The sequence below is a fragment of the Camellia sinensis genome, chromosome 1 (genome assembly GCF_055761805.1).
Source record: "Camellia sinensis isolate YWXY chromosome 1, ASM5576180v1, whole genome shotgun sequence".
Lineage (NCBI taxonomy): Eukaryota > Viridiplantae > Streptophyta > Magnoliopsida > Ericales > Theaceae > Camellia > Camellia sinensis.
The window spans coordinates 240911305-240983393 of NC_138961.1; the positions used below are offsets into that span (position 1 = coordinate 240911305).

The window sequence follows — 72089 nt, forward strand, 5'->3', positions numbered from 1 at the left end:
GGAAAACAATATAACAATACAAACACAGCTTTTACATAAAATGACATAATGTAATGGTGCAATGCATATGCATTCATCTGTACTGTACTTTTCTCTGAATTTTTTTTTCTTCACTGAGAATTTTTTTTTTTTTGTAAAACTGAACTGATGATAAGTGATGTGCCAAAACAAATCCATAAAAAAAGAAGTTTTCAAACAACAATAATAATGTTATTAAAAAAATTAAAAATTGAAAGTATTTTTGACCTGGGTATCATCAGTAGATCCATCTCCAACCGCTCCAAAATCTAACACATTAAAAGTTTGATTGTGACATGCTACAGATATTGCAGAAACAAGGAAGAAAACAATACAGAAGAGTAACACACAGTTCTTCTTCATGGTTGGAGAGAGAGAGAGAGAGAGAGAGAGAGTAATGATGAGTGAGAATGAAATTATTAGAGACTCCAAATACATATAGTTTAAGAAATGGGACAGGATTGGTTTGACATATGAGAATGACAATCCAAAGTGAATTGCGTCTCCTATTTAAACTGAAATTAGTCTTTTATTATTATCTTTAGTCTTTTATTATTATCCACTAGGTGACTCGTACAATGCATGAAAATTTATTTTTTAAATAAAAAATTGATTTTGAGTTTTAATACTTTATGTGTAACAAATTTAACAATCTAAAAAATTACCACAAAAATAATTTCTTTCAAAGTTACGAAAAAAAAGGTATATTCTCAACCTGAAATCAAATACAATCATTTTCGATGAATCATGATTCTTTAAAATAATACTCACACTATTTATCATTTGATATGATTTTAAAAACTTAATAAAAAAAAATAGTAAGTTCCATTATTTTAAACAATCAATATCAAATTGGACGCTACACATTAGGTAAATCACTTATAGAAATATCATATCTCACATAAAATCACTACTTATATATATATATATATATATTCTAACAGTTGACCTGTGCAACGCACGTGCAAATTTTGTAAAAAAAAAATATTTGATGTATAATGTATGTTATACAAGAATTGATTTAATTTAATTTTAAATTAAAATTAAAGTATCATTTTAATTATTTATTTTGATAATATTGACACTATCGTTTTATAAAATTATTACTTAAATACTTATATATATTAACTTTAGTTAAATTATTTGAGCATTTTTATTGTTTGAGGTTTATCGTATTATCAAAATATAATTATCATATAAAATTCTTTATGATATATATTAATTTATAAAATCGTAAAATAAATATTCATTTTGATATTAAAAATAATAGTTAAATTATAAGAAGAATTAGTAATATAAAATTAAAAGTAATTCTAACTATTTAATTTTCTTTTATATTCATTTGAAAAATAAAAATATGTAGAAATAAAAATTATATAAAATTTATTTAAAAAATTAAATATAAATATGTTGTGGTTGGATTATCATATAATGGTTTTATATGATATATATATATATATATATATATTAATTTATAGGATTGTAAAATAAACACTCTTAATTAAATTAAAATATCAACTATATAAAAGAAATTCAACAACGACTTACTAAGAAAGAATCACATAACAACATTTAAATCCAAAAAGGAAAAATATTGAAAAATCCAAACGATAAATACATCTTAGTATATGTATGGGGTGAAATATCCTTTGTCCTCCGTACTCCTTGAGCTCAAGCTTTACGTAACGTTGTCTCGCCTGAAAATAGAAAGACGGTGAGCTGCCCGGCGGTGTATTGCCGGATAGACCCTCCGACGGTCAAGTCAGCACACTTGAAGAAGAGAATACTTTTAGAGAGAGAGTTTAGAATTGCTTAGGTTGCTTACTTCCAACGTCCCTCATTCCTCATTTTCTAGGCTGGCCATGCAGTCTCAGGGATTGTGGGCACACTACCTCTACTGACCTTCCCTGGACAGGTGGTAGTGCTCCCATTTACCTTCCTTACGTGTGTAAAGGCCAAAACCTCCAAACAGCGTACATGGAACTGCCAAACGGTATTGACGCATGCCAGGAGTGGATTTCCCCTCCATCATACCATTGGTCCAGGTGGCACACTCAACCGGGATATCATGATTGACCTATCCCTTGAGTAACACCACCATGACAAGGATGGCCAAGCTATAAGAAGTCGGTCTACCTAGGCTGGCCGATGGTGCAGAGTGCCGGCCTTCCAGCCGATCCAAATTCTCTCCGGGCTGTGATCGGCTCGGTCCAGACGCACAACCGCGGGTCACACCGAATACCTAACCAAGTCACAGCTCGATTGGGCACATGCATATCTGCACACTCTGGTCAGCGATGTGGCTCAGCCAATCGTGATAGGCCGAGAGGCCATTCTGATTCAATCCGGTCAGAAGCAGTTCGGTCCTAACAGGGCCTGCCGTCGTGACCCGCGATACCATAGCTTGGCGCAAATCTCCCTCTCAATTGCCCCTTAATCCCATTCGAGCTGAGCGTGATTTGGGATTATCATTCTGACCGGGCTATCCAAATTGGTTAGTCATCGGGGATTGCGCCAATAGTCTTGCCATCAATCGTACAGCCGTACTGACAGAGCCATCTTTTCGATGCCACGTGGCTTCACATCATTAGCCCCGTGCAGCCCCACAGCTGTCCTCCTCACGTGCGAAATTCAAATAGTTGCCGCCCTTTGGGTTTCCCACTCTTTTTATGCCCATGTGAGGGGCCCCCCCATGCCCCTACTGTTCACCTTCCCTCTCGAGCCAAACGCTAAGCCTCGAATCATCAAGCTTCTGCCATCGCCGACATCGCTGCTTTTCGACTTATTTTTGTTCATCTCCGTTCCTTCAAAAGTTGCAAACAAGCTTGTGGTTGACTGATCTGTGCTTGGCATCCGATATCAGTAAGTTTTTCTAACCCTTCCTCGTAATTTCCATTTACATTCTTCAAGTTCTTTATTTTTGTCTTTCAAGTTTTTATCTGGACTGTTGGTATCTTATTAGTCCCCCCCTCTTTGGGGTTAAATTGGAACATACTAAGGAAAATTAAAATTGAGGAAGCAAATGGGGCTTTCATGCCCCCCGTTTCCCTTGGCTGTAATGCACAGATTTCATATTTAGGATGAACGACATGAACCCTGGGTAAGACCGAGCTAAACCCATCATTTCGATCCATAGATAAGATTTCAGCCGAGCAAAAACTAGTTTGTGGTTTCTCGTTGAGGCCACGACCGTGCTGAAAATAGGGAGCCAAAACCGAACTAGGAAGGCCAATACGGCCAAATAGTCGCACCGAGATAGGAGAATAGAACCGGTCAGAAGCTCCAGGAACTCTAACCGAGCTAGGAGCTCCCTCATAAGAGCCGTGCAATCTATGCCGAGCTAATACATGGACTTATTTCTTAATAATGCAGAATAAACTAGGACTGAACACGCCCACCAGCATCACAATCGGTGAGGCTCAAAGTCCAAGCAAACAATTACCAAATTTACACGGAGATACTACCAAATTTCCAAACTAAATAAGACTGGGATAGATGGGGAAGTGCCAGTTCATGGTCAATACTCCTGGGGCGCTGGTCGAGTTTCGTAGAGAATACCATATTCCAGACGATGTCCACTTAGAGCTGGCCAAGAAAAAAGACACTCCCTGGGGCGAGCTAGACAAATGCCCCTTCACGGTGGTGTCCATTATAGAAGGAGGCCTGTGCTTCTCGGTCCAACCCCTGATCTGCGAGTTTTTGAGGCAGACCAAGCTGTGCCCAACCCAAGTCTCCAACAACACATACAAAATAATAAACGGTGTGGTCGAGCTAAACAGAATACTCGGCCTGAATCTTGGCCTCGCCGAGATATTTCACCAATATGCACTTAATAAAAATAAATGTGGGTTTTGCTGGTATCTCAAGGTTAGGAAAGGCCGAGTAAAACTCATCGAAGGTAACCTGAACAAAGAGACCAATGACGGCGATTTTTTGTGGGTGTCCGGTAATTATGAGGACACCGAAGCACGTATACCGGGCTGGTACATAAGAAAAGACTTCGGTAGTGCTGGTGAGCATCTCGGCGCCATTTTTTTTTTTTTTGAAGTTGCTCTTTTTACTGCCGATCTAACAGTTGCCTTCATGTTGCAGACTATAAACTCTTGGTAGAGGATTACTCCTGCGCAAACCAGAAGGCCATAAGGGTTATGTTGTGTCATCCGGCCGAGGAGCAAGAATCACCCAAGCTGCTCGGCTTCGAACCGAGCTACCAATACACGGCACCGCGTAGGAGCAAGGTGACCGACTTCCTGCGTACACCTTCTCCAGAACCAGATCCCAGCCTTCCACCAATCAAACTGGTCCCTTTGACAGCCGAGCAAGAGATGGCCAAGATTCGAGCTATCAAGTCAATGATCACCGGTGAGGCGAGCGACTCTCAGCCATCGGAGGCAGCTGGGGAAACTTTTTCCACGCCAGTCGTGCGAGAGGAGAGGGTTGTGCTGGCTCTCGCCAGCGAACAAGCGGTAGGTCGATCGAAGAAAAGGCCGAGAAAAAATTTAACCGAACAACATTTGGTGGATGAAGATTCAACCAAGCATGTTTCTACCGACTTGGGGGACCAAACTGAACAACTGATCAACGAGCCATCCACTTGATCCAATGCCCCCCCAGCTTGGTTGCCCGAGTTGACTTACAAAGGCCGAGCTGTCTCTGTAGCCGACTTGGTCTACAGGGACAAGGACTGTTCTCTCGGCTTCAACATAACTAAAGGGTTGCTCCTCCCTGCCGACATGAAGAAGCACGAGGAGTTGTCCGACCTGAAGGTTCTCCGCTCGGCAGCAAAGTCAATAGTGTTGGTAAGTTTGTAAGTTTTCCTGTCGTCAAGTTCGTGCTCGGTTATTGCGTTCTAAACTTTTCGTTTGCTGTGCAGGCCACGCAGAAGAATTATCTTGCCCACAAGCGAATGATCGCCGTGCGAAAAGTCTGCGGGAGGCCATTACTGACAACAAGACCAAGACGGTTGAGCTGGCGAAACTGAAAGCCACCCAGGAAGAGGCAGAAGCCGAGTGCGACAAGCTCTCTGAACGGTTGGCCCAGGCAGAAAAGGATAAGCAGAAAGCACTCCAAATGACGAAGGCCCGATACATCGCCAAGCTGCGCAAACTCCGCAACGCCTACAAAGCCGAGCTGGACAAGCACGTCGACGATGCTGAGGACCGTGGTTACGCGGAGGGCGAAAGGGCTTACGAGCGGCAGGTGGAGGGCACGAAGGATATTTTTTTCTAATGCGGTTGGAAAGTCGCTGTTGAAAATGTAACGCCCCAACTTCCGAGCTGTTAAATACGCACAATAATACAACACAAGTAGGATAGATAACCAGAATATCTTAATATACATATATAACCAGAGTTAATATCACAGATAATTCGTTTATGTTCCATTACAGGATTACTAAAACATTGCCAAACCAAAAGTCAAAAGGAAAAAAAAGAAACTAGTCCAAGTCTTTAAATGAACCACAACTCCAACACTTCATCTTGTTTGCCTTCGAAATAACCTTCACCATTGTAAACTGCTTCATCACCTGGCATGACACGCCATGAGCTTAGAATGCCCAGTAAAAACACACACACCCCCATGTCTTCTATCAACCAATCAACCATACACAGAACAAAATAGGTAACATAACATACAATATTACAACAAGGGTCTATGAATTAGTAGTTAGACTAGACATCTAGAATCCCCCAAAGAGATCCTTCTACCCAACCACAAGGATTGAACACCAGACTATTCAGAACTCCCTCTTTTGCTGCTTTGCAGACCTTACCATCTATGCCTACCTCCTGGTTATTTACCGGTCAGTGACATTGATGGACCTCAAAAGGGACAACCAAACAAGTGGGCTCGCTTACACCCTGCACATAGCATATCAAATCGTGCCTAGGGCTTGCTTACACCTTGCACATATGTCACGACCCAAACCTGCCCTTATGGGTTTAGCACCGTAACCGGCTAGTAATCCGAGATTACCGAAGGCCTGCTTAATAGTAATACAATAATACAAAGTACAGGGGCTGGCGGAAACCAATACAGTAAATAAACAATGTCCAATGAGCTGTGACAGTCTGTATGCCAAAAAGACTTTCATTCAAATATATACAGTCAGACAAAACAGTATGTACATATATACAATCATTCAGTTCAGGGACCTAATCCCTATCAAACAGTACAGTAACAGTCTATACAATCAAACAGGACAGATACAGAGACAGACGGGGAATTTAAAAACACCCCTAAGCCGTAGCTTGACAGGCTCGGAACCTCGCAGTGAGGCACAACGGTTGGCTTGACAAAACTGGAGTTTACCCCGATGCTTCTAGCTGCGGTCTGGTACCTGCACACCTACATATATATATGAACAGTGAGTTAAAGCCCAGTGAATAACACAATGCGTAAAAAGGTTAAGAATGAATGTCCTTACAGTAATGAAAACAGTTCATTAAATCAATATTTCAGTCGTTCAGTCGATACAGTCATATGTGATACATCCATTAGCATAACAGTACAGTAAACAGTAGGTCTTAAAAAGACCGAGCAATAAATGATGGCCATCAGTCAGTAACAATAGTGGTTCCAACGAGGGAACCGACAGAGATCTCTGTAGCAGTAGCAGTAAACAGTAGTTGCTAAGGATGCCACAATACAATTCAGAATATAAGACATACATTCATTCAATTAACAGTATCAGTTCAGAAAGCAGTACGGTTCAATTGTTCAGAAGATAATCATTTTGAACATATCTTTACACAGTTGTTACTCACAGAGTTCTGGGCTACAGTAAGCTGGAACGCGTCCCCAGTCGCCAACCCTACACAGTTACAGATTGAACACACACTAAGCTATACAGTTGGGAAGGATAATAACTTAATCCCTAATTGCCTCGGTGTGTTCTATATCTATATCCTCATTAGGATGCTTTAAACTAGGCCTAAGAATGCCTAGGATGAGATGAGGATGCAAAGATGCACTTGAAAAAGCATTTCCAGACTTTTCAGAAAACAGGGGTCACGCTCGAGCGTAGGTTAATCCGCTCGAGCGGACATGCAGACAAAGGTTTCCGCTCGAGCTTAGACTTACCCGCTCGAGCGTTCTGCAAAACAGTCAAAAGTGCTGGATAGACGAAAATCACGCTCGATTGGGCGCTCGACACCCGCTCGAGCGTCAATTCTTCCGCTCGAGCGGACTTCAAAACAGAACAAAATGCTGGGAGCACGATTTCCACGCTCGAGCGTCAGTCACCCCGCTCGAGCGTCAGTCCAAATTCTGGAAATTCCAGATTTGAACCTCAAGCTCAAAACCAAGTTTGAAACCATAAATTTCGATCCTCTTGGGCCAATTTTCCAGAAAACACATCAAAACTCATACTTTAACATGATTCAAAACTCAATTTGTAAAATCAAAGCCCAAGGGTATTTCAAATAAATCCAATTCAAACCAATTTCCATGAATATGAAGAACATGCAAACATGCATGAATTTAAACCATTTCAAGCTTCAATTTCATGCTTTAATGAGCCAATCCTTTCAAAGACAAGGTGAAAACATGGTCTATTGTAAAAATATGAGCATGCATGTACAATTTCACGAAGGACAACTTCAAAACTTCAAAGTAAAGGCATGCATGCATGAACTAGGCTCCAATTCAACATCATGAGACCAAAACTTGACTTAAATCACTAAAGGCTCAAGAACCACGCATGAACAAGCTTAAATACAACAAGGAGAGGTTGGAATTCCTTACCTAAGTCTTGAATTAGAGGTATGGAGGCTCAAGAAGGCAAATCTCTCACAATTTCTTCAAGATTCCAAGCAATTCAAGATGAATTCACTCTAACTCCCTATTCTCCCTCTCTAGTCGGCTATACTGTCACGCCCCTAACTCGCCCCTAAAAGTTTGGGCATGACCACTTCAGAAAACGGACATAAAACCTGATGAATATAATCTACGGGGCTTGAGCGGAAGCATTTAATAGTATATAATAGCAAACAAAAATAATAATAATAATAATAATAATAACAATATATCCATTGAGCTACCACTACCATGCCAGGATCACAAACAGAACATAATGCAGTTAAATATACAGTGCCGTGCACCTGAAGATAGCTATGTACATACACATCTACGCCGATCTTAACAGACATTTAGGGTACAAATTAAAACTTAGCAAAACTCCATAACTTGAACGATCAATAGCTAAGAGCTTAGATACACAGGGTTTGACAATTGGGTAACAAAAGCCACAGGTGAAGGTTGATCTCTAGGTTGAGTGCCTACAGAAACAAACATAAAATAGAGTGAGTCAAGCTCAATGAATAATAGCACATAACAATTCAATGTTCAACATGAATTATAATCCGTATCTGTGTGCTTATCAATAAAGAGGACATATGGTTTATTTGTTTCTGTATGCATAGCTAAGTATCTTTTTCAGAAAACTTGTCATATCTTGAACATTCGGGGTTTCATAGTGCATCTAGGCATTTTGGGGAAAATTATCCAGCAAGCATATCATATTATAAACATATCATAAGTTCATAGCATTTTTCTCATTTCAGAAATTACTTACCATATGAAACATTTCGTAACTCCAAATATGGATTTCATCAAAATCATTTATATTTTAAGTATCTTTTACGGAACGGCCTTGAGCCTAATCTTAAACACAATAGCTTTAAGTCCTTAACAGAACGGCTTGCAATCCTTAACAAAATCGCATGAAGCTCTTATCAAAACGGCATAAAGCCCTTGAAACACATTGGCATAAAAGCCCTTGGAACATGTGGCACAATAGCCCCTTGAAACATATGGCATGAAAAGCCCTTGAAAGGTGGCATATAACCCTTGAAAAGTTGGCATGAAGCCCTTGAACATAGATTGGCATTAAGCCCATGTGATGGCATAAAGCCCTTGTAATGGCATAAAGCCCTTGTAACTTGTGGTGGCATAAAGCCCATGAAACTTGTAATGGCATAAAGCCCATGAAACTTGTAATGAGAATGATTTCAGTCTTCTTAAAGTATCAGTATGCAATAATGCACATAAGTTTCCCATGGCCTGATCACAAATTAATACAGGTGTCTCGCGAACAACTGAATAATAATAATCATAACAATTATTAACTGAGGCCACATAATAATATTAAACATTGCATGTGTGTCACAGTTTCTTGATGACCTTGGGTCCATAAGTAACACAATAGAACAATCTTAGTTTCATACAGATACTTGGCTTAAAGATGAACAGAATTCTATTTATTCATTAAGAAACGACATAGTTTGCTTATAGATAATAGAGAATTTATTATTCGCTATTGATAGAACGAAATCATTCTAAAGTCATACCGATATATGCCATTCTTTCAACGTCCACATTGACTTCACTCATCATAATTGTTCATGTAACATGTTCGTGTAACACTTACAAGAAACAGAGCGTTAGTGATAATAATTATCAATAATCAATAGAATGTACATCTCCGTACTATTACTCACAGTGTGCTGGTAGAGCGTTTATTCCTCCTGAAGCGTGTCCTACATACATATGAGGTCACACATTAATTTTCTGAATCATTTCTCCTAATTTCCTTTCTCATTTTAACATGATTCACAATGCTCATAACAAGATTCATTCGCAAATTTTAACATTATTTCAAAACATCTCAAAAATCCAATTCAACTTGTACATGCATAATTCAACCCACCAATTTCATGATTCTATTTTCCATTTGGGCAAAAATCATTATTTAGCATCACAAATTAACCTAGGGTTTCAAGAAAAATATAAAGTTTTCCATAAAAATACAAACTTCTCATACCATGACTTTACATCCCAAGTTTCTCCTTGATTATACATCTAAGGGTCATACTCCATCACCTTAACCCATCAATTGAACCCTCAATGCTTCAAACCCGAAATTCCCAAATCTCATAATTTACTCTATTTGCTCAAAAATGCAAATTCGTACATTTATACAATGGAAAGACCACAAATCTATATTTTGATGTAAGTATTGAAGAGAACTAAGACCCCTACCTCCATAATCGAGCAAAGAAGTGAGCTTGAGAAGAAGCCTTCGCAAATCCGAATTCCAATCGGGTAAAAACATTGATCCTCTCTTGTTCTCCATCCTTGATGCGAAAACCATGGTGGATTGTTGCTCAAAATAGAGGAAATCAAGGTTTTGAGGCTAGGGTTTTGGACTTAGGAGAAGAGGAAAGAAGAAAGGGGAAAGAAAATGTGGAAAAAGATCTCAAAATCCCGTTTTTACGTTGCTGTACTCGCCAACCCTGCTCGAGCGTCCTTATTCCCGCTCGAGCGTACCTGCTTCCAGCACAGATCCCAAAACTTTAATCATGTATAACTCTCTCATCCGGGCTCCATTTTAGGTCGTTCTTGTGTCCAAATTGAAGCCCCGGAGATAAGCTTTTCAATGGTTCTAACCTCACATTCAAATTCAAAGTGTGGAAAAAGAAAAGGGCAAAAGAGTGACTGTTGAACATAAACAAATTGTTCGAATTAAAGTTTTTGATCCCATCTTACTTCACCATCATATTACTACCCCAAAAAATACTCCAAAATAAAATAAGAAGATTCCAAATACACCACTACAATGTCAAGGGAAATCTTACTTCTCACGCTCGAGCGTCGCTTTAACCGCTCGAGCGCGCACAGACCAATAAAACAGTCCGCTCGAGCGTCAACTTCTCCGCTCGAGCGGAGATTCACAACTCCCAGAATCTCAGGCCGTCTGCAAAATTGCTGAGAACCCCAAAAGTTCGCTCGAGCGTAAACTCCTCCGCTCAAGCGGAGGGAAAAATTCTGGGTCGTCACATATACACTCAAGAATAATGGCTAAGCAAATGTTTGTAATGCAAGACTAAGCCTTAGACAAGGTTTGGTGTAGTGGCCCACTCAAATGGCAAAGTTGTAGTTAAGTCAAACTATGTAACTTCTCAATAATTAACCTAATTTAATCATACCGAATCAGTTTTCAGATAAATATACCATAAAATCACATTAAATCTAAGGATCACAAATTATCAATCAATTTCGGATTCGGTCGCCGATAAGGCCTTCAATTTGCAATTTAAACATAAAAACACGAACAGATAATCAAATAACCAAACAGATAGAATTACAATTAAACAGGTATACTCAGTCAATTCAGTTTCAATTTCAGTCTGTCAGTTCAGTAGTTTATTCAGTTCACTTATCAGTCATAATTAGTTCAGTTTAACGGTAATCAGTGGTTAATCAGTAAACAGTGACGAGGGTTGTTACAACATACCATACCGAAGGGCTCGCTTACACCCCGAAACCACCGCATAGAGTCTAAATACATCCATGTCAACCTAAGGGCTCGTTTAGACCGCTTGCGCAAGACTTAACTCAGTTGGTTTTAATCACATTCACATGTATACTACATAAATCATTCTGAAGCATAGGGTTGAACGTCACCCATTACCAACCCCATTCCATTTCCCATTTATTAGATCTATTGCCAAGCAAGTTAGTCACATTCGGCAATTCGGTAATATAAAAGAGCATGAGACAAACATAAGAAATGAAATATAGCCCATGATAATCATACATAGGTATGGTACAACAAGAAAATAACATTAGGCATGCTTTGAAATACTTAGAGACAAACAACACAACAAAACACCATTTTCAGCATTGTTCGGTTCTGCAGGGCTAACAAGAGTGCTTTGGAAAAAATACTTCTAGGTCAAATTAGGGGCTGAAATTGCATAGAAATAATAATTAACCTGTCTAGTTTCAATTCCAATTCACAGAATGTGCATAGCACCTCCGAAAATTCATCTACAAGCTATATTCGAAAACCTGTCCAGATTTGTCATCCATTGAGAAAACTAGCTTTCCTCTCAATCTACCCAATGATTTTCACCCAAATAAATTCCATTGAAAAGAGGACTCAAAATCATAAATTTGTATAAAAGAACCAACCTGAGATGATTTTTCTGGAATTTTATAAAATTGCAAGAAGTGGACTGTTTTTCAGAGACTTAGGACCAGATTTTTAAACAAAGTATCCAAGCCCTAAAAACACACAATTAGGGGCTAATAAATTACCAAAAGCTCTAAACACACCAAATAGCCTACATTAAATTCAGATTGAAGAAATAAATAAATCTGATATTTCTTTTAAACTAGAGAAGTTATAGCAGTGCCTAATTTTACAAATTTGTAAGGCAATGTCACTAAATCAAACCCACACTCTTATATACATCAAAAACCCTATTTCCTATTAATATGCAACACAAGAGGGCATCTAACAATAGGATGGGATGGTGAAAGAATTGGAGAAGACAAGGGGAAGAAGTGTTCTTACCTTGACACAAGAAGGCACCCTTTTTCTTCCTTCCTCTCTACTTCTCCCTAATCACACTCTCCTTCTCTCACCCTCTCCTTGGCTGTTGATATGTGTGTATGTGTGGAATTGAGACAAGGCTCTCAATTTATAGGAAATAAGCTTGGGTCCTAACTTAATGACTAAGGAAGGCCTAAATATCTAGATATTTTTTTATTTTTTTTTTCAACCAATTTTCTACCAAAATATTATTTATCACACCTATGTACATATTCAAATAAACAATAATATTCTATTCAAATAAGTAATAAATATTCAAATAAATAATAAATGAAAGAACAACAAAAACAAAAATAGAAATAAAAATAAAATGTATGAATTAATTTATAAACTAAGAGGTAAATAAATAAAAACCAAGTTTTAGGGTATTTCCAATTATAAGGCGGTGTTCTCGGTTTAATTTTGATAATATACAGGAAAATTATTCTTTATTGGGCCATTTTGCAGACTTTTACGAAACTAGGTGCTGAAATGCTATTAAACTAAGGCTCGGGGTTTCATGTGTAATTACCAAAAATTAGGGTCTCTATAGAAAAACTTGGCCTGGGCCAGGACTCTGACGTGTTCCAAAACCCACCTCCTGCCGTTATCTCGGCGCATATGAAGGCTTACGCCAGCGCCGTGCAGAAAAGGCTTATCGAAGAGGCGAAGCAGGCAGCTGAAGTGGAAACTACCACCATGCAACTTGCCGAGCGAAATCCTCCTGAAGCTTTTGAGGAGGGGGCCAAAGATTGAGAGACCGAGCAGGAGGTTGTCGCGGTGGTGGATGCTCTAGCAGATGAGGCGGAGGTGGGATTGGCCAAGCAAGCGACTTAGGTAGATTTAGACTGATGATTTTTGTTTTTTTTTGCTTTTTTGAATGTAACCGGGCTTGGCCTTACTTTTGTAATCCAACTTTCTCAATCAATGAAAACTTCAACTTTTTGCCCGCCATGTATCTATTTCTGTGCGATTGTTATTGTCTCGATTATAATGAGGAAACCCTCTTTGGTTTGAAATGTTTGTGGAATACAACATCAACAACTCAAATAGGGGCACAATGTTAGCCAAGCGAGTGAGCAATAACAGCTTGGGGGAGCAAGAATCAGCTCGGCTACAAAGTTGGGTGGTACGGGTGAGCAAAATCAGCTCGGCCCATAAGGTAGTTGGGCAAAACACCAACGATTTACTCGGGCTAGCAAAATAAGCTCGGCCCATAAGGAAGTTGGGCAAAACGGCAACGTCTTACTTGGGCGAGCAAAATCAGCTCGGCACATAAGGAAGTTGGGCAAAACGCCAAGCAAAATCAACTTGGCCCATAAGGAAGTTGGGCAACACACCAACGTTTTACTCAGGCGAGCAAAATCAACTCGACCCATAAGGAAGTTGGGCAAAACGCCAACGATTTACTCGGGCGAGCAAAATCAGTTCGGCCCATAAGGAAGTTAGGCAAAACGCCAACGATTTACTCGGGCGAGCAAAATCAGCTCGGCCCATAAGGAGGTTAGGCAAAACGCCAACGTTTTACTCGGGCTAGCAAAATCAGCTCGGCCCATAAGGAAGTTAGGCAAAACGCCAACTGTTTGTACGGCCTCTGTCCAGCCATTGCTGGCTTCTTGCCTTTGGCATTCATAGTAGCCCAATACTCTTGTGATGTCATTGTACAGAAACACATAATATAAGAAGAAAGTAGGAAAACATAAGGTCATCTTTCATTACATGTCAGAGATTTACATCTAGTGCCAAAGGGCCAATATTCAAAAGGGAAAGGAACAGAAGAGATTACATTTTAGAAGTAAAAAATCTTAAGATTAGCTGCATTCCATGGTTTGGGGATAACTTTACCATCTAAGTCTTCTAGATGGTATGCCCCTTTGTCTGTAAGGCCAGTTACCTTATATGGCCCTTCCCAATTTGCACCCAGTTTACCTTCACCAGGGATCACCGTGTTGCCCATCACCTTTCTCAAGACCCAGTCTCTGATCTTGAATAGCCTTTGATGCACGGCCTTGTTGTATTTCCTGGAGAGTTCTTGCTGGTAGGTTACAATGTGGATTAGCGCCCGTTCCCTTCTTTCTTCAACTAGGTCAAGTTCCAAGGCCACTGCTTCATTGTTCAAGTCTGGCTAAAAACTTTCAGACCGGATGGTTGGCATGTCGATTTCCAATGAGATGACAGCCTCCACGCCATAGGCCAAGGCAAATGGTGTTTCCCCGGTCAAACGTCTCGGTGTGGTGCGGTATGCCCAGAGCATATTGGGGAGTTCTTCAGCCCACTTCCCTTTGACTTTCTCTAGCCGCTTCTTCAGCCCGTCCAAGATGGTCTTGCTTGAGGCTTCTGCTTGACCATTTGACTAAGGGTAGGCTGGTGTTAAGTTGTAGAACTTAATCTTTAACTCATCGCAAAATTCGCGAAAGAGTTTCCTATCGAATTGAGTGCCATTATCCAAAATGAGGGCCTTCGGTATACCGAAGCGAGTGATGACATTTTGTCAAAAGAACTTCTTCACATCTTTTTCCTTTATGGTTGGCAACGGCTCGACCTCTACCCACTTAGTGAAGTAGTCGGTAGCAGTGATGAAAAATTTACGGTTGCCCGGAGCTGTTGGGAATGGTCCTACAATATCCAACCCCCAAAACGCGAATGGCCAAGGACTTATAAGGGAGAGCAGCTCTCTGGTCGGCTGGTGGATTTGGTGAGCAAATTTTTGACATTTTTCACACCTGCGAACGTATTTCTTCGCGTTCGCTTGCATGTACGACCATCAATAACCTTGGAAAATTGCTCGGTAAGCCAAAGACCTTCCCCCAATATGACTCTAGCAGATGCCTTCATGAATCTCATAGAGGAAAGCTTCCACCTTGTTGGGGTGGACGCACTTCAGATACGGTCTAGTGAAAGACTTCTTATATAAGGCTCTAGATGGAGCGAGCCAAAACCGCTCTGACTTGGCCCGGATTTTGTTGGCCACCTTCTTTTCTGCTGGTAGAATTCTATCATTTAGGAAGGCGATGATGGGGTCCATCCAAGATGGTCCTAAGTCGGGCACCTCTGGTTCCTCAATGCTAGGCCGGGGCAAAAATTCTATCATCAAAAGGTTGGGAAAAGTTGTTTGCATGGATGCCAGGCCGGCCAGTTCGTTAGCTGCGTTGTTCTCCTCACGGTCAATTTGTTCAATTCTTATCACAACAAACTTTTTGAGATCTGCGTGTACCAACGCCTGATATTTGGCCATCCTTTCATCCCTGGCCTCATACTCTCCAAAGACCTGATTGACCACCAATTTGGAGTCGCTGAATACCATAAACTCCAACGCTTTCATCCTCAATGCACTTTTCAATCCGACAATGAGGGCTTCATATTCCGCCTCATTGTTCGATGCTGGGAAACCGAGTGTGAGAGCGTGCTCTATGGTCAACCCATTTGGGGAGGTCAGGACGATCTCCAGCCTAGTGCCGTGCCTGTTGGAGGCCCCATCGACAAAGAGTTTCCATATCTCGCCAATGAACAATTTCCAACAGTCGGAGGGATTTTGGAAGCTCTTCAGCTGCGAGGTATTGGTTGGTTTGTCCTGGTTTCTTTCCATGTCCCGGTCGAGCCCGTGCTTTAAAAGGTTGTCCGGTTCCTGTATTTTTTTTTCAACTTCTGTTTGCCCTTCCATCACTTGTTGTCTGCTATTCGTATCTGCTGTCTGAGAGATGGGCTGCGCCAAATCCGCGCTGGCTACATCGATAGGGCAAATGGGGTGTGTTCTTAGGGCAAATTCCGCCATGAAGTCGACAAGAGCTTGAGCTTTGATGGCAGTGCGCGACTGATATCATACTGCCCCAATTCTACAGCCCACTTTAGAATTCTGCCGGTAAAATCATCCTTTTCGAAGAGCACTTTAAGTGGAAATTCAGTTAGCACAACGACTGTGTGGGCATGAAAATAATGCGCTAGCTTTCTGGAGGCCATCATCAGGGCCAAAGCCAATTTTTCTAGCTGCAGATATCTTGATTCAGCCGGGAGCAAGGTCTTGCTCACGTAGAAAATGGGGAGGTGCTGGGTACCTTCAGCATGGACTAGGATGGCGCTTACCGCATGTTGAGAGACTGCCAAATAGAGATACAATTCTTCGCCCGGTTTTGGTGTGACCAGGATGGGGCTAAGGAAAGGTATGCTTTTAGATCCGCCAATGCACGGTCACATTCATCATCCTAGAAGAACTTGGCCTTCAAAGTTTTGAAGAAGGGTCTGCAATGATCCGAAGACCAGTTTATAAATCTGTTCAACACGGCTGCCATCCCGGTAAGATGTTGCACGTCTTTCGTGGAGTTTGGGCACTCCAGCTCTTGTATTGCCTTGATTTGGGAAGAGTCGGCTTCAATTCCTTGGTTTGTGACCAAAAAACCCAGAAACTTTCCAGTGCCAACTCCGAAGGCACACTTGGAGGCATTCAAACGCAGCTTGTGATGTTTAAGTGTAGCGAACATCTCTGCTAGGTCGACGAGGTGTTAAGACTTTTCCTTGCTCTTTACCACCATATTATCAATGTAAGCCTCCATGGTGCGGCCCAGAAGGGGAGCGAACATCTTGGTTACCATCCTTTGCATGGTGCGGCCCAGAAGGGGAGCGAACATCTTGGTTACCATCCTTTGAAAAGTTGCCCCAGCGTTTTTTAGTTCGAATGGCATGACCTTGTAGCAGTACAAGCCACGCAGAGTGGTGAACAAAGTGATCTCTCGGTCTGGTTCATACATGGCTATCTGGTGGTAGCCACGATACGCATCAAGGAAGCTGAACCTCTGATGGCCAACGGTCAAGTCCACCAGCTGGTCGATTCTTAGAAGGGGGAAGCTATCCTTTGGGAACACACAGTTGACCGTCTTATAATCAACGCGCACCCGCCACTTACCGTTCTTTTTCGGCACCACCACCGTGTTAGATATCTACCTAGGATATTGCACTTCTTCTATTGCCCCCGTTTCCAACAAGTTCTTGACCTCTTCCGTCACTATCTCGGTGTGGTGCAAGGCCGAGCATCGTGTCCTTTGGATGACCGGCCGTGCATTTGGAAAGACATTTAACTGGTGGCAAATGAAGCTAAGATCGACGCCAGGCATATCGTAAGGCGTCCATGTGAAGGCCTCCATATTGGAAATAAAAAAGTCAACGTACTCAAGTCGTTCGGCGTCGGACAGGGATGAGCCCAAAAAGAAAGAACTTGTTTGGGTCATTCTCGTCTACGCGCACCTCCACCAAGTCTTCAACTGTTTTCTTCTTGGCCTTTCTTCCTACGTCTTCCAAGACTTCCTTCCCCTCCGGGCCCTCTATCATCTGCACAAAGCCTTTGGCAGCTCTGCTGCCATTTACTGCGATGAAGTACTATTTTGCCATCACCTAGTCTCTTCAAACCTCTTCTATCTGTTCGGTTGGTGCTGGGAAGCGCAAGACCTAATGGTAGGTCGATGCTACCGCCTGCATGGCATACAACCAGCCCCTGCCCAAAATTAAGTTGTAGGTCGATGGGACTTTAAGCACCCAAAACTCCACTTGCTTCGTGACTGATCCTGCTTTGACCGGCAATATGATCTTTCCAATCGGCCATTCTGGTTGAGAGTTAAAGCCAACCAATGGAGACGTTGCAGGGGCCAAGTCCTTGTCCTCCAACTTCATCTGTTTGCGTCATAATATATGATGTCGATCGAACTCCCCTGGTCAACCAGAATTCTTTTGATGTCGAAGTCTTTGACGCGAAGGGTTACCACTAGGGCGTCATTATGAGGCACTTGAATTCTTTTCAAGTCTTTGCTGGAAAAGGTCAGGACGTCTTTTTCCTCGGTCTTTCCTTTCTTCACGGCGGGCTGAACGGAGAACACCTTTCTCATGTGCTCGTCTTTCTTGATCATCCCTCTTAGTTCGCAGACCCTTGCTGGCTCAATAATGCCATGGATAATATTGATCACGTCCTGTGGCGCTGCATCCAGGATGGCATGGCCGTTTGGGTCGCCTTGTCCCTGGGAGCAACTTTCATACCGCCGTCTATGTACTGGTCCAGATGTCCCGCCGCCACCAACTCCTCCAAATGTTGTTTGAGCGGCACACAGTCCTCCGTTCGGTGCCCTCGTTCTTCATGGAAGCTGCATCGATACCTCGAGTTGAAGCCTCTCTGCGTGTTTCCTAACTTGACCGTCTAACAGATGTAGGGTTCCCCTCGGATTTCACTCAGGATGCGGTAAATAGGGATTTTAAAGACCGTGGTGATACCGGTTCGCGCTTTCAACTTTCTCTTGGCGTCTTCCTCTTCATCACGAGGAGCGTTAGCTCGGTTGTTTCTGCGACCTTTGTTCCTATCGTCGCGATTTGAGCCACGACGTTGATCTTTTGACCGGTCGTTTGGGCGGTTGTCCTCCTGCCCTACCAAGTGAACCTTTCCCGCTACTCTTCTGTCTGTCGGGACCGGATTCTCCTTCTTGGTCGCGATGGCGGCATCGTCCTCCACTCGGATGTGTTTGTTGATCCGTTGCATCAAAGATTCCATGGTAGTGGGCTGGTGCATCGTAAGCGAATCTCGTAGCCTATGTCCGACTAGGAGACCCCACTTGTATTGGGTGATCGCAAGATTGGTGGGGCAGTCGAGGATCTCGTTGTAAGTTTCCCAGTACTTGGCGTTGTATACCTTCAAAGAACCTCCAGATTCCATCTTAACGTCTAGGAGATGGTCGACCTCCTTTAGTGTTTGAGTATTGGTTTTGAATCTGGCGACGAAGGCCTCTGCTAGTTGTTACCATCCCTTGATGCTCCCCTCCAGAAGCCTTTCGAACCACTTCAGGCCCAGTTCGCCCAAGCTTGCTGGGAATATGAGGCACATGAGGGCGTCATTGCGCCGATGTCCTGCCATTACTTGCCGGTAATGACTCACGTGCATGTACGGATCGGTCTTGCCATCATACAATGTGAACTTAGGCTAGTGGAATCCGACAGAGAATGGCGTGCTCTCAATTTCTGGGGACAGTGGGGTAGCGGTAAGTTTTGCTAGCTCCTTGTCCCCCGGAGTTAGCATCCTAGGCGCTGGCATTGCCACTTCCTTACTACAACAGATCTGGGAGCCCAGCCTTTGCGGTGCCGGCAGCCTTTGGCTCTATTTACGACGAGCCCTCTCTTCCAGTACATCCCTCAGGTCTCCCGAATAGACGGAGAAAGAGTATCTTGACGTTGACGAGGGGTGTGAAGGATAGTAGCTGCCGTCGCATGTATGAGACCTTCCTACCTGAGGGTCGGAGTCTCCTACCCCATAGCTTCTGGTGATAGAGAGAAATGACGTCCTTTCCTGGCAGTAACTGCCAGAGTGAGGGGGCGAGGTGCGCTCACTGAGGTTACCCTCTCCAGCAGCACATTTCCCCTTCATCTGGCGCTGAAGCGCCTCTATTTCAACTGCCATCTTGTGAACGAGTGCGTCCTGGTCTTTGAGTTTATGCTCCAAGCGCTGAGCATATGACTCTCATCGTCATCGGCGGCTTTCTGGACTCTTTGAGTGATCAGTACTCCTTTGCGCGTTTGTCGCGTGCACTCTTGGAAGAGGTCTCCAAGCTCGCCATGGTAGGAATAGCAGGAGGGCCATCTCTCCGTCGGACAAACTCTGGTGTGATACCATCGACGACGGACAGTGGAGTTTCGTCATGGTTAGCCATGGAAACAATCGAAAAAGCTTGAAGAGCAAGATTTGTCTGTCAAAAGTTTTTCCACAGACGGTGCCAATTGTACGGGGGTGAAATATCCTTTGTCCTCCGTACTCCTTGAGCTCAAGCTTTATGTAACGTCGCCTGGCCTGAAAACAGAAAGACGGTAAGCTGCCCGGCGGTGTGTTGCTGGATAGGTCCTCCAACGGTCAAGTCAACACACTCGAAAAAGAGAATACTCTTAGAGAGAGAATTTAGAATTGCTTAGGTTGCTTACCTCCAACATCCCTCATTCCTCATTTTCTTGGCCGGCCATACAGTCTTAGGGATTGTGGGCGCACTACCTCTGCTGTCCTTCCCTGGACAGGTGGTAGTGCTCCCATCTACCTTCCTTACGCGTGTAAAGGCCAAAACCTCTAAACAACGTACATGGAACTGCCAAACGGTATTGACACGTGCTAGGAGTGGATTTCCCCTCCATCACACCATTGGTCCAAGTGGCACACTCAATCGGGATATCATGACCGACTTATCCCTTGAGTAACACCACCTTGACCGGGATGGCCGAGCTATAAAAAGTCGGTCTACCTGGGCTGGCCGGTGGTGCAGAGTGCCGGCCTTCCAGCCGGTCCAAATTCTCTCCGGGCTGTGATCGGCTCGGTCCAGACGCACAACCGCGAGTCACACCGAATACCTAGCCAAGTCACAGCTCGGTTGGGCACATGCATGTTTGCACACTCTGGTCAGCGATGTGGCTCGGCCAATCGTGATAGGCCGAGAGGCTGTTCTGATTCAATCTGGTCAAAAGCAATTCGGTCCTAGTAGGGCCTGTCGTCATGACCCGCGACACCATAGCTCGTCGCAAATCTCTCTCTCAGTATATGAATTGATTAATAATTTGTAATATGATATCAAAATATAAAAAAATTTACTGTTCAACAATTTAAAAATTAAGTCAAGCAGTAAATCCAAACTTTAGAGGTTCCTTGAGAATATCATTTTTGTGCAGGTTTTTCTTCCTGTGAGTTGTGATTATATAAAATAATGTAAGAAGAAGTATAATTTCATATATAGAATCACTATAAAATTTAAACAATAAATCCATAATATAGAATTGGTATTGAGTATAGAATAATGCACAAGAAAATAAGAAGAAGAAAAAAAGATAATTTAGAATTAAAAAAAATCTTAATACCCTTGAAAGAATTAAGTAGAAAAAAAATATATGGAAAAGAAATATTTGTCAAATAGAGTTTATATAAAATAGATAAAGTTAGTATTATTTAAATTAAGTTTGGGTTTCTATAGAATTCTTTGTAATTCAAAAAATACATGTTGACGTGGCTCTCTTAGAATAAAGTAAACCCTTACAATGTGTCACCTAAGTATGAGAAAAATATTACTTTTAACAATATGCTAGCAATTGACCCGTGCAATGTACGTACTTTTTTTTGTTTCCAATGATGGTACAATGTGTGTTATAAAATAATAATTTTAAATTTAATTTTAGTTTAAAATTAAAATTATAGTATGATTTTAATTATTTATTTTGATAATATTGGCAATATCGTTTTATAAAATTGTTACTTGAATACACACACACACACACACACACATATATATATATATATATATATTAATTTTAGTTAAATTATTTGTGTATTTTGATACTTTTAGTTCTATCGTATTATAAAAGTGTAGTTATCATATAATAATTTTGTATGATATATATTAAATTACAAAATAGTAAAGCAAATACTCATTTTGATATTAAAAATAATAGTTAAATTAAAGAAAATAATTAGTAACATAAAATTAAAATTAATTATAACTATTTAATTTTTTTTATATTCATTTGAAAAATAAAAATATGTAGAAATATATATTATATAAAATTTATTAAAAAAATCAAATATAAATATGTTGTAATTGGATTATCATATAATGATTTTATATGATATATATATATATATATATTAAATTATAAAATTGTAAAATATCAACTATCAATTATATTAAAAAAATTTAATAATGACTACGTAAGAAAAAATCGTATAACAATATTTAAACCTAAAAAGAAAAGTAATGAAAATATCCAAACGATAAATATATCTCAGTGTGTGAAGTAATTAATCATTTGCAATATGATGTCAAAACATAAAAGAATTTACTGTTCAATAATTGAAAACAGTAAATTCAAAATTTAGAAGTTCCTCAAGAGTATTATTGTTGTGCAAGTTTTTCCTGCTATGTGTTGTGATTATATAAAATAAATTAGAAAATGAAATATAATTTCATATATAGAATCACTATAAAATTTAAACGACAAATCCATACTATAAAATAATATATAATTGATATTGGGTGTAAAATAATGTACATGCAAATAAGAAAGAAAAAAAAAGGCAATTTAGTATTATTTATTTATTTATTTTGAAGGAATTAAGAAAAAAAATGTGAAACGCAAAATTGGTATTGAGTTTGTGAATTATCTCAATTTACAATGAAAAATATATGAAAAAAAATATTTGTCAAATAGACTCCATATAAAATATGTAAAGTTAGTCTAATTTAAATTAGTTTGAATTTGTAAAGAACTCTATTTGTAATTAATAAAATAAATGTTGACGTAAAAAGTAAGCTCTTATAATATGTGTTACCTAAGCATGAGAAAAATGCTACTTTTAATAATATATATATGATATGATATATAATATGATGATTTTCAATATCTCAGAATTCTTCTTGTAGTTAAACTTCTATATTTTCTGAGTTTTTTTGAGTCTTTTTGCTAGAGTCCAAAGGAGGAATAATTTTTAGATACTTGTCAACCTATGTCTTATTTGAAGGCGGTTAGTTTATACAGTAAAATTAAACACTTTTATGTTGATATTAACCTAAAATATTTTCCAAATTGACGCATGGAGGATGAAAACACATCGATAGATAGATTTTTATATATTTTTTTGTATTTGATTTATGTATTTTTAAATTTATTGTTTGTTTTTTGTATTTTTTTTAATAATATATATATATATATATATATATGATATATAATATGATGATTTTCAATCTCACAGAGTTCTTTTTGTAATTAAACTTCTATCTTTTTGGAGTTTTTTTGAGTCCTTTTGTTAGAGTCCAAAGGATGAATAATTATTAGATACTTGTCAACTTATGTCATATTTGAAGGCGATTAGTTTATACAGTAAAATTAAACACTTTTATGTTGATATTAATCTAAAACATTTTCCAAATTGACGCATTGACAATGAAAACACATGAATAGATAGATTTTTATATATTTTTTTGTATTTGATTTATGCATTTTTAAATTTATTGTTTGTTTTTTGTATTTTTTTAATAATATATATATATATATATATAATATGATGATTTTCAATCTCTCAGAGTTCTTCTTGTAGTTAAATTATTGTCTTTTCCAAGTTTTTTGGGGTCCTTTTGTTAGAGTCCAAAGGAGGAATAATTTTTAGATACTTGTCAACTTATGTCATATTTGAAGGCGATTAACTTATACAGTAAAATTAAACACCTTTATGTTGATATTAATCTAAAACATTTTCTAAATTGACGCATCGACGATGAAAACACATGAATAGATAGATATTTATATATATTTTTGTATTTGATTTATGTATTTTTAAATTTATTGTTTGTTTTTTGTAATTTTTTTTTTGTTCTCAGGGGATTATTTTAGGGGCATTTTTTTTAATAAATCTTTTTTCACCTACTTATGTTTAATTTAGTCCACATTATTTTCTTATATTCCAATAAGTCATATGAGTGACATAGTCACCAAAATAACCCTAATAATATTCACATTTACAATATGAATATTTCGTAATATGAATGTTCCGTGATATGAATGTTCATACCGTCAATGTGAATATTCACATTGTAAAATATGAATGTTTATATCTCTAAATTACTAACCATTCAAAAAATATTTGTAAGAGTAGAATTGTCCATAAAATACTTTAAATATGAGAATTAGGATTTGGTAGATCAAATGTTCAAATAATAGGATTTATTGGAATACAATAATATCTTATGGACTAATTGGGATACAGACACTTAAAAAAATATTTTCTAATAAATCTCCCATTATTTTAATATTTTAAGTAATTTTTTATTTTTATTTTTTAGATTCACATAATTTATTTATGATTTTTTTTCTAAAAAACTCACCAAATATAAAAAATATAAAGAAATACAAAAATTAGTACATTTTCATATTTTGTTGTATTCAATGAATTTTTTAAAGATTTTTGTATAAATTTTATTTTTTTAATTATACCAAGATTACGAAAAAAAAATAATTAAAATATTTTTAAAAATATAAAAATACTAATTATAAACTTAAAAAACTAGTTTTGAAAAACCAAGCAGATTTCCAAAAAGAGAAGTCATGCTAGGGGTGGGCACAAGCCCGTTGCCCACTCATCTCAGCCCACTTTTTTAAGAACTTGGGATAAGTATTTAAACCTATAAAGTTGGGCCGTAAAAGCTTTTTAGGCTCACTTATTTAATAGGCCGGCATTATTGTTTTAAAGTAGTAATGGTATATTATATTTTATGTACATTTATTATATAATTTAAACTTTATTAAGATATGTATAGTACTATTTTTTTTTTAAATATCATTTTTTAATAATAATAAAAAAAACCGCCTAACACTATACCTTGCAATAATGTATGGCCGTAATGTGTTTTCTTTGTTGTAAAATTTTATGCCTTAAATTTGATTTAGAAAATTCAGAAAAGGTGGCCTCTAAATTAAAATGGAGATCTAATTTAGGAATAATAGGTTAGAAACCGTTTTTATTTTATTTTTTTTATTTGAGAGGGTTAGAAACGACTGTTTGGATCAACTTTCTTTTATTTGATTTTTTTATTAGCTAGTTTTAATTTTGACAACCCAAAAGCTACATAAAAACCCATAAAAAATAAATATTAATCCACATAAAACGGCTGTTTGGATAAACTTTCTTTTATTAACTAGTTTTAACGACGTCATTTTGACATATTTGAGCCATTCGGACCACACAAATTCGGGCCACCAAACATTTTTTCATAAAATATGGGTGAATTATTGCTAGAATTGTTTTCTGTGGATTAATATTTATTTTTTATGGGCTTTTATGTAGCTTTTGGATTGCCAAAATTAAAACAAGCTAATAAAAAAATCAAATAAAAGACCAAAACGGCATCTTTTTGAGACATTTAAGCCATGAAAATTCAAATCACCTAGCATTGTTGTATTTTAAGTGATTATGTGGTTAACTCTGATTGATTCTATGTCTGAATATTTATTGAATTCACAGAATTCACAGGTTCTCTCCCAAGAGAAATATTTGGGCTTCCTCATGCCTTTTATGATATAATTATGAATATTATGTCACAGATCAAAATTAAAAAATAAAAAATCACGTACATTACTGGATCAAGATTAAAAAATAAAAGATCACGTTCATTACTAAACCAACCCTCGTGTCCCAATTAAATTAATCCTCATGCCAATTGAATTCTTTTTCGACATTATGCTCTATAAAAAATTATATCCTCAATTAAATTAATTAAATTTATTTATTTTTACTATCACATCTCACGTCAATTTAAGGTCCCTAACATTTCTATTTAGGGTCATTTATCTGCCTAACATTTCTATTTAGGATGATTTATCATTGAATTTTTTATGTACCAAAAAAATAATAATAATAATAAAAAATTGCAAGCATCAACCATGTTATCAGCTAGCTATCTGTGAATATACACATTACAGTGAATCATATGCAAAATAATCCTCTCAGCAGAATAAATGGGTTTCACCTCTTAAAACCCCCTTGCAGTGTCAGTACAAGCATTAAACATACACAAATCAGTGATAAGATTAACACTGAACGATTTGAGGAAAATGAGGAATGCAGTTAGTTGGGCACTTTAGGTTTCAAGCCATGTCAAAGTTCCCATGATCAAGAATCTGCTCGGGAGTTCCCCAGCCGATGGTGCAAGGTATGTAATTTTCTTCCTGAAAATGATAAATTAGAATTTAAGAAAAGAATAGAAAAAAAAAAGCGTATGAACCACATCAAGTAATGAAGAATTTTGAAATCCAAACCTCAGAATGTCTATGTCTGTGATATAGATGAACCCCGCGACATTACTATAAGAAAAAAGTAATTATTCAGTTCATGCACTTAAACAAGGTTAAAAAATTTACAGATGAGTCAACTTAAATCATGAGGCCAAATGTACATTATAGTGGCGACATTCAAAAAAGTTTTACTAATTCACCTCCCATCTTATGATACCATGGATTTTGAAAAAAGAAAGGCAAGGACATTGCCTATACCTTGAAATAATTTGGTCTGGTTCTTTGGCGAAAGAAACAGCAAGAACCAAATGAAGCAAATCCCGGTTGATATTCACAAGAACCAATCGTGTAGGGTCGGCAGCAGGCTCTGCGCCAATTGGCAGGGCTGAACGTGGGGCCTGTGGTCCACCACCAATTCTATAGACAGACAAATCACTGAAACTTGTGATATTGGAATGTGGGGAAAGATCATTTGCAAGGCCATAAAAATATTCCTGGAATAAAAAATATCGGCATGATTTAGCTTTATAACAAGGAAACACAAAAGGATTTGTTGAAAAAGGCAGGAAATTTGTAAATAATCATTCAAGATTTTCTCCATACTAACACAAATAACTAAATGATTGACAAACTTCCTATATATATAACCAAAAAGGCTGATGTTTACCCTTATTCTGTAGCTCCTGGCCTTTTGACGGACTTTTGCATTCCTCGATACAACACCACCTGATTTTTGAAGTTTCACAACATCAACATTTGGCTTGCTTTTCAATACATCTTTCAGCATGCTGCAAAGTTTCTCCTGCAGAGAGTTTGGGTGAGCTTAAAAACATGAACCACCCCAGGGTGAAAATTGAATCTGAAATAGTTTCTTAAGTTACTAGCAACCAGTGCACATGCAAAACTAACGGACAAAATTGAACTTAATGACATTCAGTAGCAATGCAGTGAGATACAGCCACAATCGTAATATTTAAAATCAAAAACTAAAAAGAAACTTCCCAGAAGCACGATCAGAGTGTGGATATAATTAGTTTATCTGGAGAAACATGGTTTTCGATTGTTAAAATGGTAAATTTGAGCTGAAAAGCTTATCAATGTATCTCATTCTTTGACATGTCAACAACGGCATTGTTGTTTGAATATCATAATATATTAAGCCTGTAAGAAAAATTGATGTATATTATTGATTGATTGATATTTGTTCTGTTACAATGGATTGATTATATAGATGTAGGTTAGGTGGTGGTATGTGAGGAGTAGGTGAGTGTATGGTAGGTGATGGTAAGTGTGTGGTAGGTGATGGTAAATTCTAACAGCCCCCCGCAAACTCAAGGAGGATAGAAACTAACCAACTTGAGTTTGAAGAGAGGAACAAAACAAGAAAATACATTAAAAATAAAAAAGGATAGGAGACACTGTATGGTCGTGTCAGACCATTGGTGAAAACACTGGATGGTGGTGTCATAACGTTGTAGAGGACACTGTATGGTGGTGTCATAACGTTGTAGAGGACACTGTATGGGGGTGTCATAACGGTGTAGAGGACACTGGATGGCGGTGTCAGACCGATGTAGAAGACAGTTTATGGGGTCATGTCGGACCGTTGTAGAAGACAGTTTATGGGGTCATGTCGGACCGTTGTAGCAGACAATGTTGTGACAGTTTACGGAGTCTTGCTGGACCCTTGTAGAAACTAACCGGAATCAATGTCGGGACAGTTTACAAAGTCTTGTCGGACCCATGAAGGAGCTAACCGGAATCAATGTCGGGACAATTTACAGAGTCTTGTCGGACCCTTGTAGAAACTAACCGGAATCAATGTCGGGACAGTTTACAGAGTCTTGTCGGACCCCTAAAAAAGTCGCACCCTCAAAAGGTGTGCCCAATCTGTCAAAAGGCGTGCCATCAAAAGGCGTGCCCAATCCATAAAAAGGCGTGCCATCAAAAGGCGTGCCCAATCCATAAAAAGACGTACCATCAAAAGGCGCGCCAGACACGCGGCGGTGCACGTGATCGACAGTGCGCGTATCGGCCTCTTCGTCATGTGCTATATAAATGAAGGCGGAGGAAACCAAACCAGACTGAAACCTTTGAACTGGTCATTCTGAAACAATCTGTAAATACTCTGTATCCAACCCTTCTCGGAAACACTCAGCAACCCAAAAAAACATGGCCTCTTCTTCCCGTTCAGCTACCCAGAACATGGCCTCATCTTCCCGAGGTCTGCACACTCTCTTTCCCGACCTCAACGAGTCAACAGGAGAGATAACAGGTGCGGTGGCCCGTGAACCTCAACCAAACACCTCTGGTTTTGCTCCGTTGAACTTTCCGATGCGGTCGGTGGAGCAAAGAATGGCAGTGCAGTCGGATGTGGAGGCCAATCAGTATACCTTGAAGTCATGTGTGGAAACCATGACTGCGGTTACAAATTTGTCGAACCGGCTGCAGAGTAGGGCAAATGAGGTGCAGCAGTTAAACTCCCAGCTGGCTCTGCTTCAACGCATGTATAAGGATGCGCGAGCAGAGATAAGTGTGCTAAAGGCAGAAAACAAGGAGCTGAAGCGGAAGGCCACCGTGATGTTCCGATTTGGAGGTCCACCATATGCTGTAGTGGAGGAGCAGGGTGGAGTGATCGTGCCCAGTGGAGTGGGAAACACGGAGGCAACACCGTCAAGGGCCGCCCAGGACGGAGGCAAGAAGAAAAGACCGGCGGCAGAGTAGAGAAGAAAAATCCCGCCTGTGGATGTGGTTTTGTTGTTTTGGTTTGTTTGTTTGTGTTTTTTTTTTTTTTTTTTTTTGTGTAAAATTGTGATCGGGGTTGATCCCTGAGATGAATAAAATATGATTTGGTGTGCAAAGCTATATGGTATGAAGGGAATTGGAAAAAGATTAAAAAGAATGTGAAAGAAAAATAAAGAAAAAATAATAAAAATATATTTAAAATCAAAAAATGAAAGATGGAGGAAATAAGGAAAGTGGTTTGGAGAAAATAAATAAAAATAAAAATAATGGAGTTGGAAATCAAACGGAGGAGAGATGAAGATTTTTTTTTATTTTTATTTTAATATAATATAATAAAAAGAGATTAAAAAAAAAAAAGAAGAGGATTTAGAGAAAAATAAATAAAAAAAATAGATTTAGAAATTAAACGGAAGAAAGAGTGAGGAGAAGCCCACGTGGGTGGCTTTGTTTTTTTTTTTTTTAAGATAAAATAAAATAAAATAATAAAATAAGGAAAGTGTCATAAAAGGGATGCACATGGGTTCTGAGGTGGTTCATAATAATAATAAAAATAAACGGAAGTGGGAATAAAAGGGATGATTGTAAGAGATAGTAGTGTGTCGGGTGTGGTTTGTTTTTGTTGTGTTTAATAATAATAATAAGAATAAAAAATAGAGAAAGAAAAGGGAGAATATTTGTGAGTGGAGGATGTTGGGGCAATGGTGTAATGATCAAAAAGAAAAAATAAAACATAAAATAATGATTTGAAAAACTAGTGATGGTGTGTGAATCTGTGAGTGGGGTGCAAAAAGAGGAAGGAAAGGGTTGAAAAGTGGACAAAGATGTGCATGTCCTTGAGTGGAGAGAGGAAGTGGGTTAAAAAACAAATGGTGGGAGATGTAAACCGAGAGAGAGAGATGTAAACCGAATCTGAGCTGGAGAAAAATATCCTTTGCAGGGTCAACAACATCGAAAGCCATCAGCGTCTTCTTTGCTTAGCACGTTTCCAAGACTGTCCACCTTTTATCTTCCATTTCTCCACCCCTCCAGGACGGTTCTGTTCTTCACTCTCTCGAACCTTGCGCTTCCTGTACTCCCCAAGGGTATGATCAGAGAGTAGCTCATCAGCAAGGGTTGCTTTCCTCTCCTTCTTAGTAAGCCGACCTGTGAAGAAGTCTGATGCCGACTCTATCACTGTGCCCACCTGGAAATACATGGGAACTGTTCTCGATTTTGAATCACCCTTCTTGTAGTGTCTCTTTGGATCAATGACGCTCCTCAACTTGAGTAGCTGGAGATCTTTCTTCAACTCAGGGATGAGGGTTTGGGCCACCATGTCAAACCAATTCTTCCCAGCAGTATCTTTGAATTGCTTCCTCAGTAATTTGTTCAATTTTTTAGGGTTGTTCGGTGGAACAAACAAGCCTCCTCGAACTTTGCCTGAAAGTAGTAGTAGTAGTGCTGTGGTATATAAATCTAACACAAAGCTCATAGATGGAAGAAGGTGGTGGTATTTTGGTGGGCTATCCGTGGCAATTGGAACTTCTGTGTTTGATGGAAGTAAGCTTGGGATTGAGCCATACTCTGTGGAGGTGTTGAAAATTCCAGCGGGCAGCAAAGGCATGGGTGCCAGCCGACTGCCCGCCGGAAAAAAAGGAATATAGGCCTAAATCTTATTGCTCTGATACCATGTAAGAAAAATTGATGTATATTATTGATTGATTGATATTTGTTCTGTTACAATGGATTGATTATATAGATGTAGGTTAGGTGGTGGTATGTGAGGAGTAGGTGAGTGTATGGTAGGTGATGGTAAGTGTGTGGTAGGTGATGGTAAATTCTAACAAAGCCCAATGTTGCAGTTAAGTAAAACTTATTGGCAGCTTAAAAAAATACAAAAATTAAAAATTGAAGTAATCCAATCGCAGCTGCAAAAAAAGTGAGCACTTGCAGCTTATTGAATTTAGAAAACAAATAAACTAAAAGCCTGACAAGTTATACCAAACAGTCGGCTTTGCCAAAATGCAGCAGCCCACAACAAACATTTTCAAAACTTAAGGCAAAAAAAGCTGCTTCTAAGTAGTTTTACTGAAGTGGCACGCAAACAACTATCCTAACCAAATCAAAGCAAATGCAATTCATAATAGGATTAGTTTTAATTAGATCACAGCAATACACACAGGACAAAAGTTTTCATATGGAAAGCATTTACCTGACCCAAAACCAGAACAACATTAGCATTGAATGCATCAATTGCGTGAAGAAGCAACTGCATCAACATACAAAAAGATACTACACTAATTAAACAACACATCCCACATAATCGATACTAATAGAGCACCCCTGAATTTTAATATAACAAGCAGGACTAACAATGGAAACTTGAAACTCAGTTACCTCATAACCAACACCCTCTATCCATCCCATGGTATTTATTACCATGCCTGCAGCTCGAGATTCTGCATTTCCGGCGAACTGTCTCTCCAGAGTCTGAGCAAGCTCCTTCACAAGCACCTTGTACAAATCTGCATTGACACTGTGAAGTACCAGTTCTAAGAACATCCATGATAACTGGATACAGAAAAGTTAAAATCAAACAAGAAGTGATAAATGGAAATACAAGCTTCTGTATTCACGTGTAACCAATCTAATAAGTAAAATGAAAGGTGAACAACTAACGGTCAAAATTGATGAAGAAAAAAAAATCATTACCTAGGAGTTGTGTGTCCGTAGAAGTAAACAAGAGGCATTTCCAGAGGGATTCCATCCACCAGATCAATTGGCATTTCAATTGGCGTAGCAGCAATACATCCAGGAATGGTTATAGTTCCTTGGCCAATATCCATATCCACAAAAGTAGGTTTCCAACCTTGTTTGGCTGCCCAACTAAGAAGCATCCTTGACAAGGTACTCTTTCCAGAATCTGTAGGCCCCACAACAATTACCCTGGGACCCTGAACCAAGGAAAAAAAAAGAGAGACCTGATAAATAAATCAAATCACACGAGGGATAATCTGAGTTGTATTAAATTATGAATGCACATTCAGGAAACTGTCTCCTCAATCCCCCAAATACCTGGGAACATGGCACAAATACACCTTAAATTTCCCACCAAAATCTTTTTCTCTTCAACCCAAACCTTTAGTAATCAAACCCAAAAAACAATCCTTGGCTATTCTTTCACTTAAACAAACCCTACCAGCCAAATAAACTGGAATTACATCTACAGGTGCTGCAACACTTATGTTACAAGAAGGAACACTTCAACAGACATAGCACTGGTTTTGAATACTTCAGTCTCATCTAATATGCATCAAAATGCAGTTTAGTCTACAAATCAATGGGATAGTTATGTTTTGTATTCATTTATACACCAATATTTCCTTGTTGAAAAAAATTTAGCCAAGCAGACATCATAAGCGGTTTCTTTCTCCCAATCTTATTAAAAAATGAATTCTACTAAAGAAAGTAATTGTGCATCTATCCACATGTATGTAAATATTTATTATTACACCTCAAGTGCCACTTATTATCATGCTGTCTAGATCCCAATCTTTATTAAAGTAAAACTCATTGATGTAGTAGCCGTGTAGATTGACCAAAGCTTGAAACATAAAACAAAAAAACAACGCCCAAATAGTACACATTAATGTATGTTTTAGCTCTCATGGTGCGTTTTGGCTCACTCAAAGTGAGTAGCATTCCTTTTTTTAGTTTCAATCACTTGGTGACTGATTTATACTTTCATTATCCAATTCAATTTGATCTGACATAGGAATTTCAATGTTCTAAAGTATGCCTTCTTTTCATTGTCTTCAAAATGTTTGATAGAATTTCTCTATCACGGAAGTTTTGTTTAGTAGTTTAGCCAAACATGAGGGAAAATAATATTTTACCATAAACATTTACAGGAAAATATTTTACAATTGCAAATGTTTTATGCCAAAACATATGGGGCATTATGAAATTTTAAGGCTGGAAGTGTTTGGATCAAAACAACAAAGAAGGGTAGAAATCATTGTCAACGTCTTTCTTGGAAGTGTGAAGGATATCTCTTATTTATGATGGAATTTGTTACTCAATTTCAAAAGTGATTGCTCCCATGTTCAGTCAAAACTGCACTGTAAAACAACTAGTTTGGAAACTTCTACAAGATTCCAGATGATAAATAATAATTAAACAGGCATATGATTCCATGTACCAATTCTTTCTTTGTTTTCTATTTGTATCTTTTCTTTGGCAAATCAAATGTACAAATAAAGTAATACCTGTGAAGAATCAGAGTCATTAGGTGATGCTTTAGCACGATTTCTACGTCCTTCCAGTACAGCATGCACATTTACATAGCTAATCATTGGTGTCTGTAATCAATAATGCAAAGCTTTATCATCATTAAAAAAAACTTTTTGAAATATTACTGTTAACAAATATGCCAGCATAATACTAGATTATGATGCAAAACTGATTTACAGAACAAGCATACTTCATCTGCTGTATAATCAGTTTCAGTAGTGCCATCCAATTCAATTGTGGCTCCATACCAAGTATAAACCTGATACATGAGATTGAATATCAATCAAGACGAGGTTAGAGAACACACTAACTTACAATATAAACAATAATTTATTCCAATCACTTCAGCTGAGTTCCTTTAGTAGGTGTCAGAAAATTTATACTAAATGATATGCTACCAAGCAATTGGCTCAAATGCACTTTGATTATTGGCCAATAAAATCCTACCTACTGGAGAGATAGTTGGAGAGGTGACAACAACCCTGAACACCAATAAACCAGAAAAAGATGGCTTATTTTGTGAAAGAATTTTTGGGCCTATAAAAGTGGAATTTGTGCTTGTGGAAATTATCGAGTAATTGGAGATGAAAAGTATCTTCTTCTTCTTCATTAATGATTACAATATACAACTAGTTTTAACATTAACTGGAAGGACCTCCCTGAAGTTTTGTCTTATGGAAAAAAAAAAAAAAACCATTAGGGATCAAAATACAGAGTGAGAGTGGATTCACTGTCATTTTGATTAATGATAGTTAGTTATAACTATTTGTCTGTCTATATATACCAGTGTGTATGTGTGTCTGAAAATATCAAAAAAGATTATAATCATATGTTTGTGATGCTTACTGCGAATTTGAGCCTGGGAGGAAAGGTGAGCCAGATTTCGGGAGCAATTTCAGTGCCAAAGATCTCGGCTGTGCCAGTAAGGAGCCGAAGGCGGAGAGGTGTGTCAGGACCAACTTCAATTCTCAGCTCGCATTCTTTGTCTAGCTTCACCGGCCTTATCGCCGATGGTCCTCCTGCCCCTGCTGGTGGACCCACAGCTGAACCTCCGAATGCCATGATCAATCTCTTTCTGGTGTATCTCTCCTGCTCTTTGCTCCCCTGTCTTTGAATATTTTCAAAACGTACTGCCAAATTAGAGCAGTTGCAAGGGTCATGGGAGTGTTAATTGCTAGGGTTTTCTCAAAATGTTTTGCTCAAAACTTACTACTGATAAGAGAAAAGGATTAAAAAAAAGGGGGGCCCATTTTACAAACATTTAAGTTGCCTCTTGAAACATTTTTGCCAGCCAGCTCTACCTATGGTCCTATCCTCAATCGATTCAATCATGTATTTTCTCTGTGCCTAAGCAGCATGGGAGTGGGTACGTGCATGTTGATAGGGTAAAACTTCAAAAGCTAAGATACGGGTATAGTCCGGTACGTCCTATATGACATATAATAATTAAAAAAATCAAATGCAAAAATTAATTAGTTGCACTCATGCTTTATAGCTTTTGTGTCTTGACTAACATTCATTTTTAGCCTACTAGTCCCTGTACCAGATAGATAACTCAGCAAAAGGCAACAAACCACCAACCAAAAGGATGGAATATAAAAGACAAAAGAAATGAAATCAAAAACATCTAATCTGGTATTTATTGCGTAATGTAATAAGTTAACAGATACCGTTGATCTCAGAGGTGTGAACTAGTTACTTTTCTTCAAGCGTTATTCTGATTTGTAATTTCCATTCATTGAGATTACCCCAAGATTACTGTAATTTGACAGAAGCAATTGTGATACCTAGATACAATCCTATACATGTATAAGTAGGAATTTTATCCAGAGTCAAGCTTAACCAATATGAATTACGGTTACAGCTCCCCCTTGGTCACAAAATATTTGTAATTTATTAGAAAAAATACTGTATTATTGATTGTTATTGATTACAAGATTGTTTGATATTGTGTTATGTATTACAACTCCTATATATAGAAGAGAAGGTGGTAGTAGGTGTAGTGTAGTGGAGGTGGTAGGTGAAGTGGGTGCTAGTGGAGATAGTGGAGGTGGTAGGTGAAGTGGGTGCTAGTGGAGATGGTAGGTGGAGGAGTAAATTGGTAAATTCTAACAGCCCCCCGCAAACTCAAGGAGGATAGAAACTAACCAACTTGAGTTTGGAGAGAGGAACAAAACAAGAAAATACATAAAAAGAAAAAAGGATAGGAGACACTGTATGGTCGTGTCAGACCGTTGGTGAAGACACTGTATGGGGGTGTCAGACCGATGTAGAAGACAGTTTATGGGGTCATGTCGGACCGTTGTAGAAGACAGTTTATGGGGTCATGTCGGACCGTTGTAGAAGACAGTTTATGGGGTCATGTCGGACCGTTTGTAGAAGACAGTTTATGGGGTCATGTCGGACCGTTGTAGAAGACAGTTTATGGGGTCATGTCGGACCGTTGTAGAAGACAGTTTATGGGGTCATGTCGGACCGTTTGTAGAAGACAGTTTACGGAGTCTTGCTGGACCCTTGTAGAAACTAACCGGAATCTATGTCGGGACAGTTTACAGAGTCTTGTCGGACCCTTGTAGAAACTAACCGGAATCTATGTCGGGACAGTTTACAGAGTCTTGTCGGACCCTTTAAAAAATCGCATCCTCAAAAGGTGCGCTCAATTTTTTAAAAAGGCGTGCCATCAAAAGGCGTGCCCAATTCATAAAAAGGCGTGTCCACTTTATTAAAAGATGTGCCATGAAAAGGCGTGCCAGTTTGTCGGGCGGCAAGAGGCGCGCGATGCGCGTGGCTGCCTCGGCTATAAGACAGAGGCTGAGGCTGAGGCAAAAACACCTGTGAGAGATATTCTGAGAGAGATTTCTGAGTGAGATTCTGTATAACACTCTGTTGCCCAGAAAATGGCTTCGTCTTCGTCTTCCCGTGGACTGCTCACCCTCTTTCCCGACCTCAACGAGTCAACAAGAGAGAGAACTGGTGCGGTGGCACTGGAACCTCAACCAAGCGCCCCGGAGTTTGCTCCGTTGAACTTTCCGATGCGGTCGGTGGAGCAAAGAATGGCAGTGCAGTCGGATGTGGAGGCCAATCAGTATACTCTGAAGGCATGTGTGGAAAGCATGACGGCGGTCACAAATTTGTCGAACCGGCTGCAGAGTAGGACAAATGAGGTGCAGCAATTAAACGCCCAGCTGGCTCTGCTCCAACGCATGTATAAGGATGCGCGAGCAGAGATAAGCGTGCTAAGGGCAGAAAACAAGGAGCTGAAGCGGAAGGCCACCGTGATGTTCCGATTTGGAGGGCCACCATATGCTGTAGTGGAGGAGCAGGGAGGAGGAAACTTGCTTGGTGGTCTAGGAAGCACGGAGGCAGCACCGTCAAGGACTGCCCAGGACGGAGGCAAGAAGAAGAGACCGGCGGCAGAGTAGAGAAGAAAAATCCCGCCTGTGGAGGTGGTTTTTTTTTTTTTTTTTTTTTTTTTTTTTTTTTTTTTTTATGGTGATCGGGGTGAGCCCCGACAAGAATAAAATGAGGTTGAGTTTGGTGTGCAGTTCATCTGCTTCATTATTATTATTATTATTATTTATTTTATTTTTTTTTTATTTTTTTTTTTTTTAAGAAATAATAATGAAAAAAAAGATTAATAATAAGAATAATAATAATAAGTAAAATGAAGTGTGGGATAAAGGTGAAGAAAAAATTTCGGAAGGTTAAAGTAATAAAAAATAAAAAACAAAAAAGAAAAAAAGGGGAGATTCAAAGGTGTTGGGGCGGGTCCTACCACTAAGGGAAAAAGAAGATGATGAGTGTGCAAAACAGTGTGTGGTTCGTGTCCTTGTCAAAAGGAGGAGTAAAATAATAAAAAAAAATATGAGTGGGGAACAAGAGTGCCTGGAAAGGAGAAAAAGTATGGGTTGGAGTAGCATCATTTAGTGGAGGGTAACTCCAGCTTTCTGACATATCCTCAAGACCAGTAAATGGACGAACCAAACCTCTTTCCCTCAGAGATTTATGGGTGCTGAATCTGAACAACAAACACGTTGTCAGACGCTAATCTCTTTATGTCACTTGCAACTGATACTGTGTCTCGGCCAGATGCAACCACCAGTAAAGGGCCATCCTTCTCAAATGTCTCACGAGCCATGGCAACAATCTTCTTTACATCTGCTTCTAAAATGGAGGCTAAGCCTCTACTGCCACCATTTTCTGTATGCAAAGATACAAGTTTCTTCCCTCTACCGACTAACAGAATTTGCGTGTAACCATAAATCTGCCTGAGGATGCAATCTAACTTTTTGTGGAGAGAAACTGGGAGCCAGTGAAGCCATTCATTGACTCCTCCTCTTGGTCTTGTAACCCGATATAAAGTTTGCTTCTCGGAAAGACCGAGGGCGCGAACCAGTCCGATGCTTTGGTTCTCGGAGGCCGGAAAACCATTTCCGATGACGAGGGCTCGCCGGATAACGCCGTAAACGCCGCCTTCGAAGATGTCCGGCACGCCCATGGGGGCGCTGCTGGGAGGTTCGGGAAGCTTGATTGGCCTCATCTACTACTTCACTGTCAAAGCAAAACCCTTGAACCAAAAAACACAAGTTCCGAATCGAATCGAATCGAATACAATTCGACAGTTCGAAAGGTTTCTGTGAAAGAATGAGCACTGTTGTGTGGCAGCGCGAGAGAGAGTAATGGCTTATGCACATGCACACCAGTTACTGAAAAACAATCCCAAATCAGCTCCAACATGGGCAATGGACATCCGATCTGGTGGGTTTCCCTGGTGGTGGAAATGGTTGGTATTTATACGGATGTGGTGGTGGTAAGTGGTGCACTGGTGGTGAAGCAGAGTGAAGGTATGTGTAGCAAAATTCTAGCAGACTAGATTGAGGCCCGGCGGGCGGCTAAGGTGAGGTTGCCGCCCGCCGGGGAAGCGAAAATACTAGGTTCTAAACCTGCTCTGATACCATGTAGAAAATACTGTATTATTGATTGTTATTGATTACAAGATTGTTTGATATTGTGTTATGTATTACAACTCCTATATATAGAAGAGAAGGTGGTAGTAGGTGTAGTGTAGTGGAGGTGGTAGGTGAAGTGGGTGCTAGTGGAGATAGTGGAGGTGGTAGGTGAAGTGGGTGCTAGTGGAGATGGTAGGTGGAGGAGTAAATTGGTAAATTCTAACACATAGCAACAAAACACACATAACCCACAGGACAACATTTAGAAAAACTATGATGGGAAAAAAAAAATCCTGACAACAATTGGAAAAAAGGAAAGTGCCATGAATATAGAATAGAAAATCGCACACTGCAGTTCCTCATACTCCATTTGGGCATGGGATCTTCTAACCACTGGATCATGTGTTGAGATTCATGTACCTCAAGATTCTCACATGATTCAATGGTTGGGAATATATTGGGACATGAAGACAGAGCATTTATCAGCAGGGCCGGCCTTGCGTTTTTCGGGGCCCAAGGCAAACATTAAAATGGGGGTCTTCTATATGAAACTACAAAAAAAAAAAAAAAAACTGTGGGGCAAAATGAAATTACTGAATTTAATTTAAATTGAATTAGTTTTTCTATTTTTTCCTTTCATATACAGAACAACCATGATTATAAAATTAATCTAAATTGAAGAGAAATTCAACTAAGATAGATTATCTAAACTCAATAGAAATTCAATTCATAACTACAATTCAAAGAACACCCACAAAATTGGTGAACAACTGAGGAAAATATTTGATTCAAGCAAAACAAAAGCATGACAAAATTTAATCAACAAAAAAATTAGATTAAAAAAATAGGCATTAAAATTAGATTTATGGCACAAATCAAAATTAAAAGCAATGCAATCAATAACTTTAAAAAAAAAAAAAAAAAAAAAAAAAAAAAAAAGAGATTAAATTGAAAGGCAAAGTTCTCAAATCAAATAAGAGCAATGAATTTAAAAGAGCACCGCATCGATTATCTCGTGGCCTAGAATTTGGACTGGCCGTTTGTTTGGTCTCCATACAATTTGCTTCCAACGCTTACAGATGGGAAGGAATAGAAAGCACCAGGTTTAATTGATAGAGTTTTATTATTTACATACTTTACCCAATATATTTTTGTAATTCAACTTGGAACCCCGCATTTTTTTGGGGGCCTTTTGTCTGGACTGTGTTGTGAAGTTAAGTAACTTGGGCTGGTCCTTAATTTAGAGCTACTAATATTACATTGATTAAAAGTATTTCAGGGCCCTTAGATTTGGTTAAATTTTGGGGAACCAAGGCGGCGGCCTTGCTCGCCTTGGGCCAGGGCCAGGCCTGTTTATCGAACACCTACCATGCACACACAGCAAAAATGCATCAATTCTCAATAAAAAGAGAAACTAAAGAAATCCAAGAACAGAAAGTCAAAAAGTCAAAGATATAAAGAGGGAAAACATGCAAATATCATGAAATCAAGTTCAGAATTTTCTATAAAGAAGATCCATAGCCAAAGGTCCCAAACAAAGATAAAGAGGATCAAAGATAACTCTTGAGAGGATTAAGCGAGAGGGACAACAACAAACCTAGAGAGGTAGAGCAGTGAACAACGTTTGTATTGCCTTCAATTTGAGACACTGAAGCAATCTGTTGGAGTCTAGGGTAAGTGGAAAACATTTCATCTAAGATGTGTTTTGAGCAAATTATAGATAGAATGCCTTAATCACGGTACCGGCAGGTATTGTGGTATTATGTTTTCAGGCCGAAATTTCCCGGTATTGGCAAAACTGGCCGAAACCATGCAAAAACTTAGCCGAAACGGAATTGATGGTACGGTAAGATCCGGCTGGTACGGAACCGGATTAACGACTCTACTACAACCATGGTATGTAGTCAGGTACATAATGCAAGATCAATCAATGGTATGTGCTCAAAGACCCAAATTTGCAAGAAAAGGAAATTAACAGTTAAATAAAGGGCATTCAATTTCCAACAAAGTTACCATGGATAATAAGGCCCTATTTAGTATCCTTCCTGTTTTCTCTTTCGATGTTTTCATTTTTTTTTTTCATGATTTTAAAAACAGGAGTAATGAAAAGGATCCATAGTTTCATTTAGTGCAAATAAAGTTTTCAAAAATTCAGAAAATAATTTACAAATAGTGTGTTTCCCCAACCAAAAAAAAAAAAAAACACTGGAAACGCATGCCAAACAAAATAATTTTCATGTTTCAGTTTTCATTCTGTTTTTGAGTATAGAAAACAGAAAAAGAAAACGAGACCAAACACGCCCTAACATCAAATTCAAAGGAAAATTCACAAATTGTTAACGTGAAGGGGTCAGATACAAACTATATAACAAAACTACACCCCTCAATGGAAATTTCATATAACTTTCAGCGACAGACCATGATTTTCCACCATAAATCATACGTCAAAACAACCATAATTCATCAAATTCATAAATATATACACTGCTAATTCAAGTTTGTTTTTTTATTCAATTAAACAAACCCTAATTCATCAAATTCATAAATATACATACTGCTGATTCAAGTTTGCTTTTTTATTCAATTAAACAAGCCCTAATTCATCAAAGCTTTAACTACTAGAAAAGCATACATGAATCGCAAATGTATAGATATACACATATACAGGATGTAACTAGTAAAGCGAACCTTGCAGCAAAGGAGTGAAGCGAGACGGAGAGCAAACTGAAAAAACCTCACCGACCGGTTTATCAGAACCAATCCTTCTAAATCAAACCGTTCAGCGAACCGGCATAAATTCTCAATGGGTTCAGCTCCAGTCTGAGATCGGACTAAACGGTACTGTTGGGTTTGCGGAGGCTCATCACGGGTCTCTTTTTGATAATCCGAACTATTTGATGTGTAAAACTCGTTGAGTACTATATGTCTGCGAAAAATCACTTTAATCGAATATCCATAGCTATGAGATCAAATTAGTTTTGTATAAAAAAAATGGACGGTCAACAAATTAATGGTTGATAAAAAATTAAATTGATCACATAGGATGTGTTTGGTAATGTTTACGTTTTCAGTTTATATTTACAAAAATTTTATAAATTGGTTTTTGTTTATTTTTTGTTTATTTTTAAAAAAACATAAACTACAAACACGTTTAGTAATTGACAAAATGTTTTAAAAAATTTAAAAATATAAAAAAGAGTGAGAAATGGCAAGTGGTGACAAGTGGCGGCGGAAGACGGTGGTGGAAAGTGGTAACGATGGGTGGTGGGTAGTTGGTGGTGGTTGGTGGTGGCGGATGGGTGGGTGACGATAGCGAGTGGTGGGTGGTAGCGAGTGGGTAGTGGTGGTGATGGTGGCAGGTGGATGGCGGATGGATGGGTGACGATGGCGAGTGGTGGGTGATAGCGAGTGGGTGGTGGTGGTGGTAGGTGGATGGCGGATGGCGGGTGGTGGTGGCGGGTAGATGGCGGGTGGTGGTTTGTGGGTGACGGTGGGGGGTGGTGGGTGGTAGCGAATGGGTGGTAGTGGCGGGTGGTGGTGGCAGGTGGGTGGCGAGTGGTGGTAGATGGTGGCAGGTGAATGGCAGGTGGTGATGGTGGGTGGGTGGGTGGGTGGTGGGTGGTGACGGTGGATGGGTGGGTGACGGTGGCGGGTGGTGGGTGATAGCGAGTAAGTGGTCGTGGCGGTGGTAGCAGGTGAGTGGCGAATGGCGGTGGTGGCGGGTAGGTAGGGGGTGGTGGTGGTGGTGGTGGTGGTGGTGGTGGTGGTGGTGGTGGTGGTGGTGGGTGGGTGACGGTGGCGGGTGGTAGGTGGTAGCAAGTGGGTGGTGGTGGTAGCAGGTGGCTAGTGGTGGTGGGTGGTGGTAGGTGGGTGGTGAGTGGTGGTGGCAAGTAGGCGGCAGGTGGTGGTGGTGGCGGGCTGTGGATGGTAGTGGCGGGTGGTGGGTGGTAGCGGGTGGATGGCAGGTGGGTGGTGGGTGGTGGTGGTAGTGGTGGCGAGGGGTAGATGGTGGTGGCGAGTGGGTGGCAGGTGGGTGGTGGCTGGTGGCAGTGACGGGTGGTGGCTGGTGGTTGTAGGTGGGTGGCAGGTGGTGGTGGGGAGTGGGTGGTAGGTGGTGGTGGCGGAAGACAGTGGTGGAAAATGGTGGCGGGTGGTGGCTAGTGTTAGGTGGTAAAAAAAAAAAAACTGAAAACTCAAAATGAAAACACATTTTTTAGCCAAATTTATAAACTGAGACCACTGATTTATGAATCAAAAATTTTACCAAATAAGTTTTTTTTTGAACTTTTTAATTTTTTGTAAATATAAACAGAAAATTGAAAACGTAAGTGCTACCAAACGACACCATAGATATCGATATCCGATCAATGTTATTTTTTATAGAGATATAATACTCGACGATTTTTACATATTTATTAGTTCAAATTATCAAAAAGAAACTCATAGTGGGCCTCCACTGACCCAACAGCACCGTTCAATCTGAGATCGGACTGTACACAAGCTGAATCCATTTTGAATTTTCAGGGTCATTGATCGGACGGTCCAAATGACGTGGAATCTTGACTCACGCTACATAGAAAAACGGGAAACAAATTTAATCTTTTTTTAAAAAAATGCTCGAGAATTTTTATTAATACTATAATTTTTTTTAAATGCATTATATTATAATTTTTTTCATAGAAAAACGAGCAACAATTTTATTTGAAAAGTAAAAAATGCTCGCTATCAGAATTTATTATCTGGTTTTTGAGAAACAAATTATATACTTAATTAATAGTAATTTGTAATTTTTTATTTATTTATTATATAAATACATAATTCCTTAATATTGACTGAATATACTGCCATAGTGAAATTTTCAGAATATAAGATAATTACTACTTATTAGCAAGTTAAATATTTGCTTATGTAAAATTTCTCCCTTTTATGCCACAATCTCCAATTTATTATTTATTACATAGATTAAAAAAAAAAAAAAAAAACTAAACTTAAAACAACCATATGGAAAGAGGTAAGCCTTTATTTGGACAAATTACATGGAATTCCCTTTTTCTAATTATTATTATTATTACTTAAATTATAGTTAGTATTGAAAGATAACATCGATCTAGCTCAAAATCATAATCACATTACACTTCCACCTACGTTGTTAATCAGGCGTTAAACAAATGAATGAAATTTGTTGACATCATCAAATTTTGGATAAAATTTTAATTTTTCCCTAACCAAATTTTGAAACAATTTTTAACAATAAATAAAAGACAAAAAATGATATATATATATATATATATAAAATGTAATTGCCTTCCCTCTTACCCATTGCCATCACTAAAAGAGTTTTTGCGTTGGTAAAAAATAATTTGGTGATGACTTTTTGCCATTGCAAAAAAATTTAACAAATTAATTATTGCAAAAGAAATTTTGTTGTCACAATTGGATAGCAACTAAAATTTACGGCATTGATGTAATTCTAACTAGGTGAAAACTACACATTAGATAAATCATGGTGGGTTAAATAAATGTTCATGGGTGTCACTTTTGTATTTGAGAAAGTTTGGTGATGACAAAAAATTGTCACCAAACTTGTCACCATTGTTGTTCTTTTATTAATTTTTTTTAATGTATGATGGTGTCCACTCTTAGACTTCATTTCGCAACACTATGTTTATTGACTTGTTTGAGTCATATGACTTTTTATTTTTTTATACTCCTTTTCGTAATAATTAAAAAAGTCAGCTTGTAAGTTATATGTAAAACAATCATAATTTTGTGTTTTTGGTGACCAATTTTATTGTCAAAGGCTTCGTTTGGCAAGCCAAGTTTGGGGCGTTTTTGGCTATTTTAGTCACAAAAAACAAAATAGACTTTTTAACCTAATAAAATAAAACATCACATCCAACCCATAATCATTACATTCTTTCTTTCACAAAAAGTCAAAAAAATCAAAAGTCATTTTCAAAGAGACTTTTTAACCTCATACTAAAATAACCAAAAAAACCAAATATCAAAGAGACAACCCACTTCCCAAACGAATTTTGATCAAGAGAGTCAGAGGATAAGGGATATGCTTGATTTGGGCAATGTATAAAAGTGTTCAGGGCTATTGTTGCCTAATATAGGGTAATCTTAATGGCCAAGTGATTAATGGTGCGTTTCGTTACCCAAGTAAGAAACGTACATACAACAGGCGACAAGGAAACTCTATTACATTTGTATCATTGCTTCTTGTAGTCGGAGGACAGTGGTGGAAGGAAAAAGTTAGGATCGATTGATTCTTCAATGCTAGCTAGTTACTCATAAATTTATTTAGAAAAATATCCATAAACAACATTTGTTGAGATTCATTTCAAGAGGTCCCATTGTACATAATTGAATTCACATCACATATTAATATTTTGGTTAATTTTTTTTTGGTTTTCTAGCTTTTCTCATGGTGTACACACACAGTTTTCTTTCTGTCTAACAAGAATAAAAGCCAGGAGCTAGAACTGGTTTTGAAATCTGTTCCTAGAAGTAGGAAATGGACATTGTTTGTTTGTACTTATCTCATGTTTCTATGCTTCGTATCAGAGCCAGCTAACTACTACAAACCCTCACTTCTCGCACTAACTTTATCGGGTAATCTCATTACCATAATATAAAATTTATCATTATCATCGTTATATAAACCTGGAGTGAAAGGAACGGCAATAAAATTGGCCTCATACCTTTTCATTTATATGAGCACATCTCAAATTAATGTGCATGAAAGCCACATTTCCTCAAGCACAAAGACCCAACACCACCAATTTCACTTCTGAACCCAACTATATATTGTGTTTCATTATCTTCAATTAGTTCAAGAGATGAGGAGTGGGAATGAAATACTTTGTGTTGTCTTGTGCTTCCATGCTTCTGTTATTGCACACATTAGCCTAACTTGGCATCGGAGGCAACCTAGATGTTGATCTCTATAAGATCTTATCAACAATCTTCTTCTACTATTTTTACATGGTCAGCCATTTGAGCTTGTTGTGGTGTTTCCGAACTCTTGACTCTCAATTGGGTGCCTGGGACAAAGGTCTGTATTATGGAAGATGGCTTGAAGTTTGCCACTTCGGTTTTCGCCACCATGCTTCTTTCCAGCCCTGTGTTTGAGTCTATGAAGTCGATGGGTACAATTGCTGCTCTCACTGGGCTGGTCTATGCCACTGCTTTCTATGCTTATGGATTTCTACTTATCTGTCATGCATTGAGAGATATTAAGAATTCAGACTGATCCAATTTGTCTTACGTGTTTTGGCTGCTAAGAAAGTATGGGAAAGTGGTTCAGTTTCTGGGTAATTAAATATTTTTTTGCTTTTTTTTTTGTTATTTTGTTTTCATTATATTGGGCGTTGCTTTATCTTTATAATTTTGTTTTCATTATGGCACAATTCAGGCAAATTCCTGTAAAGCATCACATACTATTCAGAAGAATAATGTTATGTGTACTAATTAATGTACTAACTAATATACTAACCGATGATGTGGCATAATTTTAAAGGTTTTGAGTATTTGTAATTTGTATAATAAATGAGGTCAATAATAATGGCATAACACTAGTTGGTACACTAATGTGTATACTAATTGGTACATGTAGTACCACCGTATTCAGAAACTTCAAGCTTTCAATGGAACAATCTACATTTTGAAGAGTCCAGAAACTCAAATCATTATGAAACTTGTTTGATAAACTGTTTTTGAATTTTTTTTCCCCTCACATATAATATGAAAACAATGGTTCTTTTAAGTTTTTCATTAGTTTTATTTCCAAAAACTTGAAAAAAACTATAACATTGAAAACGAAAACAATTCCAAACCAGAAGCGATATATGTTTGTTTCAATTACTTGAAAGGGAAGTGTCAATTTTGAGATTCAATGTTAAAAGAGCCTTTGTTTATGAGCCTCTTAGAGCATCTCCAACGCACTAGGCATATAATGCTTGTTAGTTAAAATGCTTAGTATGACTCACTTTTTTCAACTCCAATGCACTAGGCATGCGATTAGGCATTTTAGCTCAACTCAAATTCACTAGCTACATGTAGCTAGCCTTTAAGGCTAGGCAAAATGTATTTAATCATTAGGATTATTTCCCTCCATCTTTGTTGCTGATGTGGCATTTTATAAAATTAATAGTATTTGGACGAATAGCTAAAATAAAGAGCATGGTTGGAGCAGAAACATGAAATAGTTAATAGGCAAAATAAAATGTATACTTTATAGTAATATTTAGATATGTAAAATGCCTATTACCGTTGGAGATGCTCTTAAAAGGTATACGATCTCCAAGTCCCCTCCGTTTATATATTTTCGAGGAGATTAGAGACATCATTATCTAATAAATTTAGGAGGAGGATCCTCTCCACTCCAAAATCTAGATTGGGGAGCGTTGTTCCAGACCATGAGATCTACCACGGGCTCTATATCGATGATCTAAATCATTCATTTTATTGGGTATTTCATATATTTCATCCGTACAAAAAATAGCCGATAATTGTAACTAATTCAATTTGTTATATTTGTCATAAATTAAAAAAAAAAAACATACATTTTTTTTAATGACAAAAATTAGTTACAATTATTAGATTAATCTAATTTTTTTTGGTAAAAAAATACATAAAATATTTAACAAAATAAACAGTTTGGATTGTCGAAACGGAATCTTGACCCACGGACCGGAACGCCACCTGTGAAATAAATTGAAAGAGAGTTGAGAGAGTGATATTGACAGAGAATTATCTGTTATTCATTCTGTAATGAGAAACCAATTCGAAGCTCTATAATATAGGAGCTGATTTACAAACATCATTATGATGTGTTGCATTAAAATAAAGAAAAGGAGCTGAAAGAGGAATCGGCCGAAAGCAGCAGCCGAAAGGTAAATATTAAAATATACCTATACATATTATATACATACTAACATATTAATATATTATAGTAATATATACAAACTATACCATGAGAGTAATATATTAATATGTACAAACTATACCATGAGAGTAATATATTAATATGTAATATATTAATATGTATGTTAACAGCCCCCCGCAAACTCAAGGAGGGCAAACATCAACCAACTGGAGTTTGGAGACAAGGTCAATGAAGCGGCCAGGAGAATGGGCTTTGGTGAAGATATCAGCAGGTTGATCAGTAGAGGAGATTGGATGGAGATGAACAGTACCCCGAGTGACGTGTTGACGAATAAAATGACAGTCAATCTCAATGTGCTTGGTGCGATCATGAAAAACATCATTGTGAGCTATTTGAAGAGCACTGTGATTGTCACAAAAGAGGGCAGTAGCGCCAGAGGGAGAAACACCGATGTCAGCAAGAAGCCAACGAAGCTAGAGAAGCTCCTGAGTAGTATCAGCAAGAGCACGATATTCAGCTTCGGTACTGGAGCGAGCAGTAAGAGTTTGTTTCTTGCTGCGCCAAGAAATAAGAGAATCACCAAAGAAAAAGCAGAACCCGGTAGTAGAGCGTCGGTCAGTAGGATCCCCAGCCCAATCAGCATCTGAAAAAGCTCGAAGCTGGAGAGAGGAGCGGGCAGAATAATGAAGTCCATGAAACAAGGTACCTTTGAGATAGCGAAGGATACGGACTAATGCAGCATAGTGAGAGGTACGAGGAGCTGACATAAACTGGCTGACAATATGAACGGCATAGGCAATATCAGGACGAGTAACAGTGAGATAGACAAGGCTGCCAACCAGCTGACGATATAGGGTAGCATCAGAGAGAAGAGTACCATCAAGAGGTGTAAGACGACTTTGAGGCTCCAGGGGAGTGGAGGCAGTCTTGCAATCCGTAAGACCAGCGCGGGTGAGAAGATCAGAGGTATACTTAGCCTGAGAGAGAAAAGACCCCGTGGAATCATGGAAGATTTCAAGACCCAAGAAATAGCTGAGAGGACCAAGATCTTTCATCTCGAAATGATGACTAAGAAACTGTTTAAGGCATAGAATACCATCAAGATCGTCACCGGTGATAATCATATCATCCACATAAAGAAGAAGCAAGGTGGTCTCTTGAGCAGTGTTCCGGATGAAAAGAGCAGTATCATAAGAACTGGAGGTGAAACCACAGTCATGAATAGTAGAGCTGAACTTGGCAAACCAAGCGCGCGGAGCTTGTTTGAGACCATATAAAGCACGTTGAAGTTTGCAGACTTTATGAGGGGGACAAGTAGACCCAGGGGGAGGTTGCATGTAGACCTCCTCAAGAAGAACACCATTAAGGAAAGCATTTTTTACGTCCATTTGATAAAGATCCCAGTGTCGAGTGGTAGCAACCGCAATCAGGCTGCGAACAGAGGTGAGACGAGCAACAGGAGCAAAGGTCTCCTCATAGTCAATACCATATTCTTGGTTGAAGCCTTTGGCAACAAGACGGGCTTTGTAGCGCTCAATAGATCCATCAGAACAAGTTTTGATTTTGTAGACCCATTTGCAGCCAATGGCAGTCTTGCCAGGAGGAAGATCAACAATGTCCCAAGTGTGAGTTTTGTCTAAAGCCTACAATTCATCAGTCATAGCTTGCTGCCAAAGAGGATTAGAGCGAGCCTCACGATAGGAGGTTGGTTCATAAGTAGAAAAAGCAGTAGAACCAACAATAAAGTCACGAAGACGAGTAGAAGGTTGGGTTACCCAGTGTGGTCGAGTAGAGGCAGGAGGAGCCAGAGGGAGAGACTCACCAGAAGGGGAGGATCCCGAGGGAGCAAGAGCAGGACCATCAGAAGGAGCAAGTGCATGGGACAGACCAGTAGGCAAGGCAGGCTCTAGGGAGGCGGGTAGGGGCGGTGGAGTAAGCTCATTGGAGATCTCGAGGGAGGCGGGCAAGGGCGGTGGTGTAGGTCCAGCAGAGGTAGGCAAGGCAGGCTCGAGAGAGGCTGGTGGAGTTAGCTCATCAGAGAACAGATCCGTGAAAGGGTCAGTAAAAAACAGAGAGGATGAGGGAACGGACAAACGGAAGAGAGAGAGAGAGGAAAACATTTTGTGTTCCCAAAAGACTACATGACGAGAGATACGAAGTCGCTGGGAGAGAGGATCCCAACAATGATACCCCTTGTGTTCAATACCATACCCTAAGAAGCAACAAAGGCGAGAACGTGGTTCAAGTTTGGTACGTTCATGAGGTTGGAGAAGAACAAAACAGGCAGATCCAAAAACCCTAAGGTTGGTGTAAGGGGGACGGGTGCCATGCAGACGCTCATAAGGAGTGTGATTATGAATGACAGGCGTAGGGATACAATTTATAGTGTAAGCAGCAGTGAGAGCTGCCTCTCCCCAAAAATGTTCCGGACAAGAGGAAGACAGAAGGAGAGCTCGAGTAGTGTCAAGGATATGTCGATGTTTCCGTTCAGCACGGCCATTTTGTTGAGACGTACCGGGACAAGAACGATGAGGTTGAGTACCATGACTCTGAAGAAAGGAAAGAAAGTCAAAATCTTTATATTCCATGGCATTGTCGGAGCGAAAAAGCTTAATATTTTTAGAAAATTGTGTTTTAACCATTGCAGCAAAATTGTAATAAAGTTGTTTGAGCTCAGAGCGATTTTTCATAAGAAACAACCATGTAAAACGGGAAAAATCATCTATAAAAACAACAAAATAGTGTGCGCCTCCCATAGTAGGAGTAGGAGAGGGTCCCCAAATATCAGAATGAATGAGATCAAATGGTGCAAGAGAAACAGAGGCACTTTTATTGTCACGACCCAAACCCGGCCCTATGGGTTTAGCACCGTAACCGGCCAGTAATCCGAGATTACCGAAGGCCTGCTGAACAGCAATACAGTAAAACAGAGTACAGGGCCTGGCGGAAGCCAAAACAGTAATTAAACAATGTCCAATGAGCTGCGACGGTCTGCATGCCAAAAAGATTTTTCATGCATTCATACATACACAAACAGTACAGTCTATACAGAATTTACAGTCACACAGTACAGGGACCTAATCCCTTGATAACAGTACGGTAAACATTCAGTCTATACAGAACAGTTAGACAGTATGAAGACAGGTGGGGGAAAACAAACAAAACACCCCCAAGCCATAGCATGGCAACTCGGAACCTCGCAGTGAGGCACAAAGGCTGGCTTGACAAAACTGGAGTTACCCTGACGCTCCTAGCTCCGATCTGGTGCCTGTACACCTACATATATATATGAGCAGTGAGCTAAAGCCCAGTGAATAACATAAAGCGTAAAGGGGTTTAGAATGAATGTCCTTACAGTAACGAAAACAGTTCAATTCAATCAGTATTTCAGTTGTTCAGTACAGCAAACAGTCATATGTGGTACATCCATTAGCATAACAGTAACAGTAGGTCTTAAAAGACCGAACAGTAATGATGGCCATCAGTCAGTAAACAGTAGTGGTTCCACGAGGGAACCGACAGAGATCTCTGTAACAGTAACAGTAACAGTGAACAGTAGGTACTAAGGATGCCACAGTACAGTTCAGAAATAAAGGACATACATTCATTCAGTAATACCAGTTCAGTAAACAGTTCAGTTCAGTATTCAAAAGATATCAGTTGAACATATCTTTACACAATTGTTACTCACAGAGTTTGGGCTACAATATGCTAGAGCGTGTCTCCCCAGTCGCCAACCCTACACAGTTAACAGATTGAACACACACTAAGCTACCCAATTGGGAACGGTAATAACTTAATTCCTAATGCCTCGGTGTGTTCTACATCTATATCCTCAACAAGATGCCTTAAACTAGGTCTAAGAATGCCTAGAATGGAATGAGGATGCAAAGATGTACATGTAAAAGCATTTTCAGAAAAATAGGGTCCCGCTCGAGCGCATGTTTCCCCGCTCGAGCGGTCACGCAACAAAGGTACACGCTCGAGCGTAAACTTACCCGCTCGAGCGTATTGTAAAAGTACTGGATGGGTGAAATCTCCGCTCGACGCCCGCTCGAGCTTGAGACAAGACTCCGCTCGAGCGCCCAATCCTCCGCTCGAGCGGACTGTAAAACAGTGCAGAGAGATGCTGGATGCTCGGATTCCACGCTCGAGCGGCATTTCACCCGCTCGAGCGGAAGTGCGAAATCTGGAAAACCCAGATTGCACCTCCAAGCTCAAAACCAAGTTCAAAAGCATCAAAACTCGACCTCTTGGGCTAAATTTCCAGAAAACACATGTGAACTCATAGTTAAACATGGTTCAAAACTCAATTTGAGAAATCAAAGCCCAAGGGTGTTTTATTCAAACCCAATTTCAAACCAATTTCAAGAACAATATGAACATGCAACATGCATGAATTCAAACCATTTTGAAGCTCCAATGTGATGCTCTAAGGAGCCAATTCTTTTCAAAACATGGTGAAAACATGGACCATTACAAAATTATGAACATGCATGTAACCTTTTGCCATGAACCCAACTCAAAATCCAACAATACTAACATGCATGCAAAGATTGAGCTTCAATTCACCATTAATGGACCAATTCATGACTTAGCTCTACAACTAGACATGAACCATGCAAGAACCAGTTCAAACACAAGAATGAGAAGATAAAATCCTTACCTAGAGCTTGTATTCAAGGTTTAGGAGTCCAATTAGGCAAATCTCCTATGATCTCTTCAAGCCTTTCAAGCCAATTCTCTAGAACAATTCCACTCTCTCACTTCCTCTCTCTCTAGTTCGGTGGTGTGCTCAAAATATGGCTGAAGAAATGTTTTGATAAAGCATACACAAGGCTCAAATATGAGTAAACAAAGGCCTCACTAGATGGCAAAAGTGTAATTACGTCAAACTCTTTAATTGGCTTATTTTAATCTAATTTAATCATACCTAATCGGTTTTCAGATAATTATACCATAAAATTACATTAATTATGAGGATCATAAAACATCAATCAATTTCAGGTTCGGCCGCTGATAAGGCCTTCAATTAGCAGTTTAAACACTAAAATACGAACAGATCAAACAAACAATCAACAGATAAAATGCAATTCAAACAGATGTACTATTTCAATCCAGTTCCAGTTTTCAGTCAGTCAGTTCAGTACTTTAATCAATTCAATTATCGATCATAATCAATTCAGTTTAACGGTAATCGATGGTTATCGGTAATCAATCAGTCTTTAATCGGTAAAAGTATGAGGGTTGTTACATTTATTAAATGACAAGGCAGGTTGTTTGGCAAGTTGACAGGACACACAATCTAAAACATCAGAACTTACATGACCTAAATGACCATTGGAAATTAAAGATTTTAAACGACCAACAGAAAGATGGCCTAAACGATAATGCTAAAGCTGAAAAGGAGATAAAAGATGAGCAGTGGTAGCAGTGGTAGGAGCTGTGATCTGAGAGGAATCGGGAACATGAAGATGGATGAGTTCGTAGAGACGTCCATGCTTACGGCCTATCCCAAGAGTTTGCCCCGTCCGAGGGTCCTGCACCAAACAACCAGTACGGGAAAAGGTAACAGTTAGACCATGCTCACATAATTGACTAATGGAGATAAGATTTAAAGTAAGAGCAGGCATAAGATAGACATGGGATAAAGATAAGTGAGAGGTTGAAACAGAACCAACATGACTTACAGACAGGAGAGACCCATCAGCAGTATGGATAGAAGGAACATGAGGAGTAGAAGAGAGAGGAGTAAAAATAGTAGGATCAAAAGTCATGTGATTACAACAAGCGGAGTCAAAGTACCAAGAAGAGTTACCTGCGGTGGCAGATAAAGCAGTAGATGGAGGAGTACTGGAATGCTGCCAAAAATGTTGAAGCATGGCTTCGACAGCAGTTTGAGAGAAGACTGGAGTGGAAGGGTCTATAGGAACAGAGGAAGGTAAATCCTCTGAGGCAGCAGCAGCAGTGCGTTGAGCAGGCATTGGTTTAAACTGAGTCCCAGAACGGTGAGAGTGGCTGCGAGAAAAATTCCCGGTGGAAGGACCATTGCGAGAGGCACGGGCGGGATTGCGGAAGCAGTCTTGCTGGAGATGACCAGGGCCAGTCTTGTTGCAAAATCGACAAAGACGAACTGGACAATGAACCAGAAGATGAGTTGACGGAAGATTGCGGTTGTGACAGTAATTGCAGGTATTGGACTTCTGTGGTGAAGGTGGGGAAGGAGAACTTCGAATCTGAGGAGTGGCAAGAACAGAGTCCACAGGGTGCGGATGGAGAGTACCAAATCTGGTTTCCTCTGACAGGAGTTCAGAAATTGCTTGCTCAAGAGTGGGTAAAGGAGTGCGATGAAGGAGAGATGCTCGGACTGGCTCAAATCGGGGAGTGAGAGCCATGAGAAACTGAACCAAGCGCTGTTGGTCACGGTAAGTAGTAAACAAGGCAGCATCCGTAGTACAATCCCATGGAGGTTCAGAAAGAGCGAGCTGATCCCAAACATAATACATTTAGGAGAGGAAATCATTAATGTTCTGAGTTGTTTCTTGGCGCATACGGTGAAGATGACTCAGAAGCTGATATTGGTGAGCAAGGCCAGTAGTCTGATAGCGTTCTTGTAAAAAATCCCAGATGGCTTTGGCAGGAGAGGAAGCAGAGTCAAGTTGGAACCGACCAAATTGGAGGCTGATAGATGTAATGGAAGTATTGCGAAACCAAGTGATGATCTGATAGTTTTTACTATCCCAATCTTCCAATCGGTCGACATATTTGGTGGCGGAGTCTGTGGCAGCGGAATCCGTGGTCTCTTGAACGGGTTTGCGTACATCCCCAGTGATGATGCGCCAAAGTTTCTTTTCTCTGAGGAAGCCAGACATAGCTTGTGCCCATAGGACATAATTAGTCCCGTCAAGAATAACGGAAATAGGGTGATTAGAGGAGTCCAGGCGATCCATGAGAGAAAAATAGCACAATTGAGGTAGAATCTGAAAAATCTGAGGTTACCAGTGAATTCAGATGGTCAAAATTAGTCAGAAAAGGAGTGAACGGACCAAAAATATGACCAGAAAGGCAGAAAATCAAATAGTCAACGGCTGGTCAAACTGCGCGGCGCAGGTTAGCATAGATTGGCGCGGCGCACGTTAGCAGACGAAGACATACGGCGCACGGAAGCAGAAGGGCTGACGTCGGCTGACGTCAGAAACGCGCGGCTCACGTTAGCAGATGAGGCAGTGGCGCACAATAGCACCGGTCAGTGTAGGAGGCGCGTAGAGCGCGTCTGAAGCGAGGCAGCGCGTGGGCTAATGTTCTGGTGGCGCGTGGAGGCGCGTGAGACCTCAGATGATGATGAATCTGGTGGCGTTGGTTTCGTCGTGAAGAGACGAAGGTGTTGGTGTTGTCAAATCTGTGTATTGGGTAAGGACGAGGTATGCAGTAATCTGCCAAGAGAAGAAAGTGTGATGCAGAGGCTTAGGAGAAACACTTGTGCTCTGATACCATGTGAAATAAATTGAAAGAGAGTTGAGAGAGTGATATTGACAGAGAATTATCTGATATTCATTCTGTAATGAGAAACCAATTCGAAGCTCTATAATATAGGAGCTGATTTACAAACATCATTATGATGTGTTGCATTAAAATAAAGAAAAGGAGCCGAAAGAGGAATCGGCCGAAAGCAGCAGCCGAAAGGTAAATATTAAAATATACCTATACATATTATATACATACTAACATATTAATATATTATAGTAATATATACAAACTATACTATGAGAGTAATATATTAATATGTAATATATTAATATGTATGTTAACACCACCAATTCGCAACTGGAAGGGACCCTCCTCCTAAATGGATGTGTTTGAATTTTCAATGTTAAAAAAAAAATAATAATAATAAAGTACAAATTTCCATCTCTATTTCATTTTTGTAAATATGAAACTTTCAATGAAAACCGGCGAGCGCTCTACCATCTGAGCTACATCCCCTTGGTGAAAAATTTAACATAGTTGTAATTTAATTAATTATTATTGAAATCTAATTACATAACTCCACGCCTCAGCTACTTGTTTTGGATTGGCTGGATGGTGGAGGCTTATTTGTTTTCGTCGTCCCAACACACATTTGTTCTCTTGAATATGGTTATTCAGTAATGATCACACAATCATTTTTGTAAACTTATGATTCAATCAGGGTTTATAAATGTATTAGTCCAAATTGCAATTTGTTTTCCTATTGATTTTGAAATCTTGAATGTATTTTTCTAAACAGACACAAAGAAATAGTCGTAAAATATAAATTTTACTGATATATTAGTTGCTTATCACTCAAACCAAACATAAGAAAATATGAGAAAAAATAAGAAAAATTGCTTAATGACTAGGGTTAGGTCCATTTCACACTACCGAATTAGATTTCTTGGTGATGTGCTAGAGTTTTTGACTTGATTGAAGATCGAATTTTTTTTAGTTATATATTTCTATATATTTAGAGTGAGACGTGTGAAAATGAAATGAGAAATTTTTTACTTTTATGAAAGTGATTTTTTTATAAAGAATTTCAAACAAATAAACGCTGGAGAGGGTGCAAGGGGTATGAACACCCACCTTATTCACTAAGCCAATGGGCTTGCTTTCATAAAAAAGTTATTTTTGACTTCCCCCTAAATAAACGTATGGTAGGGAAAGTTCAAATAAATAAATAAATAAATAAATAAAATTTTAAATTAATGACTTAAAGTCTCGTTTGGGAACAAGTTATTTTAGTAATTTTTAATTTTTTTACGAAAAGATATATAAAAAAATAGAAAAAATGATGTAATAACTTATAGTTACTTTTTGACTAAAACATATAATTGTCAAACGAGACTTTAGTTACAAATAATTTATCTCTTAAGATTATGTTTGAAAGATAAAAATCTTAAATGAGAATGAAAATGGGAATCTCCATTATTAATAATAAAATTTGTGTACCAATCAGTTTGGTTTCAATTTTCTAGATTCAATTTTTTGAAAATTAAGTTTTTTGTTTATTTTTAGTGAATATTTTTAAAATTTTAAGTAATTTTTTATTATTTTTTTATATGCACCTTACTTAGATAAATCTAAAAAGTAAAATATTTATAAAAAAAAATTTTAAATGGCAAATTACACTAACAATCCCTATAGTTTGGGAATCGTGTCACTTTAGTCCTTGACTTTTTAATTGTGGCACATTTGACCCTGCATTTTGAATCTTGTTCCAAATAAGAATAATTGAAAATGTCATTGCTTAATGTCAAGGGCAAAATTGTCAATTTGATAAAATAAAAACTAATTTGACAAAAATAAATATCAAAAAAATATTTTTAAATTTTAAAAAATTATTTCTACACGTCAAAGTTAAAATTATGTAAAATTGATAAAATTTTAGACATTTATTTATTTATTTTTACCAAATTAATTTTTATTATGTGTTTGGATGATGATCATATAATGGGTGGTTGTTAAGATTTTAATGTGTAATCAATATATTTAATATGTAAAATGTTTTTAGTTTTGGATTTTTTTAATTTAATGGATTGGTTTAATAACAATATCAAAGTTCTCATCATATTTGACTTTTGAAAAATATATACTAATTTAATGAAAATAAAAATAATCACCTATTACATGATCATCATCCAAACACATAATAAAAATTAATTTGGTAAAAAAAAAGTCTAAAAGATTTATCAATTTTACATTATTTTATCTTTAGTGGGTAGAAATAATATTTAAAAAAAAATTTAAAAAATTGACATTTATTTGGGAGCTTCTATTTACACACACCCATTCCCCTCTTTTCACATCTTTTTTAATAAATAATTGGTTCGGAAGTAGATTTCCGAAAATAAGCAATTGGTTCGGAAGTAGCTTTCTGAAAATAAACAATTGGTTCGGAAGTAGACTTCCGAATTTTTATTATTTTTTCGACAATCAACTTCCGAATGGATTTATTTGATGTCTATAATAGTAATTTCACCTGAAAAAAAAATTTATAATAAAAATAATTTTTATGAAGTGTGTGCAAAGAGGGGAAGGTGGATGTGTAAATAGAAGCTCCCCATTTATTTTTGTCAAATTAGTTTATATTTTATTAAATTGACAATTTTGCCCTTGAAATTAAGCAATAATATCTTCAATTGTCCTTATTTAGAATAAGATTCGAAATTCAGGATCAAATATGTCACAATTGAAAAGTCAATGACTAAAATGACACAAGTTCCAAACTATAGAGACCGTAAGTGTAATTGGCCCTTTAAAAAATCAATAAATACACAAGAATATGAAAAATGTACTGAATTCTCATATATATATATATATATATATTTATTTTTAGTATTTAGTAAATTTTTTCAAAAAAAAGTTTCATAAATATTATATTTTAAAGTGTATTTATGTTAAGTGTATTTAAAAATTAAAAAAATTTACTCAAAATATTAAAAAAATAAGTAAAAATAAAAAAATTAATTTTTTAAAAAGTGAATCCTGAAAATCTAAACAAACAAGTTGAATGCATCAAATGTTTGTTTTTATTAAGAATCTCCAATGGGAATTTAATAAAATTAGGAATGTTATGGGGTTAATTATTTTTTTACTTTTAAATGGTTAATATTTTCCTAAAAATATGAGATTCTCATGGGAGAGGGAAATAATTTATTTATTTGAAAAACAATAATACTACAAACCCAAATAAACTACCGAGGAGATGACTGAATGTCTACATGCCATGTCTACATAAATTATGCGGGGCGCTTACCACTCCAACACCAAAATCCTCACGTGATATGAGTCGATGCTGCTGCTTGTTTTCCTTAATGAAAGTCCAAGTTAAAAAAAAAAATTAAAAAAAAAATCATAATATCAAAAAATAATATTAATGTTATAATTATTATATATAGAGAAATTTATTAAAAAAAAAATTAACTACGTATATTTTAATTAGTTTATAACATATATTTATATTTTAATAGGTCATATTATTAGGATATTTAGCTGTTGTTTGGTATGTGGGTTGGTTTTTTTGACTTTTTGACATTTTAGCTATTTTAGCTCCGGCTAAAAAATTCTTGGGGAAATTAGTCTAAAGTCCCTCTCGTATTTTTAGTAATGGAAGAGATTCATAATATTATTTTTTGATGTCTAAGGTCCCTCCCATCTATCATAGAGAAATTTGATATATATCTCACGCTCTCTGTGTGTCTCTCCCGCTGCTCTCTTCCACTCCTCCAAATCTCCAAACTCAACCTTCTTTTTTGATATCACTTTCTCCTCCAATTCAGCCTCATTGACGTGTCATACGCCCAGCAAGCTCGGTTTTATCAATGGAAGCTTCGGAAGGTTCTTAAGCTTATCAAGCCCTCTCGAATTATCGATCGGTTGAAAAACCCAAGGTTTAGGCCGTTCATTGTTGTTTCTCTTCTTGTTGAGCTCTGGTTTTGCTTCGCCTTTGGAGTTGGGTTGCTTTAAAGGCTTGTTTGGCTACGATTTTTTGCTGGGTTTGAGATGGCCGGTTTTGCAAAAATCGGAATCGTCAAAGCCGCTGGAGGAACTTGGGAGAGAAGAAGAGAGGCCGATTGAAGAGGTAAAGGAAACGACGTCGGATTTCAAGAGCTCTAGGTCTTGACTGCATTTTGGTTTCTTGGAATCTGAAATTGCCATTGTTGCCAGAGCAGAGCTGTGATGTGAGGTTTTGGGAGTGACGAGTCTATGGAGACTCTCTCTGGAAACTATGGTTTGATTGAATCACTTCGCGGCAGATATTGTTAAGATAAATGGGTCAAATTTCTCTGGTAAAGGATTTAAATTTTCTCTTCACATAGAAATGATTCTATAGAAGCAAACAATTTTGTTCAAAGAAATTTTAATTTTCTCTGGAGAGAAGAGAATTTTCTCTGGTGAGCACTTAACTTTGGTTGTGTACTATTAGTATATATATTACACTTCTCATTCTTCCTCTTCTATTCAACTCATAAAGGATTTGATTGGTAAAGGATTTAGAATTTTCTCTGGTTTCAATTTTATCTGGTACAAGATTTTGAATTTTCTCTGGTAAATAATTTGAATTTTCTCTAGTTTCACGGAGAAAGGATTTTCTTTGGGGTCAAGTAAATTTTTCTGGGGTGGACTAAATTTCTCTGGTTTGTATCTGTGATTATTGTGTAAATAGAAGAGGGAATTTCTCTGAAGAGAGAAAAGGCCAGAGAATTTCCAAAATTTCTCTGGAGAGTGAGAAGGTCAGGGGAAGGTCAGAGAAATTTTCAAAATTTCTCTAAAAAATCCAGAGAAAATCTCTAAAAAATCCCAGAATTTCTCTATTGAGATTTTCTCCATAACAAAATAAGTAGAGTTGAATATGATGTTCTATTGATTTGATAAACTGCCCTGCGAAATTCTTTTAGTCTAGAGAAATTACCTTTCAACCCAGAGAAATTCACAAAAAGTCAGAGAAAATTCCCTTCCAGTCTAGAGAAATTCACAAAAACTCAAAGAAATTTGAATTTTCTCTGTGATGTGTTCAGAGAAATTCTCTGGATCAAATTTTCTCTGAATTGATGTTGAGGGACCTTAGACATTTTGAAAATATTGAGTGTCATTTATGTTATAAAATCTTAATACCATGGACCTTAAAAAAAATCCCAAAAATTCTTTGGGTTGGTTTTTTTAGCTTTTCTGACTTCTGTGAGAGAAAAAAATTAAATGATTATGATTTAGATGTGATATTTTATCTTATTGACTTTTTAGCCTATTTTCTCTTTTTGTGACTAAATTAGCCCCAACCTATGATGCCAAACGAAGCCTTAATTCACTAAATCCTAATTCTCATAGTTAAGGTATTTTATAGATAATTTTATCCTTACAATTTTTTTTTTTAAATGCTAGTAATTTGATAATGTGAATATTCATATGTTACAGTTGAAATATTGATATCACGAAACATTCACACTTTTCGTGAGGATTTATTCTGACCTTATTTTAATGATTCAAACCTTTTATATTATAGCATTTGTCGAATATATCATATATCTAAAAAAATTAGGTTAATCAAATATGCATAGTCCCATGATTGAATTCTAATTATTTTTTAACAACGTTATTAAAATTATGATAGTCCTTTGTGTTTTTACAAAAGAATATGGTCTTCTTAGTTGCCCAGACCCATGTAAGCCTTATTCAAATTAAATTCGAGTTGTCCGAATTGTCTGAATTGCACATAAATTTCAATTTTTTTTAGTGCAATTAAGTTAATTAATTTGTTAAAATTAGACTATTTACATATTTTTTTATATATAAAATCATTAATAATATCAAAACAAATAATTTATATAATGTAAGAGAGATACTATTATGATGGTATTTACAATTTATGAGTGAGAAAAAATAAATAAGTAAAATTTTGTATTGTGTTATTTCTGTATATAATATATTTAATATGATTTAACGATCTAAATATAATCTAATGCCTACAATAATTTATATGTATAATCTACATTTTTATATAATTTTATATATATATATAATTCGGGTTTTGGGTTATTCGGGTTGTTTGATATCTTTGTCCAAACCCGCCCAAATTTAATTCAACTTTTGAATTTTTATCCAAACTCGTACCGAATTTAAAAATATTTTTTCCAAGCCTTAAAAAATGTCGGACTAGGCTTGGGTTGCTTGAATTGAGTCCACCCAAATTGCACCGCCAAGTTTAGTTCAATAGTTATAGGTAAAAATATTCATCACTATACCTAAATTATTTAGTTTAATAAAAATTAATTTTACATACACAAGTATTCTGAAATTTTTATAAATATGCTTTTGTCATTGTCTTATTTATTGGAAATTTTTTCTATTTTTAACACCTTTAATTTGAGCATTATAACGTATTTATCATCTCATAAATTACTATTATAATAATAACATATATGAGATATGAGATTTTTTTAATTGATATAATAATAATAATAATAATAATAATAATAATAATAATAATAATAATAATAATAATAATTACATATAAGATTATAATCATTTTATAAAGTTTGCAATAAAATAATAAAAAAATTAGTCTAAGGTCTCTCTCCTATTTTTAGTAATGGAAGAAATCCACAATATTATTTTATGATATCTAAAGTCGCTCAACTTCCACACCTATATATCACAGAAAAATTTGACTATTTAAAATCAAACCTCATTTTTTTTTTCTCACTCTCTCACTCTAAACTCTCTTGGCGTGCCTAGTTCATCAGACCGCCCACCTTCGAGATTACAAACTCCAACTAAAGAAACAGATTGAGATGGATTTATGAGGAGATAAAATAGAGTTTGATCAGAATTCAAACTTCAAATTTGATTGCAAAGCCCAAGACGAGAACTAAGCTGATACTTTCCATATTAGTCTCACTCTCTTAAATGTGAATTTGATCGAACTAGATCGAGCTTCGGAGAACAACAAATTGTTCCGAAGCATAGAGAATGAACCCTAATGGCGAATCAGATGATGAATTCGAAGCTTTGTGCTTGTGCTTTCTCCACTATCGAAATTCCAAATGGACGAGAGAAAGATAGACAACATTCTTATATCTTTATTTTGGACCATCATCATCATCGTTTCTCTCTCTCTCTCTCTCTCTCTCTCTATATATATATATATATCATCCTCAATCTCTATCTTCCTCTATCAACTGGTTCGAGATCTTGTATAGTTCTTTCGATTTTTTAAGATTATTGAATCAAGGTTCATTTTTCTTCAAATTTCCGAAGGTACTGTTGACAGATCTTGTAACACTCCAACCAATGTATGAACCATGAAACACATTTTGCCTGAGGTTTATGATTTTTAACCAGAAAAGATTGCGAGGGGGAATTTCTCTAGGTTAGAGAGGGGAAATTTATCTAGTTTAAGTGAATTTCTCTGGGTTAGAAGGGGATTTTCTCTAGGTTTGAGTGAATTTCTCTAGGTTAGAGTGAGATTTTCTTTGAGTTTGAGTGAATTTCTCTAGGTTGGAAGGGAATTTGAAAGATGATCTATCAATGGCAGTCGATCGGAATACCCGTGAGGGTGTTTATCACCCAAGAATGTTGAATATCCGAAAGATAGAAAAATAGTTAACTTTGTAGTTCTTTTCTATATCTTATTCACAACCTTTTGTCACTATTTATATATCAATAGGAGACTCTTGGCAATAGGTATAATCTAATAACAGTTGCCATGTTTCACCGAGTTGTGTCTGTTAAGGTTTGATTTCAAATTATTAACCAACTAACGGATAGTTCAATATTCTTGCGGGAAGGTTTATAACACTGCAAGAGAGAGAAGATTCAGTGAAGTGAGTCACACCAATTTATGGTGTGGTCACTCTTTATTCCATCATCTCCCACTTGAACACACCATAATAAGACGATAAACCTGAGTTGAGCATTTTTAACCTTGGTACCAAAATTTTGCCTCATGCCAACTTTCATCTATGAAATTACCTCATAGATCGACGTCTGATTGTGACTTGGCCATACGTGCGCACGTTTTTTGTCACCAATCTGACCGCACCCGTACGAATGTGTTCTCCCACTGATAACACATTCCAGATGACTTCAATTCAGTATATAACAAGTGAACGGCATCAATTTTCAGTAATGAGTTCATATTCCATACGCAATCACCATTGACGACTTCAGCTGTACACATTTTTCATGTGTCGACCTGCACTGAAATTATTGTTAAGTACTTCCTTTAAGACCCATTCCTGAAGGTTTTCCTTAACACACCTTATCAATGACTTTTTGTTGATCAAGCAGACAATATCATCTAGTTAGCACGTTGCATATTATGGACTTTACATCTCATGCTAACTTATGATATCCGTACCTTGTCAGTTCCTCTATCTTGTTACCTGACCAAACACATGTTTCCATGCAAGATAGAGTCGCAAAAACATCGGTTATCTAGGCGTCCCCAGAGTCATCCGACTATACTCTTATATAAGTAGCTAAACCACCTAACTAGGTATTTTTCAATCCCATATTAGCTATATGTTCTCTGAATTTTTCCAGAGACAACCCTTTGGTCATAGGGTCAACCATCATCTCTTTTGAGGGTATATAGTTGACTTTTATTTCACCTCTCTCCACTATGTCCTGAATATAGTGGTAACTAACATCAATATGTTTTCCCTTAGAGCTATTTGCTCCACTTTTTATTAATGAGATGGCAGACTGATTGTCACAAAACATACTGACCGGTCTGACAGGTATAGCTAATTGTAAACTGTCAACAAATCGTTTTATCTAGACCGCATTACTAACGGCTGTGCTGCAAGCTATGTATTCAGCTTCCATAGTATATTTTGCAACACAACTCTATTTCTTACTTAACCAAGAAACTGCTGTTCCACCAAACAAGAACACATGACCACTAGTAGATTTTCTATCATCTACATCTCCTGCAAAATCCGCGCCAGTGTATCCTTTTATGTCTAGATCACACAAACCAAAACATAACTTAAAGTTTTTAGTGCCTTTTAAATACCTGAATATTCTTTTGACTGCTTGCCAATGTTCCTTACCTGGATTAGATTGAAACCGACTTACCAATCCAACTGCATGACATATGTCAGGTCTAGTGCTTGTCATGGCATACATTAGGCTGCCTACTGCTTGAGCATACGGAACATTTCTCATTTCCTCAATGTCAGACTTAGTTTGAGGACTCATACTTTTACTAAGACTTTGTCCCTTGCAAACAGGCGTACTTAAAGAATTACAGTTATCCATATTAAATCTTTTGAGCACTTTGTCTAGATATTTCTCTTGATCTAGATATAATAATTTTGAATTTCTATCTCTTGAAATTCTAATTCCTAGAACATAGGTTGCAAAACCCATGTCTTTCATTTCAAATCTAGATGCTAAGAAAATTTTGGTTTTTATAATTATATCTGGACAGTTTCCTGCTAACAATATGTCATCCACGTATAAAGACAATATTGCTAACTTGTCAACATTTTTCTAGATATAAACACAGTGATCTAATGGACTTACAACATAGCCCATTTCTAAAATGGCTTGGTGGAATTTCAAGTACCATTGTCTTGAAGATTGTTTAAGTCCATATAGGGTTTTCTTCAACTTGTAGACTTTATCCTCGTTGCATTGGTTATGGAAACCATCAGGTTGCATCATACAAATTTCTTCTTTTAATTCTCCATTGAGAAAAGCAGTTTTAACATCTATTGATGCAATTTCAAATCCATCCTGGCTACTACCGCCATTAGAATCCTTATAGAGACAAATTTTGCAATAGGAGAATACGTATCTACGAAGTCTATTCCAGGTTGTTGAGTGAATCCCTTGGCTACTAACCTGGCCTTGTATTTCTCCAAACTTCCATCTACTTTGAATTTTTTTCTAAGAACCCATTTGCAACCAATGGTTTTTCTTCCATTCGGAAGATCGGTTAATTCTAAAACATCATTTTTCTTGATTGAGTCAAGTTCTTCATTCATTGCCTCAAGCCATTGTGTAGCATCACTGCTACTCATTGCTTCATTATAACTAGTAGGATCATCTACTAAGTTATTAAGTTCTTCAACTTGAAAAACATAATGATCTTTCAAAACCGTAGATAGACGTCTTGCTCTCTTACTCCCACTTATCTCAGAATTTGAAGCAGGTAAAACAACGTCATGTAAGTGGCGTTTGCTCCCACTAGTAGATGGTTCGAGAAGAACAAGTGGGCTGTGTGACAAAAAAGGAAGAGAAGAATCCTGAGATACTTCAGAGAGCAATTTAATTTGTTCAATAGGAGTAACAAGAGCAGTGGATTCAAGAAAAACAGCATCTCTACTTTCTATTAATCCACGTTCGGGATGATAAAAACGATAACCACCCCCATTTTCGACATAACCAATAAACTTGCATTCCCAAGTTTTGCTTCCCAATTTATCCCTTAAAGGTTTGGGAATAACGACATGTGCCTTACATCCCCAAACTTTGAGATTGTGAACATTAGGTTGAGTTCCATGCCAGCATTCATAAGGAGTTAGAGGTTTGGCCTTTGTTTCGACTCTATTTAAGATGTACACAGCGGTGGACAAGGCTTCCCCCAAAAAATGAATAGGAAGATCAGCATAAGCCATCATAGACCTTGTCATTTCCATGAGAGTACGATTTCGTCTTTCTGCAACCCATTTTGTTGTGGTGTGTATGGCATTGTAAACAAATGTTTGATGCCATGCTCCTTGCAGAAAGAATCCATGGCTTCATATTCGCCACCTCGATCATTATTCAAGTGTTTAATGGATCGACCAAGTTGTTTTTCGACCTCTAATTTATAGTCCTTAAACTTTTCAATTACTTCTGATTTGTATTTAAGAAGGTAAACATGTCCATATCTTGAATAATCATCAGTGAAAGTAATAAAGTATTCCATTCCTCGATAAGTTTTAGTTCTTAAAGGCCCACAAATATCCGAATGAATTATTTCAAGTAATTCCGATGATTTCCAATGTTTAATAAATGGCTTGCTAGTCATTTTACCTTTGATACATGGTTCACATATATCAAAATCATCAGAACATACTGTAGGCAATAAGCCACTTTTAAACATTCGAGACATTTTATTTTTATTTATGTGACCTAACCTTAAATGCCATAAATAAGAACTATTACTAGTAGAAACATGTAAATAATCAGAAATACATACTTTATTATCAATAGGAAGAGAGTACATGTCATTCACTCTTACACCTTTCACTAATACACTCCCTTTCTTAATCAATACTGTTAGGTTTTATTCTTGGCAACCCCGTTTGACAAAACTCCTTTCAGTTGTATTTATTTTCGCATTTTTATTTCAGTGAGGCTATGAGTGTTTAGATGCGAATCCAACCTGAATCAAGCCTTTTAGAGAAGTTTGTGATGCTAATGCTTTCACGATTGCCACTTCGCTGATTATGACGGGGATCGAGCTGCCCGATCAGCTCGCGGGGGTCCAGGGGGCAGCGCCCCGTGGCAGGTCCGGGGCAGCGCCACGGCGGGGTCAAGGGGCAGCACCCCAGAAGCAAAATGCAAAAATACATTCCAAGTTGCCTGTCCGCTCGAGCGGACATTCCCCCGCTCGAGCGGAGAATCCCTGGTTCCAGCAGTGTTGGTCGCTTGTAAAAGTACTGAGATGTGTGATTTTGCGCTCGAGCGGGCTCTCTAGCGCTCGAGCGGACCTCTGTTATATCACGTGCATATTTTGCTGAAGACGCTCGAGCAGGCTGTTGGGCGCTCGAGCGGAGATCGCGGGACAGATTCTATAAATTCGCGTGTTGGGTCAGATTTTAGGATTACTACTCCAGATCTTCTTTTTGGGTTCTAGGGTTTATATCTGGGGATACTTTATGAGTTTTCTTTGATGTTTGATTGAGTATTCAACTCATGTTTTAAAGAGTATACATCAAAGGTTTTGTTTGTCCTACAAAAGAGAGAGTTATTTTTCGGTGGATTCTGAAGAATTCGAGCCTGAAGCTTTGGTGGATTCCGGGGTGGCTCATCGTAAAGACAATTTCGAGGTGAAGACGGGTTGGAAGAGGCACATAGAGGTTGGTTCAATTAGGCATAGATTCGCTAGGTAATTGAGAGTATACCTGTGTAATTCCTTTATATCTTCTTAGTGGATTGTTTTGTGGCTATTGCCCGTGGTTTTTTTTATCACAATTGGAGGTGTCCAATTGTGGTTTTTCCACGTAAAATCGTTGTGTTGTTTTGTCTTGATTGTTTGATTGGGATTGTTTTATATTGCTTAAAATTGATACATAATCACAAATCAATATCTACAGGATTTCTAGATTTTTCAATTGGTATCAGAGCGGGTCGTTCTATTTTTTTTAAAACTTATATCTTTTAGAACGAGATCTTGTTTGATTTGTGATAATGGATTCAATTCGTGAGGGAAATTCTATGGTTCGACCACCCCTACTTGACGGATCCAATTATTCGTTTTGGAAAGCTCGGATGAGATCATTTTTAAAATCTATTGATGATAAAGTTTGGCAATCTGTTATGAATGGGTGGACTGAACCAACAATTACCGTTGATGGAGTTACAATCCCTAAACCAATTGATAAGTGAGACACAACTGATTACCAAAATAATAACTGGAATAGTAAAGCTATCAATTCTCTCTTTTGCGCTGTCACACCTGAAGAGTTTAGTCGTATTTGCAATTGTGAAGTCGCAAAAGAGGCTTGGGATATCTTACAAACTATTCATGAGGGCACTCCTTCGGTTAAACGCTCAAAACTTCAAAGGCTCACGTCTAGTTTTGAAAACCTTTCAATGAAAGATAATGAGACCTTTGATGAATTTTATGCGAAGTTGAGTGACATTGTAAATTCCAACTTCAATTTAGGTGAAAAAATTCCAGAATCCAAAGTTGTGGGAAAAATTTTGAGATCCTTGCCCGATCGGTTCCAACCAAAAGTTACGGCTATTGAGGAGGCTCAAGATGTTAACAACCTTAAGCTGGATCAGTTAGTTGGAAATCTCTAAGCTTATGAGGCACATAGGAATTTCAAAAAGAAACAAAAAGATATTGCTTTTAGTAGTGCTCATAGAGTTGGAGAGGATTCTGATGAGGATGGTGAAATAGATTCCAAGATTACGGCTGCTTTTGTTAAACAATTTAAAAAATCTTTTTTGAAAAAGAATCCTAATCTTTTGGAATCTACTAATTCTCATAAATCTAAAGGCAAAGATTGTGACACCCCGTATTTTTGAAATATTAATATTTAGTGAGTGGTATTGGTGGTTTATTATGATAATTTAAGGGTGAGATTTTTAGATAAGAATCTAATTTTAAATTATTTATTTGTATTTATCTCATCCCTTTTATATCTATCATATTGTTATTTATTCAGATATAATAATAAATTAATTTTTCCCACAACTCCCCATCACGTGGAAAAAGAAGAAAAAAAAGAAAAGAAAAGAAAAGACAAAACCGTGGGCAACCCACAGTTCTTTGACATGGCACACCAAACCCACCATTCCATCACTTTATCATTCCATTTACTTTTGATTTTTTTTAATATTTTCTTTCTCTCCTTTAATCCTTTATAAACGAACAAAGTGAGGGTTCCTCACATTTCCTTCTTCTTCTTCATTCATTCTCTTTATCAGCCCCCCTCCTCTCATAGATTGTGTATAGTAGAAATATTAAGTTTTAATATGGGAGTGTTTAGAGTGAAAATAAGTATTTTATGAAATAAATAAATAAGTTGAGAGTTGTAGATTTTATTAAATTATACATACTTTATGTTTTAGAAGTTTGATCAAAGCAATTTTTGGATATAATTGTGCTATAGAATATTTGGAGAATATTGTACCATTTGGAGACGATTTTGTAGTTATTATTTTTTGGAGCAAAACTTGTATTTTTTTTTAGGGCTATCTTAGTGTATTTAACGACCCGGGAGTGGGGCGTTACAAAATGGTATCAGAGCATAGGGATTAGGTCTTATATGGGATCTGTTGGGTGGTGAGTATTACGAAAAAAAAAGGGGTAGATATTTAAGGTGAAAAAAAAAATCATTTTTATATCAGAGTGTGTAGCGGAACCGTGTTATTTGAAGTTTTAGTTGAGATTAAATTTTGAAGCATTACAGATTGAAATTTTGATGACGAAATTAATTTAAGGGGGATAGACTGTGACACCCCATATTTTTGAAATATTAATATTTAGTGAGTGGTATTGGTGGTTTATTATAATAATTTAAGGGTGAGATTTTTAGATAAGAATCTAATTTTAAATTATTTATTTGTATTTATCTCATCCCTTTTATATCTATCATATTGTTATTTATTCAGATATAATAATAAATTAATTTTCCCCACAACTCCCCATCACGTGGAAAAAGAAGAAAAAAAAAAAGAAAAGAAAAGACAAAACCGTGGGCAACCCACAGTTCTTTGACATGGCACACCAAACCCACCATTCCATCACTTCATCATTCCATTTACTTTTGATTTTTTTTAATATTTTCTTTCTCTCCTTTAATCCTTTATAAACGAACAAAGTGAGGGTTCCTCACATTCCCTTCTTCTTCTTCATTCATTCTCTTTATCAGCCCCCCTCCTCTCATAGATTGTGTATAGTAGAAATATTAAGTTTTAATATGGGAGTGTTTAGAGTGAAAATAAGTATTTTATGAAATAAATAAATAAGTTGAGAGTTGTAGATTTTATTAAATTATACATACTTTATGTTTTAGAAGTTTGATCAAAGCAATTTTTGGATATAATTGTGCTATAGAATATTTGGAGGATATTGTACCATTTGGAGACGATTTTGTAGTTATTATTTTTTGGAGCAAAACTTGCATTTTTTTTTTAGGGCTATCTTTGTGTATTTAACGACCCGGGAGTGGGGCGTTACAAAGATAAACTCAAAATTAATTCTATAGCCAAGAAGGAGAAAGGAAAGATACAAGGGAACTCTGAAAGACTCCAATGCTATGAATGCCAAGGATTTGGCCACTTTTCTTCAGAATGCCCTATCGTTTGAGGAAGAAGAAAGCCCTCGCTATCACTTGGGATGATGAATCAGAATCTGATGAAGATAAAAGTGACAACGAAGATCAAGGCGAAGAGGGACATAAACAATTCCTTGCTTTCATGGCGGCTTCCGAAGCTGAAGGACAAACAGATTCTCCAAAGAGGTTAGTTGAGAATATCACTGATGATGAATCCTCGGAGAGTGATCATGAAGAGCTTGAGCAAGCTTATGAAAAGTTGTATAAGGAGTCTCTTAACTTATTCAAATTGAATGACAAACTCACAAAGAAACTCAAAGCATGTGAAAGTGAGAATGTCAAACTTAAGGAGGAGATTTCTGAGGCCAGGATTAATGCCATTAAGGTAGCTGACGATCGACAAGTTCTTTTTGCAAAACTGTTGACTTGTGAGACAGAAAAGAATGAGCTACTGCAAACCCATGCCATGTATGAAGAAAAGATTGAATCTCTCGAGATGTCACAAGTTGCTTTGGAAGAACTAATGATCAAGAAAGAGGAAGAGCTCAAGTGTGCTATGGCTACCATTGGTCTTTGGAACAAAGGATCAAAGACTTTGGAGGATATCATTGGGTCTCAACAAATGAGTTGTGACAAGAATGGCATTGGCTTTGGTGGTAAGAAAGAGCAAAAATAGAGTGTTTCAACATCTCATGACACAAGAACTCAAGGAAAGGGAGAACAAAAAATTCAACATAAGGATGGACTTCTTAAACTTCCTAGAGTTGGTAAGGTAAAAGAAAAGAAGGTACATCCTGTTTTTATTTGTCATCATTGTGGTATGCATGGTCATATTCGCCCTTATTGTTATAAGTTGTATGGGAAAGTGTAATTGCCTAGACCTAGGAATAGGAAGTTGGAAACCATGTCGAGACGGGTTTCTATTGCAGGGGAAAGGAACCACAATGTCAACACACCACCCAAGAACTGCAATTCTCACAACTTTGTTCGTACTAAAGCAGTTTGGGTGAGAAAACTTGACTTGTGTTAATTTGTTTATTTGTTTTAGCTTTTGGGTTTTTGTGTGTTGTTTTTAATTAAAAAAAAAATGTGTGCTTGTTTATTTTTTTTTTGTCTTGCTTTATTTTTTGAAAAAAAAAAAGAATAAAATCCCAAAAAGATTTTCTTAGTATGGTTTTGCAAGCTTGAAATTTTTTGAGTGGTCCTTGGTGCATATTGGATTTGATGAGAATATCCATTACATGTTAATATATGTGTGCTTTCTGTGGTCATTACTCATTTTGGAGTGTGTGTTTTTTGATTAGTATGTCTCATTCTGTACATACTCTTGGATTAGCAAATTTTGGAGTCTTCCGCCTTAGTGATTATTTTTTTTTGGACTTCTAGCATTGTATCTTTTGCTTTTCTAGAGGAATTGACCTATACTAGCATATCTTGGGTGATGTTGAGTCTCTTAACCACCTACCATCCTTTTGCATCTCCATGGCTTTCCCTTTAATTCTTTGCAGTCTAGCCATGAGGAAAATGCTACCTCAGAGTCACCAACCAGGCCATCCTTATTATATCTATGCTTCTCTGGTTTGGTTTTCATACTCTTGAGTGTGTCAGCCACCAATGATTATGCAAAAGAAAAAGAAAAAGAAAAAGAAAAAGAAAGAGAAAGAGAAGAAGACAAAATATGCAAAAGAAAGGGAAAAAAAATGTGCAAAAGAAAGGAAAAAAAAAAAACAGATTCATTGATTGAGGGAGAGCCTCCGCCTTTACTCACCAAATACCCCTTGATTCCTAGTGGTTTGACTTTCCTTTGTCGTGCTTAGATTCTCTTGACGGAGGTCCAGCTTTCATATCACTACTAGGATTGAATCTAGTGTTTGTCGAACTCCAAGAGTCACACACACATTTTTATCATGGGATCTATGCTTTTCACATAATGCATCACTTTCTTTCATGAGGAATCTTCTACAAACTGTGCACATTGTGTTTTCTTATAATGGTACTTTTTGGATAATCTTGTGTGTTTTAAGGTACAAATCTGAAATTCCTTGCTTGCTCCACCATATTATTTTTTGTCGTTTTCTTCTTGTTCACTGTTTTCAGTGTTTGTGGTTGCTTTTAGTGAGGGGGAGTTTGGTTCATCTTGATTTGGGCTGGTAAGGGAGTTTGGGTTTTCATTGTAAGAGTTGTTTAGCATGAACACTTTGATATGTTTGGTAAGGGAGATTGGCTATATTTTTTGCATGTTGCTATGCACTATTTGCCCTTCTTGTATGTTCCTGGTATTTACATCGGCATATCATTGCTTGTGTAGTTTATGATCTTGCTTTTGTTGTTTGAGAGTTGTTTTTCATGAGTCTTAGTTTTCATCTATTCATGTTTTCCATCTCATGTTTCAAGATAATCGTGTCATATGTCTATTACTTTTTCATATACTCTTGTGGGACTAATAGTTGTTTTGGAGATTGTGGCACTAATAACTGTTTTGCAGATCAAGACCTTGAGAAAGAAGTTGGCTTTTGTTGGCTGTAATGGGTTGG

General features: G+C 37.7%; 2 protein-coding genes across 12 annotated transcripts; both read right to left on the reverse strand.

Moving 5' to 3' along the window:
- Window positions 1-15215: 15215 nt before the first annotated feature.
- On the reverse strand, window positions 15216-15983 carry LOC145822947 (uncharacterized). Its single transcript, XM_082921565.1, has one exon. The coding sequence runs from the start codon at window positions 15981-15983 to the stop codon at window positions 15216-15218; it is 768 nt and encodes a 255-aa protein (XP_082777691.1).
- Window positions 15984-25807: 9824 nt separating this feature from the next.
- Window positions 25808-40986, reverse strand: LOC114307624 (protein CLP1 homolog). Of its 11 annotated transcripts, none has more exons than XM_082924516.1 (12): window positions 40828-40898; window positions 34861-34948; window positions 34037-34320; window positions 33381-33449; window positions 33166-33258; window positions 31610-31851; window positions 31295-31433; window positions 31110-31166; window positions 26841-26975; window positions 26432-26667; window positions 26198-26242; window positions 25808-26107 (listed from the first exon to the last, which is right to left on the reverse strand). In XM_082924516.1, exons 3-12 carry the CDS (start codon window positions 34250-34252, stop codon window positions 26020-26022), a joined length of 1320 nt encoding a protein of 439 aa, XP_082780642.1. In that variant the 5' UTR covers window positions 34253-34320; window positions 34861-34948; window positions 40828-40898; the 3' UTR covers window positions 25808-26019. The 11 variants fall into 11 exon arrangements, with proteins under 11 accessions (XP_082780642.1, XP_082780662.1, XP_082780635.1 ...); XM_082924536.1 differs by having other exon boundaries at window positions 34037-34298; window positions 40828-40874; XM_082924509.1 differs by lacking the exon at window positions 34861-34948 and adding an exon at window positions 38560-38690 and having other exon boundaries at window positions 34037-34298; window positions 40828-40866.
- Between the last annotated feature and the right edge of the window lie 31103 nt (window positions 40987-72089).

Excerpts from the sequence above, each read along its gene's own strand:
- LOC145822947 (XM_082921565.1), bottom strand. The coding sequence starts at position 15,983 with ATGGAAAGAAACCAGGACAAACCAACCAATACCTCGCAGCTGAAGAGC.
- LOC114307624 (XM_082924508.1), bottom strand. The coding sequence starts at position 39,827 with ATGTTTTCCACTTACCCTAGACTCCAACAGATTGCTTCAGTGTCTCAA. Across the intron at positions 33,259-33,380 it reads CTGATTATACAGCAGATGAA|ACACCAATGATTAGCTATGT; the intron begins GTATGCTTGTTC and ends TATTGATTACAG. Across the intron at positions 26,243-26,431 it reads CCAGACCAAATTATTTCAAG|TAATGTCGCGGGGTTCATCT; the intron begins GTATAGGCAATG and ends TTTTTCTTATAG.